Genomic DNA, 72,089 nt, shown 5'->3' on the forward strand with positions numbered 1-72,089 from the left:
ACCCCATCGTTTGCCCTTTAATGGCAACAATACAAATACGTGTCTTGTCCCTTTCTGTCACTGGGATATAGGTCACCGCAAGATTGAACCCATTACAAAGCACCTCACCCATTGCAAGATAAATCAACGTTCGCCAAAACAGACAAATAGATCGAAGATAAATACAAATCTGTAACAATCATGCATATAAGAATTTAGAAAGGACTCAAATAATATTCATGAATAATCTAATCATAAACTCATAATTCATCGGATCCCAACAAACACACCGCAAAATAAGATTACATTGAATAGATCTCCAAGAACATCAAGGAGAACATTGTATTGAAGATCAATGAGAAGAAGCCATCTAGCTACTAGCTATGGACCCGTAGGTTTGTGGTAAATTACTCACACATCATCGGAAGGGCGGCAAGGTTGATGTAGCTCCATGATCGATTTCCTCTCCGGCAGAGTACCCAAAAAGGCCTCCAGATGGGATCTCGGAAGAACAGAAACTTGCGGCGATGGAAAATTATTTTGGGTGGCTCTCCGTTGGTTGCCCGATGCCTTGTCGTCTCTTCATTTCTCGTCTGGTGTCCTCCCGAAGCTTCGAGGGTCTCTCTTGTCTAGAAAAAAATAGTCAAAAAGTTTCATGGCATTTGGACTTCGTTTGGTACCGATTTCCTGGAAAACCAAAAATAGGCAAAAAATAGCAACTAACACTTGACACTAAGTTAATAGGTTAGTCCCAAAATATGATATATAATTGCATATAAAACATCCAAGATTGATTCTATAATAGCATGAAATAATAAAAAATAGATACATTGGAGACATATCAACTGGTCAATTGGGTTTAGTCAGCATTTTAATTAGTTTAATTAACTATAATTAGGATGCGAGGCCTAGTGATCAGTGATAGGGCTTAATTAATAGGGTATTATTTAAATTAATTAAATGTTAATATGGGGGTCGTGTGTCAGTGACACATTACATTTTTTGTTATTTCTAATGACGTTCCTAGCTGGTCGGGCCGGCGAGTCAGTGACTCGGGATGGTCCAAACATGGTGGCCCGCCGGCGGTAGAGCTCCGGCGACCAAAGGAACAACAATGGGGCTCGGGATTGCATCTCCGGCGACCATTTGGGGCGCGGAGGACGTTTATGAATCAGAGAAGCGGCGCACGTGCAACGTTGGCATTGGTTCATCTGGAGATGGCCAGAGTTAGCATCGCGTTGAGGCGAGGCGGTTGCCGGAGCTTGGGGGATCACTACTAGGGAGAACCTTATACACAGCATCTTAGCAGTAGCGCTGGACAAAACAGGGCGCTACTGCTACTTAGCAGTAGCGAGTTTAAACAAACCGCGCTATTGCTACTACTTTAGCAGTAGCGCGTTCTGCTAAAGAACGCTTCTGCTATACTTGTACTGGGCGCAGTTGTCTAGGCACACTTAGTAGTAGCGCGTGTAACCCACCAGCGCTACTGCTACATCCCTTAGCAGTAGCGCTTTTCTCTGAAATGCGCTACTACTGCCTTACCTTATCCTAGAGTGGTGCAGTTCCCTCTCGCTCACTCTCTCCCTCTCACTCGCTCTAGCCCGGCCGCGCCGAACCCGTCGTCCGCTGCCGCCGCGCTGCTCCTCGCCGAGGTACTCCCTCCTCCTCCGGTCGTCCTCCTCCCACCGCCCCTCCCTCCTCCTTCTCCGGCTGCCCCCTCCCTCCTCCTCCTCCGGCCGCCCCCTCCCCCTCCACCCCGCCCCCTCCCTCCTCCTCCTCCTCCGGCCGCCCCCTCCCCCTCCTCCCCCGCTCCCTCCCTCCTCCGATCCCACCGGCCTCCTCCCCCTCCTCCTCTCTCCATCCTCCTCCCTCCATCTTTTTTTTTGTTTTTTACTATTGTATAATGTAGTTTTTTTACTGTTTTTAGTAAGTGTTTAAAATAGTTAGTAAGTAAAGTAATAAACTAGTTGAACTAGTTTGGTTTTAGTAAGAACTAGTTGAATTAATGGAACTAATGTATTTTTAGTAAGAAAATTAATATAACTAGTTGAACTAGTTTATTTTTAGAAAGAACTAGTTTATTTCTATTTATAGTAAGTCTATTTTTAGTAAGAACTAGTTGAATTAATAGAACTAGTTGAACATGTCACATTTGTTGTTATTTTTTTAGTTTAAGCAATTAGTGATGTTATATGTATGATACTATTTGGGATGTGTTAGTGATAACTTATAGGGATTTTGTTTTTGCAGAAATCAAGGAGCCCCTCCATCATCCCCGCCGTCGTCCCCGTCACCGACCCCCTCCGACCTCGAGGTGAGACCAGCCAAATCTCCATGTCAATATGAGTCCTATAAGATATGATGTAGATAAAAACATGTATATCTTGTGTTGCTCAAATAGGATATGTGGTTGCCCAAGTGGACGGTCATGTTTGCAGGTTAAACCTCCGAGTGGCCTACGTTTTACCGGAGTGTTGATTAATTTCTGTTCCGGCAAATTTCAGGCGCTTGGTATGTCCTGTTTTTGCAAAGGTCATGCCGGAATTTTCCGTGAATTTTGGCATGACTTGTGCTAGAATATGTAGGAAATATCGAGTGGTCTGGATTTTCTATAAAGATAATTATACGATTTTTAGGGTTGACTATAAGACTGTCGAGGCCGAAGAATCCCGACTGTTGTAGTGGGGGTCTTTTCTCCTTCTTCTCCGTGCGCTAGACCTTTGTTATGCACTAGGGGAAGGAGGAGTAACGACCATCATCGACGGTCACAAATGTCAGAGAGGAATTAGTGAAGGAGAGTATCCACCATATATGAGAGGACGAATAATCTTGATTGTTGTCGTGGGGGTAGCTTCTCCTTCGTTCCCTTGTGCTAGACAACTTGGTGTAATGCACTCGAGAACGAAAGGAGGAGCTACCATCACCGACGGTCAAATATATACACCAAGTGAGCTGAGAGTTTTCAAGAGAAGACTCGACAGACCCATAGTCAGCCCATGATGAATAATAATGATCTAATTCAGTTTTTGTAGTACATATATTTAATTGTACAAGTTTAATCTTTGAATTATGAACATAGGAAATGTCGTCGGACGAAGAAGGTCCCGGGGAGTGCTCCTGGTGCGGCGACAACCGGGGTTTCGGCGACAGGCCTCACCTGGATGACGATCGGTGCTTCAGCATTAAGCTCGAGGAGGCGTTCGATTGTGAAATGGTACGCTACGACGCTAAGTATTTTTTTCGTAATTAAGCTCAACTTCTACTACTTCAACGTGTAATTTTCGTCTTTTACAATTCGACTAGCTTATCCCATGCCATGCAAGATGCTATGTCTTGGAGAGGATGAGTTTTGAGGATCATGAGAGGAATGAAACAAAGAAAATTAACCTAAGGACCCATCATGATATGGATTTTGAGGTAAATCTATGCAATTCTGAGAGCGTATCCAATTTTGGTTGCCCGGGTTGGGAAGCACTTTGCAAGATGTATGATTTTCAAGAGGGTATGTTTGTCACCATGGATCTTGGTTATCCTGACATCGACCAAGATAATTTGGACATTTGGGTTCTTATTGATACGCTTCCAATTCTACCGCTATGTGAGTTTCTCAAACATAGTTATTACGTAATTTATATTGTTTATTTCAAAATAGTTGACAGCTTATTTCCATTGATAGCTTATTTTCATGCTTCAAAGAGTGTGTGGAAGATGGTAGACAGAACCAACTACACCGATGGCTCTGAGTTAACTTATCAAGAGAAAAATCATCTGGTCGCATATTGTACTGACATTGAGAATTACAATGCATTTTATCAAACTCCTTCAAATTATGGTGAATACGTGCCACTAGTGCACGTGTTGAGCAACGATAACTTCCATGGAGATTTCTTGGTAAGATTTTTTACTATTACGGCGTCCATGTATCTTTTGCATACTTCTAAAACTGAACTACATTGCTAACCACGAAGTTATTACTATGTTTTTCAACAGAAAATCCTGATGGATTATGTGCCTCATTTGATGTATCAGAATGGTCGCCTAGATGTTTTGAACATACAGTCAGGTCGCCCTGCGAATCTCACATGTGCATACCGGATTTCTAAGAACGGTGAACACATGATAATCAAAGAATGGAAGAAATGTATGGACATTTGTAAGGAGGTTCTTGGAAGCAACATTGCGCGAAAGGCAAGAATTGGAGACAGGATTATCTCCATTCTCCATAATGGAGAGTTAGGGGCTATCTTGTTTTATGCTATTTTACCCAAGAAAATATAGTAGGTCCTAAGAGAATGTAGTAGGTTATGAGGTACAATATATTTATGAGAGTTGATGATGATGAGTAGTTGTGATTATGTCTAATGACCAACTTGTATGTGATGTCTCATTGATGAAAACGATGATCATGAGGAGGTGTTATATGACAATGATGTGTTATGATGATAAGTTGTTAATGATATGATGATGATGATGATGATATTTATTATATCATTGGGTGAAAGAACCGTGGATTAGTTTCAAGTGGATGTCCATCCACTTGAAACTAGTCCATGGTTCTTTCTCCCACTGATGTATTGACTCATTATGATGTAAAATCATTCTCTAAATTGCTGCGGTATGAAAACTTGTATAAAGATGCATGAATACAACATGAAATAAAAAAGAAATATGGAATAATAGTAGCAGTGCGTGCTAGTAGAAGCGCTACTACTAATTACCAGTAGCGCCCATTTTGGAGAGCGCTGCTACTAAGTCGATGTAGCAGTAGCGCGGTCCAGCCCACGCTACTGCTAACCTTTAGTTGTAGCGCCTTACTAGTAGCGATGTAACCCGCGCTACTGATAGGCTTCAAACACGCGCTACTACTAGGGTTTTCCCTAGTAGTGGATGCTGGCGAGGCTGCAGAGCACGACAAGGCGAACGGACGGTGTGTTGGGTTCGTGGGAGCTCCAGGAGCTCGATGTGGTGCTCGAACGCAACCTTGGCAAGTAGTGGTTGCGGTGGTGATGTTGATGGCAGCGAAGAGCACCGTCTATGGCCAGGGAGCTACCTAGGGGGCGCATGCGAGCAAAAAGATAGAGGGGAAAGACGGTGGGGCTCATATTGAGACTATAGAGGTGCAAAGCGGGCTTGGCGAGGCTCCGGTCGGCGAGCAGCAAGGCAGAGCTTGAAGACAACGTCTATCCCTGCGATGTAGGGGCTCCCGACTTGAGCTCGTGGTCGCAGGCGACGTGGGCGACGACGACGAAGCTCCTAGATATGATCTCAGACGAGGAGGAGCTTGGTGGCCACGCGGAGGAGGTCATCCTTGGTGAAGGCGGCATCGGGTTCGTGTGGGAGAAAATAAAAGCAGTGCGGAAGGGGAAGATGGTGAGATAGGGTTCAACACGGGGGGCGCGGGGGCCCTACAGGCGCCGCGGGGAGGTCTGGATGGCCGACATGTGGCCATGGGCTGCCGCACTGAGTCCACCTCGCCTTTGTGAATAGCAGTAGGGGACGACCCGGGTGGGCTGGGCCCGGCCACACTGTGCACTAATGGCCCAAGTGCAGAGTGGGTCTTTGCTATTTTTCTTTTCTTTTATTTGTGTTTATCATTTCTTTACTATTTTGCATTTTCTTTTAATACCAAATGATTTTAGTTGTAGATGAAACTTGTCACATAAATTGTAGGCAATGTTTTGAGCTCGCCCACCAAGTTTCAATTTATTTTCAAAATTTTAAATATTTTTTAAAATTGAATGGACTATTTAATGTTGATGGTTATATTTAAATGATATTAAGGGCATTTAAATAGTTCAAATGATGTTGGTTTCTTCATGACAATTACTTAGTGAATATTTGCAACAACACCAACATTTTTGTTTTATTGTTTGAATACATAATAATTTGAAATGCAATTTGAGTTTGATTTTTTTATCAAGGGGCAGTAAGCTTAGCAAAATAAGATGGCATAGAATCATTAGGGTGAAATCACTATAGCTTAATTATAGGGGCGTTATAGTACATGTAGTTTGATAGTGACATGATGTTGACACTTGAGCAAACCTTGAACATATCACTTGGATCCCCTCTTAATAGTGGGGGATCCTTATAACTCAAAATTTATGTAAAAGAGTCTATGTTTCTTCTCTTATTGTCATCTTCTTGATTCATATCCCGTTTGATGTGTCCATGATCCCTACATAATGATGCCAAGGAGACTAATACCATGTGTATTCACTTAGCGACCATAATTAGTCTCCTATATGTATTTTGTCACCAACATCAAAATATGATTAAGGGCATGATTACACTTTCATATTTTCTCATTATATCTATAATAAAAACTTCTTGTTGGTTCCATGTTGATTAGAGATGCATAAAATCACATAATGATAATCAAGAACATTGGCTAAATTAATACCAACATTATCAATAAAGTAACATCATCAGACACAAGGAAACCTTTTGGCACAAATGTTGACATTGATAATAACATTAAACATAAGTATTAAATTTGTCATTTAGTTCTTAATGAAAATGCTATTGGAATTAAGATCAATAATATAGATGACATTCAAAGTGGTAATGTCATTAATATTAATCATCATAGAACTCTCCAAATTATAAGATCACGTGACCTTTGGAAAACAAATTCCCTGAACAAAGTTCCTTTGCTAAGAGAACCATCATAATTACATAAACCATTATTTCGAGTTTTATGCATATTTGTTTAAGACATAAAAGGCACCGACCAATTTTTTTGTGTGCCCAATAGGGATATTGCCCCAACATTATTATAACATATAGTGTGGCACGGAAAATTTGAGCCATGCGACCATCAACATTCTCCTTGAGGTGGCCTTAGCCCATTAGTAATGATCACAACATTAAGAAAAATGCCATAAGAATGAACTCAACATAAACTTCACTCAAATAAAGATATTAACATTACCACCACATAAAATCTACCATAAAAGTTTAAACATTTTAGCGTATCTTCAGGCATCAAAAACATATTGTCGGTGCAGAACACATTAATAACATAAATCAAATGCATCATTTTTTTTTGCCTAAAGAACATAATTTTAGCCCATAATAACCCGCGGCATACCTATAAATATTTCTCATCTTTAAATGTACCTTGACATAGTTTATGGAACATTTTTGTCTCACTTAAACAGTTCATTACTCCTTAGAAACAGAAAAGGGTCATATCTTTACCTACTATTAAACCACGGATCGCTTCTGGTTGTACGTCATCGATGATTTTGCAGAAAAGTCCCTACAGTTTTAGGTATTCAACCCGCAGTCCCTATGGGATAACGTTTCGTTTTTGCACAAAAAACCCTGTAGTTTGGTCTATTGCCCGCGGTCCATACACCTGTTTTATTAATCGGGACCGAGTCAACGCGGCGGCTCGAGCGGCGACTCGAGCGGCAGCTCGATGCAGAACGGCGGCAGCCGGACCTTGCAGGGTCCGGATCCGCGCGCGGTAGCGGCTGGGGAGGTGGGCGGCGATGCGGGGTTCGTCGTTGACGACGAGGAAGGCCGGAGCGCGGCTTCTCGGGCGGATCCATGGCGGCTCCTGGGCAGATAGGAGATATGGAGGTGAGGTGGAGAAGAAGGAGCTCGCCGGAGCCGGGCGACGGCAGATGGGGGCGGGAGACGGATGGATCCGGCCCAGCGGCGCGAAGTTCTTGCAGGTGGAGACGGGGTTGGTTCTGCGCGCAAACGCCCACCTTGGCCGCCTCCGACGACTCATCGCCGCCGTGGGAGTCATGAACTCCGACCACGGGGACTCGCACGCCCTGCAGCGGCCGGAACTGGCTGAAGGTCATTCGACATCCTCGACTTCATGCCTTCCCCACGCCCTCCTCCATCCACGACCTCTGGTACACTACTGCTCCTCCCTCTCCTCTCCTTCCCAATCCACCCCGTAATTTCTCTGTTCGCTGTCTTGGCGATCCTAAATTTGGCTTGCTTCCCCGTCCTAGCAGCTAAGGACTTATGCTACTCCCAGCTCAAGCTCCTCAAGCATGCTGCATGCTACTTCTTCCCTACATCCTGAAGGTATGAAACTTACACTACCTCTCTGCACCCGTGGATGGCCCTGGACCAGCTGTCCCATTGGCCTTGTCACCTCCCTCCCTCTCGTTTCCTTGCAAGATATAGCCATTTTTGTTGAGAGATAAATGTGCGGCAATGTAAATAGGCTATGCTAGGAGTTCAGTTTCCCAGAGAACGAGAATTTGTCCATGTTACTCTGAATGAACCTATTTTCAGCATCATCACTAATGTTTTCAGATGTCACCTTTATTGCTGATGAGTTAATGTTTGATGCAACCCTGCAATCTACAATTTGCCCGTCAGAAGGTTACCTGAAGCTTAAAATAGAGAAAATGGCTATTAACCTCATGATTTTGTGTACTAAGTCACAAGGTATTTTATTCTCAACCAAATAAGAGTTTCATTATTATTTTTGAGCAATTTAGAATTGCTTTTTCATATTTGTTGGAGAATCAGATCGATGAATACTGAACTAAGTTGCACGATTTGTCTCATGATTTTTCAAAAATGGCTTTAGAATTAGATCTTTTACAAACTAATACTGTCTAATCTGACACCCTGTTAACCTCATGATTTCGTGTACTACTTATTTCCTCATGATTTTTAAGTTGCACGATTTGGCTTTTGGAGACAATTTCAGATCCGGCTTAGTGACAGGATCATCTTTTTCTTGAGTTATTTTGCTAAAAACATCACAAGATATGGTCCTAATTGTTTGCAGATTTATCTCTATTCAATCTGCCTTCACTGAACTTCTGAGCACTAACACTGAACTTCCTGGTGTTAATTCTACCCTGCAGAACTAACACTAATTGATTTCCATGAGGAATGCCCTCAATGTGCAACAATATCATTCTTCCTGGTGTTGCATTAAATATACCTCTTATTTAGAAAAATATATCCTTTGGATTTGGGAGCAGTATATTAGGTAGACATCGTTTGGTGAACATCTGCAGGGTAGAATTCTTGGTTGACTCTAGAATTTTGTTGTAGATTAGTCGGCAGATTAGAACGTCTTTGGCGAGTTCTTTGTTGGTTAGGTCCAGCTCGCTTGGCACTGGACCTAGCAAATGCGTGTGCATGTGCAGATCTCTCATCTATCCACTGCACCACCTGTTGTTGGATGGCAGTGGGGTGTCCAAGCGTGTGGAAGACCTATCCGCCGTGGCGGCGCAGCTCAGCTCCGAGGAGAACAGTTCCAAGGCCCAACTAATAGTCTACCACAACTCTTAGCCCATTCCTAGACTGTAATTAAATTGCATTATCAATCAATCATAGGCTACAATTAACCAGTGTAATTTGGATGTGCAACACCAGAGACCATTTGATTGAATTGGTGGTATAGTAATGCTATCCTGATACAATTAGTAGATCCTTTTGTCCTGACAAGAAGATGGTCTTTGTCCTGTCATGCAGATGGTCTTTCGTCCTGTCAAGCAGATGGTTAATTACTGGACAGGTAGAGCATGGCATTTTCCGTGTGCAATCCACACTGACAAGCCTGCAGAGGCTACTTCAAGTCAAGTGTCTTTAGAATTTCTTACTATGTCTACTCATGTAGTATTTAGATTAGAATAATATCAGATTTGATTGATGCCCTCAGTTCATCACACACACTGACATGTTACTTCTTTCTGGCTTTAACTATTTTTCTAGATGTTTTTTTTTGCTTATACTCATGGTTATGGTTGTGGTGTATTAACATTGACATGATGTATGGATTTTTCAGAAGTTGAGCACACATACTCATGAACGTTGTGCTGCTTATTCGTTATCCACCCATACTGCTCAGAAGCCTGCCGCTTTTTTCAATGGTCTTCACAGATGGTTGTTGAGCCCATCTCAGATGAATAGCTAGATACCAGGATGTAGGGCTATCATTTATCCCTAACAAAATTGAATTTTTTTTCTTTGATACGACACGATAGTTCTCTAGATTATAATCATTACAATTACTTGCAAGTTCTCAAGAAATATTTGTTGTGCAACTTACAAAATACGATCAGACTGAATTAAGGGTATAGCTTGTAATATGGCGCCAGTTCTTGAATTAGTTGTTTCATGCCATTTGAAATGTTTTACATAACACATTGGAAAGTATACTTAAATGATTGGTCTCATTCGTTACATGTCGTAATATTTACACCATTTTTCATATGTAGCTTGCTCGGTTCACCTAAGCAAGAAGTTTGTTATTTTTCTCATAGATGAAACATCTTGATTTATTATCAACATGTTGTTTGATGTGTATGAGGATTTTATGTTTGACATGATTAATGTTGAACAACTAGAATATTTATACTTTGTTTCGACGCACGAACAATTATACTACTATACATGGTGACAATAGCATTACTTTCACAATGTCACTAGAGATGAGGGTAACCTTATGGGAATTACACAGGAGCACATATGCGCTCATGGGTGCTCCACACCCATTATGTTCAAAAAAGTACCGAGATTTTTTTTTAAATCTGGGTTTTTGGGATATAAAACCTGGGTATACAATCTACGTTCGCGTGAAATTTTGTGAAAAAATACCAGAAAACATGTCAGTGGCAAAAAAGACAAAAAAAAACCTATGTATAGAAAAAACTATTTGGATGAATTTTAGTTCTTTCTTTGCCACGGATACATTTCTTGGTATTTTTCTATGAAATTTCATATGGTAGTAGGTTAGACACCCAAATTTGGGATCCCAAGATTTAGATTCTTTCAAAATTTCTGGTATTTTCTGAATTTAATTTTCATATAGGGGGTGGAGCTGTAGGTTTTGCGATTTTTCCCGTTGCAACGCACGGGCATATGTATGATTTAGGTGGGCCACGTCAGCAGTTGGGCCGGCAGGCAGCTAGCTGAGCTGGATGGGAAACTGGGGAGAGAGAGAAGGAGAGTTGGGCCGGACTCGCGCTGCTAATTTTTTTTCTCATTTTAGAAAAAGAGAAACAGATGGAGAGGAGAGAAAAGAAAATATTTAAGCCATGGGTGCGACGATACGAGAGGAGTGTGACAGGTAGGGGAGGAGGAAAATAACAAAGATTTATTCTTTCGGGGCCTTATGTTTATCCGTCTAACTCTGTATATAAAGATTTATCACCCGTAGCAAGCACGGGCATTTTTGCTAGTCATAGAAAATACACTGGTAAACATAACGCCCCGAAAGCATAATTTCGGTCGAGAAGACCTACGGCAGCCCGTTACAGTTTAAGGCCAGCAGCAAAAAACGTGTAGAAGGAAAAAACAAATCCAGCGGATTGTGATATCCTGGCCAGCAGCCCATGGCCAGAATTTGGCCCGTGAAGCCGCCGCAGCCCGTCTGGTGCTCTGAGACGCTCTCGGCTGAAAGCCCGAAACAAAAGTGTTGTTGGCCGAAAACCTAGCTCGTTCCCTCTTTCCTCCCTGATTCATCCGGTGCGGCGATTTCAGCGACGTGAGCACCGGTGGCTGATCTTGTGGCGCTGACGGCGACGTGGGAGGTGCGGAGGCCCTTATCGAAAAAGGCTTTCGCCCCGCTTTATAAATAAAGCATAAATCCAAGCCAATATACCACAAAGGTTCACCCACCCACACAGTTCAAAGTCACACATGATTCAGAAAGGGGGGGGGGGGTTAATGCTGAGGGCACAACTCAACAAGCCCTGAAAATAAACCACAACACACACACACAAGGGGGACAAAGCACCATCTAGTCGGGCTCCGGTGGGGGCGGAGGAAGCGGTGGCGCTAGGCGGAAGGCAAGCGATCGAAGGTCGGCGAGGAGGGTGTTTGATGACATCCCGATCCTAAGGGCGGCTAAGCGGGCGCCAAAGCTGCAAGTACCAACACATTTTAAAAATGGCGTCAGTAGCGCGTGTGAGAGGCACCTTTTGGATGACAAGCTTATTGTGAACCGTCCAAAGTGTCCAAGTGAGGATCCCAACACAGAGCCATCTGATATGACGGTAGCGAGGGGGGGAGGCATTGAGCTCCGTGAGAAGGTCAGGAAAGTTGGAGTTGCACCACCGTCCGCGAACCGCCTCGCGAAAGCTGGACCAAAGAAACTGGGCCGTGGAACACGAGAAGATGTGGTTAGCATCCTCCACCGTGTCGCACAAAGGGCAAAGCCCATCTCCGGGTCCATTACGCTTGAGGACCTCAACTCCGGAAGGGAGACGGTCACGGATCCATTGCCACAGGAAGATCCTGATTTTCAAGGGCAAACGGATGTCCCAGATCAGACTAAACGGCTCGGGGGCTGGCGATGAGGCGATGACCGCGTACAGGGATTTGGTGGAGAAGCAGCCGGAGGATTCTAGACGCCAAGAGATGGCATCCGGAGTGTCGTTGACGCTCATCGAGAGAAGGGCGATGTCCTGGAGGAGGACGTCCCAGGCGGCCACTTCGGGTGGGCCAAAGGGACGGCGAAAAGCGAGGCGCCCCGACTCGACAGAGACCCGAGGGTCGACAGCAATGGCGAATAACTCGGGAAAACGAGCGGCCAGAGGCATGTCGCCAAGCCACCGGTCAAACCAGAACAAGGTCGCAGACCCAGTACCGACCGAGATGGAAGTGCCAATGCGCAGCACAGGGCGGAGGCCCGTCACACGTGCACATCCGTAAGTGTTCTGCCGGCTACCTTCTTCCCGCGCGTCATCCAGAAACGGCGGCATTGCGGCGACTATGCCCACGCACTGCGGCGGCTGTGCGGGATCTCGATGCCCACTCGATAGTTGCGATGATGGCAACCTGGAGGGTGGCCATGATGGTGGAAAACACAAGGAAAATTGTACCGATAGCAGTGAGATGAGCAAAATAGCAATGGCTTTCATGGCAGGATTGGCCGTTGGCAAGAATTGGGTTCAGCCTTTGATCAGCAAAAGAAGCATGGAACCTTTCGTCGTCATCACGAAAAGAGGGGTGGAATCTTTGATCATCAGCAGAAGAAGCGTCAAACCTTTGACGGTGCCATTGCTACCTCATTCTCTAGGATCTGCACGTGCAACTGGTTTGGGCCAGGTACTGTCGTTAGTACCCGATTCTTCGATGTCTTCACATGGACATGGTTTGGATCCGATGCCGATGCCGGTGACATGTGGAGAAACTTCATCTGGCCCTGTTGTCAGCTCTTCTGGGATTTTGTTACGTGGTGGATCAAAAGTGCCGCTAGAGCCGGTCCGCACTAAAACTGCTAACGTTCCTGCTGTTAAGTCTCCCTTTTTCTTTACACGGACCAGATTTGGGCGAGGTGCAAGAACTGATCAATGCGAGTGAAACTGCTTCGATTGGGAATTCGCCCGAGGAAGACATGGTTAACTTCATCAACAAATTTATCCCCTCAGAACCATATTTCCGTACATGCGAGACTCTTCAATTTTTTCTCTATCGACACAAATCTGTGCTTGATAAAGACTATCGCAATTTATGATTATCAAGGTGGTACTTTAATCTACAAGTACAAGGAAGGAGAAAATGACCAATTTATTAAAAGACGCTCCATTTGGTTAGAATTTACTGCTGATGTTTTATGCAGGACTCTCTTGTTCTCAAAGGCCCGAGCCGTCCCATGACTGCTGCTGATGGGTGGTTGATCATTGAAACTGATGTTCCGGTTGAATCATCTTTCGAGCCTGAAGTCGATCATGATATACCCGGGGGAGTATTCGAGACCACGTTATTGTTGGATGATGATTACCTTGACAAACCCATGTGCAGTTTGATTTCTATCAGAGGTGGCTTTGTGAACATCACATCAATGACTTTCAGCAATGCGGTTCGCTCTACAATCTGATTTCGACTTTGTTCTCACCAAGATGGTAGCTTTTATGTGCGCCCTAAAGTGGAGGGCGAGCTTGTATTATTTGTTGAAAACAATCCATCTTGCTTCACTATTTTCAAAAATCAAGTTGAGGATGATGTTCATTTCATGAGAATACAGAGTGGCACAGCAGTATTCGAACTTCCCTTGACTCGGCATGTTCTTGCACTGCCTCTAGGATCTCGTGTACGTGTCCTGGGGACTTTGAAACTAGCGACTTTGAAAGTGTTTGTAGATCAGTATATGGTGCTCGACAAGAATGATGTATGGGCTAGATGGACTGTGGAAACTGGCCTCGATGCTGCTATATGCATCGAGGCAAGTTCTTTTTTCTAGACCTCTAGTTATAGGAGTGTCTAATGTGAAACCTAGAATTACTGTACCGATTATTTTTTTCTCACCTGCACTTGTAGTAGTTTAATTAGCCCCAATGTAATGGATTTGGTGACCATGTACGGATGAAATAATGCTCTAGTTATCTCTAGTCCTAATGTCTCATTTTGGTAGGCTAGCCTCCACGGTTTTTTTCATCCCCATTTTTGTCTGTTTTTTCCGTCCAGTTTTTTTTCATCTCCCCTCCACCTGTGCCTTTTCGCTTCACCACCCACGTAATGGAAAAAACCAGGCAACGCCGCTCCATGGCCCTATCATATTGATTACCATATAAAAAATAAATCACAATCAATCAAGCATTGATGGGATATTTCCTTAGATTGATGTGATTTTTCCTTTCTTATCACCAATCATACACGTCAAAATATCTACTCCTAATATCTCATTTGGTAGGCTAGCCTCCACGGTTTTTCTAGAGCTCTTATAGGAGTGCCTGATGGGAAATCTGGAATTACTGTACCGATTATTATTTTCTGGCCTGAACTTATAGTAGTTTAATTAGCCCACCAAGTTTGAATCCTGCACTATTCTACTGTTTCAGTGGAGTTCACCAGCTGAGCGCAGGCAGCTGCCCAGGCTTGCTGAACCATGGCTCCGCCAATGACCATAGCCTCAATACCAGCCCTTTGGCCCTGGTTGTTGGTCAGTGCCAGGCAGACCCAGGTTGCTGCGGCGGCGGCATCGGGAACATGGGGCCTGTTTGGATCGTTTCCTGGGGATGATTTGCCTGAAGCACGCCTGGAACCTGCCTGGATGTTGTTTGGATGGTGACCTGAACAATCACAGTGTGCCTGGCCTGGTTGTGTCGGGAGATTGATTAGCCTGGTCTGGTTTAAAAAAAATAAAAAAGTAAAGAAGATGTTTAGCCCAGGCAGGATCATTAGCCTGTGCCAGGCGTCCCAGTTCTCACGCCTGGCCGGCAGCCTGGATCTTTAATACCAAGTTACAGAAATCGAGGTGGGACCAGAGCTGAACAATACTTTTTATTAGTGCTACCAGGCCAGGTCACAATCCAAACAGGTACACCAAAAACTAGCCTGGCCAGGCAAGAAAAAACCAACAACTCAGGCCCAAGCCAGGCACTTGTTTTTCTCAGGCACGATGTTGAGGATACGAACCAAACTTGCCCATGGTCAAGGAGCTGGAGCACCTGAGCGTCGGAAGAATGCTCTTGGATGTGGTCGAGCTTGTGGAGAAGCACTACGGGGTTGGCCCCAGTCGCTGGCGTAGACACACACCCCGAGCACAAGCAGCATGGGGGCTCAACATAGGTGGCCTCGGAGAGTGCGCGCAGCGGTGTGTGTGTGCGTGCTTCATGCTTGGCATGGCCGGTGTCGCCATGGCGTCAGCAGGACTGGACTGTTCAGCGACGACACATGGCAAGACAACCAAGCCCAGGAACCAGGCCGGTTTGTGCCTGCTACCCCATGGCCACACCGAGGACGGGGAGGGAGCTACGGCATGGCAGCCAGCTAGATGGCGGCGGCGTGGTTCCTTGGACGAACCTGTGGAGGAGGCGGCGGCAGCTCCCCTTTCCCACTGTCCCTCTTTCGTTCTCTCCCTGTCTCTCGAAGAGAGAAGAAAGGAAGCGACGGCCCTCTTTTCCAGGCCGCGAGAAGAAACGAGTCGTCGCTTTGAGCATGCGAAGTCCACCATCCAGAGTAGTGGCAGAAGATAGATCAAGCATTGACGCGCTAGACCAACGAGGTGTTTTGCCTACAACTGTCCCTGCCTGCGCCAGAAATTCAGCATAAGTTGTGCCTGAACTTTCTAAAGCACCTTTTCCTTTGGCATCGACGACAAGCTCGATTCGATCAATCAGACCAGTGTAGGCTTCCAGAAATCTGTGAGCAGACAATTGCAAACTGCAAAAGGTTTCAGCATAGTTTGCACACTGCAGACAAGCCGCTCATAAACTATGCCAACTGTATTTCCAACTATAATCAGCATAGAGGAGAGAGATGGCTTCGGTGAGAGCAGACAAGTGCAAACTGCAGTAATCCAGTAGCCCAACACCACCAATCTCCTACAGGTCCATTTGACAGAGCGGACACTTCGCCGAACCCAGAGCCGCTCACAAACCAAAACAAAACAGACGCAGTCAGGTGCACCGCAGAGTTGGCATTGCCACACAGAAAAAAGAACTACACATACCCGACACGCCACTTGATGTACAAGGTGAAAGCAGAACAAAGTTAGAAATGAAGATAAGTATTTCGAGAATATACATGAAAAAACATAATGCTGAACTTCCATCAAGCACCAAGGAACTAGCACGGCTGTGTCTGGAGATATCAATGTGTACGCATTATCTGACGAGAAAAATAAGACTGATGAACGCAAGAGCACGAGCAATAGCACTTCCGGAGACAGAATAAAAGTGGCCTAGAACTGAACAAGGAAAATCCCATCTTGGGCTCCAGTGTGCGCTGCTTTGTACTCCCTCTGTCCGGAAATACTTGTCATCAAAATGAATAGAAAGGGATGTATCTAGATGTATTTTAGTTCTAGATGCATCCCTTTTTGTCCATTTTGATGACAAATATTTTCGGACGGAGGGAGTACAATCAAAGAGGGATGTGCACAGAAAAGACAACTAAATCATTCCCTCTTTGCTGCTGGCTATAATTGGTCTCAGTAATGTGTTGCCAGTGATAACCTTTGTTGTTGCAACCAGGAAGTCATAGCTCATTCCTTCTTGCGGTAGACAAGAGACAGGACACAGCAAGTAAGAAACTCGAGTCTATGGCAGCATTTTCCTAAAATAAACCGTAGTGTCATACAGTAATGTCGAGCTGCAAGCAAAACCTCATCTACAGAGTCAAGTCAAACTCAGACTCCCAACAATCACTTTGAAAAAGCATGAAAGAGAACTAGACATGAAAAATAGTGAAAAGACAAGATAAAAAGGAACTGGAACAAACTCTTTCCATTTTTATTTTCCAAATTTGGAACTCCAAAATGTACCGAAATTGTAGCATCTTGGCGTCCATTTCCTATTCACATCTGAAAGATGTAAAACTGTATCGAAGCGTCTCAATGCCCATACACAGGCACCCGCATGTTATATATTGATATTGTGGTTTGTGATACAAGAAAGGTTGTTGGGAAACAACCGTATGAGAGATTACAGGGGGTTTAAGATAGAGATAACTAGAGATTACAATCTATCTCTAGACACAACCGAAACAGGTACAGAACTACATGTACCTATACGCCACCTGTACCCATACATTTAACACCCTCCCATAATCATAACTTGGTCAAGTTAAGATTACGCTTGAATTCTTCAAATGGTCTGGTTGGTAGTGCTTTTGTAAAACCATCTGCGACTTGATCTTTTGAATGCACAAACCTTATCTCCAATTCCTTGCTTGCAACTCTTTTCCTCACAAAGTGATAGTCAATCTCAATGTGTTTAGTCCGTGCGTGAAAAACAGGATTAACTGAAAGATACGTTGCACCTAGGTTGTCACACCAAAGACATGGAGTTGGAGAACGATATATCCCAAGCTCCTTGAGCATGGACTTAACCCATATAACTTCTGCCGTTGCATTTGCCAATGCTTTATACTCTGCTTCAGTACTTGACCTGGACACCGTAGCTTGCTTCCTTGCACACCATGAAATTAAATTTGGTCCAAGGAATATGGCAAACCCTCCTGTAGACCTTCCGTCATCCACACACCCTGCCCAATCGAGTCAGAGAAAGCACTAACTAATGTGGATGATGATTTATTGAAAGTCAAGCCAAGCCCCAAGGTGCCCTTTACATATCTCAGTATGCGCTTAGCTGCTGTCCAGTGTGATGTTGTAGGTGCATGAAGAAATTGGCAAACTTTGTTTACAGCAAAACAAATATCAGGCCGAGTCAAGGTTAAATACTGAAGTGCACCAACTAAACTTCTATACCTGGTGCCATCCTCTTGATCCAAGAGTTCTCCTTCTGCAAGAGACAATTTTTCTGTGCTAGGTAGTGGAGTAGGTGATGATTTACATCCCTGCAAGCCAGCTCTTGTTAGAAGATCCATTGCATATTTTTCCTGAGACAGATGAAGGCCACCTTCCTTATTTTTCTGAACTTCTATGCCAAGAAAGAAATGCAAGTCTCCCAAGTCTTTAAGAGCAAACTCTGAGTTCAAATCCTTCAACAAGGCTGTCACTGCTTCATTTGATGAACTTGTAACAATTATATCATCAACATAAATAAGCACAAAAACAGATGTATGTGACTTATTATAAATAAACAGAGATGTGTCAGATCTTGAAGGAGCAAAGCCAAGTGCTTGGAGCTTTGAACTCAAACGGGAGTACCATGCTCTAGGGGCCTGTTTGAGCCCATAAAGAGACTTATCCAGTCTGCATATATGAAAAGGTTTGTTCTTATCCTCAAAACAGGAGGCTGGTTCATGTAAACTTCCTCTTCCAGAACACCATGCAGAAACGCGTTCTGCACATCTAGCTGTCTGAGGCACCATCCTCTGGATACGGCAATGGACAAAACAAGGCGTATAGTGGCAGCTTTAACAACAGGACTGAATGTATCTTCATAGTCAATGCCATATCTCTGCTTGAATCCCTTTGCAACCAGTCTGGCCTTATATCTGTCTATAGTACCATCTGACTTTTTCTTTATTCTGAACACCCATTTACAATCAATCAAATTTTTACCTTGCTGTGAAGGAACTAGATGCCAGGTTTTATTTTTCTGAAGTGCTTGAAATTCTTCTTCCATAGCTTTTCTCCATCTTGCATCCTTGCATGCTTCCTGGAACGAACTAGGTTCTCCTGTGGAACAGGTTAAGCCAAACTTTACTTTGTAATTAACAGGTTGGATCACCCCAGCTTTTAACCTTGTACGTGACGGAGTTATAACTTGCTGCACCACTGCATCAGGAATTGGCGCAGAAGATCCTGAAGACTGATTCGCTACAGGAGTTCCTGGCGATCCCGAAGCAGATTCGCTGGTGGTGGCAGCTGCGGGATCTTCTGCGGCTGAGTCAGGACATGCTGTGGAGGTGCGTGGCACAGAAGATCCGGGCGGTCCGGTTGCTGGGCCCGACCCGTGCGCCTCCATGCCCGCGCGGGATGGGTGGCTGGCGCGCCTGGCGTAGACGTGCGGGGTCGCACCGAACCGGTCGGGGACAGGCGGGTCCCCGCCCTGACGCGTGTCGGACGCAGATGGGTCACCGCCATCCGTCCAGGCCTGCTGTCGCGGCAGCGATCCCGGAGCGGATGCTGTCGGGTCTGCAGCTCCTGATCCCGAGGAAGATCCAGGTGCAGAATTGGCACGTAGCGGCCACATGAAATTGAGGCTGTTTGGACTATTTTCTTCACCATTTGTCCTCAAATTTTTTTCTGCTGCATCCTGAGTCGACCCTGCATCATCACAATCCTCATTTTCATGGTTAGAAGCATTAGTCATTCGATCAGTACAATTGTCATCCCCATGCTGAAAACCGGTCAAATGAGAGGGTAGGAGAAGAATCTCTTTTTGTAGCAAGGCACCAGCATTAGGGTGTAAATGAGCAAAAGGGAAGATTGTTTCATCAAAGACCACATCGCGTGAGATGTATACCCGACCAGTGGAAATGTCTAAGCATTTAACACCCTTATGCTTTGCACTATAGCCGAGAAAAGCACATTGTTTGGAGCGGAACATAAGTTTGCGGTTGTTGTACGGACGCAGGTTAGGCCAGCAGGCACAACCGAACACATGAAGGGAGTGATAATCTGGTCGAGTATTAAGGAGCCTATGCATGGGTGTATCATTGTTGATGACACGGCTTGGAAGCATGTTAATGAGATGGACTGCCGTAAGAAACGCCTCATCCCAAAACTTGAGGGGCATGGAAGCGCCAGCAAGTAGGGCTAGGCCTACTTCAACAATATGGCGATGTTTACGCTCGGCCGAGCCATTCTGTTGATGTGCATGGGGACAAGATACGTGATGAGAAATACCCAAGGTTTGAAAAAATGAATCAAGTTTCTCATACTCACCGCCCCAATCAGATTGGACGGCGAGAAGTTTTGTCTCGAATTGACGTTCAACAAGTGCTTGAAAATTTTGAAAAACTTGGAAAACGTCAGAACGTTTTTTGAGAAGATAAATCCAAGTATACTTACTAAAATCATCTATGAAACTAACATAGTAAGTATGATGTCCAACAGACATAGGGGCAGGACCCCAAACATCAGAAAAGATAAGTTGTAATGGTCTAGTAGAAACACTAGTAGATATTGGATATGGTAACTGATGAGATTTTGCTTTCTGACAAGAATCACATATAGTTTCAAGACTACGCTCACCAACACATGGGAGCTGATTATTTCTAAGCACTTGCTGAACGATAACAAAAGATGGATGTCCTAATCTTGCATGCCACCGCTCCGAAGAGAGTTTGATGACACCAAAAACTTATTTATTGAAACTTGTAAATTTGGGAATCAATGGATAGAGCCCATGCACGCATCTAACTCTGTAGAGAATGTTCCTCGTGACCTGATCTCGAATCAAAAAGAAATATGGGTGAAATTCTAGAAACACTTTGTTGTCAAGGGCAATACGATGAACAGAGAGAAGTTTTTTTTGTTCTGTTTTGGGAACATGCAAGATATTTCTAAGATGGATATTGCGACTAGGGGTTTTGACAATTGCATGACCAATATGATTAATCTCCATACCTTCACCATTCGCATTGTGAACTTGATCTTGGCCATGGTACTTCTCGCTCATCGTCACCTTCTCGAGCTCGTTGGTGAAGTGGTTGGTAGCCCCGGAGTCAACGTACCAGTTTGTGTCAACTCCGTATGACATGTCCGCTGCTGCTGCAACTTTCTTTTTGGAGTTGCTCTCGGCATATCGCCAATCACAATCCTTGGCGATGTGGTTATTTTTCTTGCAAATTTGACACTTTTCATATTCCTCATACCCTTGGAAGGGACGCCCCCTGTTGTTGTTGTAGTAGGGGCGTCTGTTGTTGCCGCCGCCGTTCTGGTAGTGACCACCGCCAGCACCGCCGCCGGCGTTCTGGTAGTGGCCGCCGCCACCACCTCCGCCGCTGTTGTAGTTGTTGTAGCCGCCGGCGTTGGAGTTGTTGTAGTGACCGCTGTCGCCGTTGCCGCCGTTCTGGTAGGGGCCGCCACCACCACCACGAGATCCACCGCCACCACTCCTGTTGGAGTTGCGGTAGCGGCTGGAGTTGTTGTTGTTGCCACGACCTCGGGATGCAACATTAGCCGAGGACTTGAAAGCCCCTGCCCCTGTCCCGTGGAACATCTCAACGCGCTGGTCGAAGTTGGAGACCATGCCAAAGAGATCATCCACCGAGAGGGGAGCAGTGCGTACGTCCAGCGCCGAGATCAGAGGTTGGTAGTCCATGTCGAGCCCTGCAATGATGTGAGAAAGAAGATTTGCTTCTGTTATGGGGTTCCCGGCGGCAGCTAGCTCATCCGAGAGTGCTCTCATCTGCCCAAAGTATGCGGATGCGCTCAGGGAGCCTTTCTATGCATTGGTGAGGGATTGGCGGCAGTTGTTCACACGAGAACGGAATTGGGTAGCGAACATATTTGCTAGGGCTGACCATATGGCATGCGAGGTTTCTAGGGAGGCAACTTGAATCAGGACCTCCTTCGAGAGATTACGAAGGAGGAAGGCTACGATCTGCTGATCTTGAATCAGCCATGGTTTGTATTCAGGGTTAGGAGCGATTTGATCCTTTCCTTCTGAGGTCTTGGTGATGATGGTTTTGTTTGGCTCGGGTGTGGTTTGATCTATATACCCATATAGCCCAGCACCCATGATCTGGGAGCGAGCTTGGGCTCTCCATAGGATGTAGTTGGTTCTTGTGAGGGGCTCGGATGTGGTGTTGGTAAGGGCAATGGATGGAGTTTGGCTGGAGGTAGACATGGTTGGAGCTAGGGTTTTCAGCGGGGAGGAAGAAGGATGATCGAGGCTAGATGTGGCGGAAGAGGGAGGCTCTGATTACCATGTAAAACTGTATCGAAGCGTCTCAATGCCCATACACAAGCACCCGCATGTTATATATTGATATTGTGGTTTGTGATACAAGAAAGGTTGTTGGGAAACAACCATATGAGAGATTACAGGGGGTTTAAGATAGAGATAACTAGAGATTACAATCTATCTCTAGACACAACCGAAACAGGTACAGAACTACCTGTACCTATACGCCACCTGTACCCATACATTTAACAAAAGAAAATGGAAATCAATTTGCACATACGTACCTGTGCACTAAGAAATCGAAGCGCAGCAATCTCAGTAGATGTTACACCACCAATAAATACAACCAGAACCAGGGAGCGATGACCAACCCTAGAACAAACAGACATTTTTATAACAAATCCAGGTGAAGAAAAACTTGGCGATGACACTGCTATCAAGCACAATAGGGGAAAACCATCTAGTTAAACCACTCATACGGTTCTGGCAACAGACAACTTCGATTAACAAAACAGTGCAATTCTTGGCTTCTCCAGGGGACAAAAGTCACAGGGGATGCAGTGTCAAATGATAGTATTAATAGTACTTCCTCTATAAAGAAATATAAGAGCGTTTAGATTACTAATCTTCTTTTGTCTTTTTCACATGTCTCCCTAGTTTTACTTTCACGTCCTCCCCTGGACTCTACATATAATCTCGTCTCCAAGATCTGTTACTTTATGATCGCACACCCTCAGTCCTCACATGTCACAAGGTCTAATGGCCCAAAATATGTCGAACTAAGCTCATACAGCAGAAACATCATATAACTTAGGATCACACCATGTGGAGAACACCACAATTTTGACAGTCTAACTCTCGACACTAGAAAAAATACTTGCTCGGTAAGATCATGAAATAACATGGGAACTGGTATATCAGATCAACAAACAATGCCAGCACCTATTATTCGAGCAAGTTTATGAAGCAGACGTGATGGGGGTAACCAGACCCTTTCCGTTTCTAGCATTCATAAAATGTGGCAACAGTTCACATCAAGGTAATTTACCTGTCAGTACTCTGTTGTGACCCGGAACCTGGTAGTAATTCTGATGAACTAATGGTCGAGACACCCTATATGAGTAAAATGGATCAATATCTTAAGAAAAAACATCCCCAAAAGTGAAATTCAATGTAGAGAATATTTGCTCACTCTTTTCAAATCCATATGAGGACCTGGCAATAATTGATTAATTTCAACAGTTCTTCAATAGACCGCCTGCACAATGGTACACAAATTGATATTGGAAAAAAAAACATCTTAACCTGTGGCACCTTCTAACCCTTCAATACTGGTTTTTCAAGCAAACCACTTGCTCAACATCATAGATAAGAAAGTTGATACGACTTGTTATAAGGCAGAAGTCATAGACAGATGAATCAAACAAATTGGCACTGCCAACTCTTTTCCTACGTGTATTACGAAACAAGTAAACTCCGCCTATGTTGTCTCAACATAGCCGGTCCCAAGCCCGGGTAAAAGAGGAGGGTTGTGATAGGCTTGGCGAGCCAGCGTAAAAACTCAGCCACTCTTATGGAGATGAAACCCAAAAGATTTTCGTTGGGGCGTAACCCTCTCAGCGACACGCCACATCGAAACCCGGGTGTGGTGGCAAATGGGCAAGGGCCGGGCCGTCACCCTCGTGGTGGTGCGCCGTATCTTGATTCGGATACGGTGGCAAGTCAGCGAGGATTGGGTCGTCGCATCCTTAGTGGCGCGCTACATCGGCGCCTGGATGTAGTGGAAAATGAGCAAGGGTCTTCGCATTTGACTCGATGAGTGCGAAGGGTAAGGAAGCTAACCGAGCCTAGGAGGATTCGCTTAGGTAGCTGGAATGTAGGGTCTCTAACAGGGAAGCTTCGGGAGCTAGTTGATGCAGCGGTGAGGAGAGGTGTTGATATCCTTTGCGTCCAAGAAACCAAATGGAGGGGACAGAAGGCGAAGGAGGTGGCGGATACCGGCTTCAAGCTGTGGTACACGGGGATGGCTGCTAACAGAAATGGCATAGGCATCTTGATCAACAAGAGCCTCAAGTATGGAGTGGTAGACGCCAAGAGACGTGGGGACCAGATTATCCTGGTCAAGCTGGTAGTTGGGGACTTAGTTCTCAATGTTATCAGCGCGTATGCCCCGCAAGTAGGCCACAATGAGAACACCAAGAGAGAGTTCTGGGAAGGCCTGGAAGACATGGTTAGGAGTATACCGATTGGTGAGAAGCTCTTCATAGGAGGAGACCTCAATGGCCACGTGGGTACATCTAACACAAGTTTTGAAGGGGCGCATGGGGGCTATGGCATCAGGAATCAAGAAGGAGAAGATGTCTTAAGCTTTGCTCTAGCCTACGACATGATTGTAGCTAACACCCTCTTTAGAAAGAGAGAATCACATCTGGTGACTTTTAGTAGTGGCCAACACTCTAGCCAGATCGATTTCATCCTCTCGAGAAGAGAAGATAAGCGTGCATGCCTAGACTGTAAGGTGATACCTGGAGAGAGTGTTGTACCCCAGCATAAGCTGGTGGTTGCTGACTTCCGCTTTCGGATTCGTGTCCAGCGGGATAAGCGTGCCAAAGTCGCTAGAACAAAGTGGTGGAAGCTCAAGGGGGAGGTAGCTCAAGCGTTTAAGGAGAGGGTCATTAAGGGGGGCCCTTGGGAAGAAGGAGGGGATGCGGACAATGTGTGGATGAAGATGGCAACTTGCATTCGTAAGGTGGCCTCAGAGGAGTTTAGAATTTCCGAGGGAAGGAGAAGTGAAGATAAGGATACCTGGTGATGGAATGATGATGTCCATAAGGCGATTAAAGAGAAGAAAGATTGCTTCAGACGCCTATACCTGGATAGGAGTGGAGACAACATAGAGAAGTACAAGATGGTAAAGAAGGCCGCAAGGCGAGCTGTCAGTGAAGCAAGGGGCCGGGCATATGAGGACCTCTACCAACGGTTAGGCACGAAGGAAGGCGAAAGGGACATCTATAAGATGGCCAAGATCCGAGAAAGGAAGACAAGGGATATCGGCCAAGTCGAATGCATCAAGGACGGAGCAGACCAACTCTTGGTGAAGGACGAGGAGATTAAGCATAGACGACGGGAGTACTTCGAAAAGCTGTTCAATGGGGAGAATGAGAGTTCTACCATTGAACTGGACGACTCCTTTGATGAGACCAGCATGCGCTTTGTGTGGCGAATCCAGGAGTCCGAGGTCAAGGAGGCGCTAAAAAGGATGAAAGGAGGCAAGGCAATGGGCCTTGATTGTATCCCCATTGAGGTGTGGAAAGGCCTCGGGGACACAGCGATAGTATGGCTAACCAAGCTTTTCAACCTAATTTTTCGGGCAAACAAGATGCCAGAAGAATGGAGACGGAGTATATTAGTACTAATCTTCAAGAACAAGGGAGATGTTCAGAGTTGTACTAATTACCGTGGAATTAAGCTGATGAGCCATACACTGAAGCTATGGGAGAGAGTCATTGAGCACCGCTTAAGAAGAATGACAAGCGTGACAAAAAATCAGTTTGGTTTCATGCCTGGGAGGTCGACCATGGAAGCCATTTTCTTGGTACGACAACTTATGGAGAGATAAGGGAGCAAAAGAAGGACTTGCATATGGTGTTCATTGACTTGGAGAAGGCCTATGATAAGATATCGCGGAATGTCATGTGGTGGGCCTTGGAGAAACACAAAGTCCTAGCAAAGTACATTACCCTCATCAAGGACATGTACGATAATGTTGTGACAAATGTTCGAACAAGTGATGTCGAGATTGATGACTTCCCGATTAAGATAGGACTGCACCAGAGGTCAGCTTTGAGCCCTTATCTTTTTGCCTTGGTGATGGATGAGGTCACAAGAGATATACAAGGAGATATCCCATGGTGTATGCTCTTTGCGGATGATGTGGTGCTAGTTGACGATAGTCGGACGGGGGTAAATAGAAAGTAAGAGTTATGGAGACAAACCTTGGAATCGAAAGGGTTTAGGCTCAGTAGAACTAAAACCGAGTACATGATGTGCGGTTTCAGTACTAGTAGGTGTGAGAAGGAGGAGATTAGCCTTGATGGGCAGGTGGTACCTCAGAAGGACACCTTTCGATATTTGAGGTCAATGCTTTAGGAGGATGGGGGTATTGATGAAGATGTGAACCATCGAATCAAAGCCGGATGGATGAAGTGGCGCCAAGCTTCTGGCATTCTGTGTGAAGAGAGTGCCACAAAAACTAAAAGGCAAGTTCTACAGGACGACGGTTTGACCTGCAATGTTGTATGGCGCTGAGTGTTGGCCGACTAAAAGGCGACATGTTCAACAGTTAGGTGTGGCGAAGATGCGTATGTTGAGATGAATGTGTGGCCACACGAGGAAGGATCGAGTCTGGAATAATGATACACGAGATAGAGTTGGGATAGCACCAATTAAAAAGAAGCTTGTCCAACATCGTCTGAGATGGTTTGGGCATATTCAACGCAGACCTCCAGAAGCTCCAGTGCATAGCGGACGGCTAAAGCGTGCGGAGAATGTCAAGAGAGGGCGGGGTAGACCGAATTTGACATGGGAGGAGTCCATTAAGAGAGACCTGAAGGATTGAAGTATCACCATAGAACTAGCTATGGGCAGGGGTGCGTGGAAGCTTGCTATCCATGTGCCAGAGCCATGAGTTGGTCGCGAGATCTTATGGGTTTCACCTCTAGCCTATCCCAACTTGTTTGGGACTAAAGGCTTTGTTGTTGTTGTTGTTGTATTACGAAACAAGTAATTAATGAGCTCCCCAAAAACTATATTCCATATGGAATGAATAAGCATACTTATAAGAAAAATGGAAGTTCATTCGTATTGTGGAAAATGTCATTTGAGGATGACACGGGCGCAAAGAAGGGACACCATTATTTCTCACCGTGTATAAAGTTCTGTTACAGCTAAAAGTGCAGAAAAAGGGAAGTTCATAAATAATGCCTACTTTCTGTAACTTAGAGCACACTAGAGATGTTTACCAGGGTTGTCTGTTTGTTTTTTTAGCTTATTTTCTCCAAAAAGGATCTATCTCTAGGTAAATTAAACAAATTTTCTCATGCAAACTACATTCTAACTAGCATGTATTTTTTTAAACATAAACTGATTGGATATACTTACCATCCAGACCTCTATGCATGCTGAACAAGGCGAATACTAAGAGGTGCATATCCAGCAAAGATGTATGCTATATCATCAGGGCTGAGATTGAAAACAGGAACATTTTAGTTATAGTTGTTATCATGACCAAGATAACTTGCGATCACTGTTAAGTATGGAAACTTGGTAACAAATGCACAACAGGCAGAAGAATGAATGTTCCCATAAGTGCTATGAATATTTTCCATAACATGGTGAGGGAAAATGAAAAACATTTCAACATATTAAAACACACAAAAAATGCACCAAACAAGTTTCAACAAAGCATTTGGCATGAACCTTCATTGGAAATATGGAATTTAGCATTTTTCTTCATTCATACAAAATTTATTTATTGAAGCAACTAAAATTGAGAAAATTCTTTTGCATCTCACAACAGCTCAAGACTCCAAAAACATTTCGGTTAAGAGTCAAAGTCATTTGCAGATCAGTACGGGTACGTTTTAAGAACATAAATTAGCCAGTTTTGAAAATAAACAAAAATAAATACATTAATAAACTACACCTTCTGAAAGATGAAAAATTTGTGGAGATTAATTCAGCGTAAAGTTTTATAAGTGAAATTTGAAAGAGAAGCCAAGTAAATCTGAAGTTTATGCAGTTAATACTTTTCAGGATCCTTTATATCAACTATAAGCTGGAGAGCTCTGCTAATAACAGGCCAGTTAGTCCTCGATTCCTGCACAACACAGACAGTATACTATAGAACTGATGCGAGAGGAACAGGAACAAATTTAGGACAGTATAACCGCACCTAATCCCTGCCCTCACAGCGATTTGGGTTTTCGGCCATCCGTTTTTGTGATCTGGGAGTTCCTAGCCGTCAGATTTAATGTGAAAAGCAATATGTTTCGCAGTGTGGCTAATCTGGCCTGGCAGTCCTGTGGGCTGGTGCTCCACGGGCCAAAACGGACACCTCTGGTGCATTGGGCCTTCGCGAGCCAGCAGCCCATTCGAAGGAGGGAGGCTTACGAGCCATCGCGTCAGGTCCATCCACTCGCGATCCAGTCCCCCCGCATCCACTCGCCTAATCCCGATCGGAGCGGAGGGGAACGAGACTTCCGGTCGATCCATCTGCCCGCCCAGTCCCGATCGAGGCTTAGGGAAACGAGATTGCCGGTCGATCCCAGCGACCGGAGGAGAGGAGCAGCCGGTGCGGCTGGTTCCATCAACTGAAGACGGGTTGAGGGATGGGATCGAATTCCATTCGGTCGATTCCTGTGACCGGAGGAGCAGGATCCGGGTCGAGGCAATCCAACCCAGCGCGTGAAAAAAGGTGGGGGCGAGGGAGATAATGGCAGACTCCTCGCCTGCTTGACACTGCTCCGCCCTCCTTCAAGCTTGCAATCATGGCCCTCCTGAGGAGAAAGGTTGAGAGCTTTAATGGCAGTTGATGTGCACCACTCGCCCGGGGCTGATTATTGCAAGGTCAGTTACCATGGCGCCCCTTGTTCTTCTACTCTATGTCCATATATTCCCCCACTCCTACCTCACGTCACGACCTCGCCGCTGCGGAGGACCACTACCATGACCATTCGCTGGATTCATCAGCTCCCCACCTCCCTCTCTTGGTCGTCCAGAAAAAAACCAAGAGCGCTCGGCACGGGCGACTATGGGCAATGTCCACTTTTGAGTTTTTTGTCAGTTAGTAGAAGATGGCATCCCCCTGTAGTGGCGTAAAACAGCGGTAGCAGCTGCAAATCTTCTTTGTCCAATTTGGACTCCTACTGATGATGCTCTCGTGTTTTGTGCAGCTGCCCTCAACCGTAGGATTTGAGATTGGTTGTCAATTTCTCATGGGTTGATTTCATCTAAGTTGCCGCTTTTCCTTACTACAGATTATTTGCTGCCTTCTACATCCGCTCTCCCACCGAATTACTAATGGTGTTAGACATTTTTCTTACTGCTATTTTTTTGTGCTACCAAATTGATGCAGGTGCCATGAAAAAGGATTGTCGCTGATGTTAGTGGTAGGTTGTGTTGGGGAATTCCTAATTCCTAGCTTATCATTTGCAATGGCTATCAGCCATATTGTACGTGAATTCTCGTATGTCATCTTATTATCTTAATATCCATGTATATGTGCCTATGTTGTAAATTTCATGTCCATCCATTTTAGCGACATAAGTGGGTCTTTGTTTATTCAGGTTCGTACATTGCAGAACCAACAACAAGTGTTGTACAACATAAGAAAGTATTCTCAATAAAATAGCACTGCCTATACAGGTTGAGTGAGCTTTTGGTGCCTGCGTCTACAAGTGCTTAATTTATAGTCGTGGGTGTGGAGATATGTTATTGAGAATTCCTCTGCAAAATTAGCTACTTTTCGTCCCTGATTTAGCATCTACCTAATTGTTTCATATCAGTTCAGTGGTGCCCTATCTGAATTATGAACGCACTGGGCACTTGGAAAATATTTATAGTTACTAGCTAGACATGTCTATTATTGGGACGAGGCTCCTCTGACGTACTGCAGGGCGCAGTTGGGCCACTGACAGGTGGGCCCGAAAGCAAGTTGGCCCACCTGTCAGTGACCCAACTGCGCCCTGCAGTACGTCAGGGGAGCCGAGTCCCTATTATTGATATTTGCTTTTTGGTCATGGACAGCTAGAAAATACACCATTTAGTAGCTACACTTTGTTTTCATATGTCTTTCCTACTGAGTACAAGTGGACAGAAGAAAGAACTCCTCCAGATTCATGCATATGATGATCTTTCGAAGTCATAAATATTTATTACTACATTTAGGACAGTATAACCGCACCTATAGAACATGCACTGCTGCGGCAGGAAGATAAATCTTAGTATGCCCTCACATTATTTAGTTTTTTGTGTTGCTATACTACTATGTTATTGTTATGGTCATTGGTTTTATGATTTACCACACTGGTAATGCTCACTAGGCCGATGTGCATGTTCTTTAGAAGAACTGAATTTCTGTTTTGCATGAAACACTTGATTTTCTGATCAGTTCAACTACAACAAAATAATGTTTCATGTGACTGGTCTATTCTATATTTGCTAGGTAATTCTGTTGCTCCAAGCCTCTAACCATGCGCAACCAACACTTCCTCCTGGTTCCATTCTAGGAGACACAAGTATGACATTGAGTGTCAATGCCGTACCGTCTCATGTCCCACCACTAGATAAATGTATACTATCCTAATTCATGATATGAATCATCTGTGTTCTTCCTTGAATATGCATGGACTGCCTATGTTGAGGCATCGTAATTCATTTTTTTCCTCGTATTAGACCATCTAGATTTTCACCACCATCTACATACTTTTTAATGGACGGGCGCGGCAACGCACGCCATCATGATCTAGTAACAAGATAAAACACCATTGAGGAGCCGCTTAAGAATCTGAAACAAAAAGAAAACTAAGTTGAGAGAAGCTACTTTGACTAACCTGCCTTTTAACAAGGCCAGCTTTTTCCAGATTGTATAACAAGGGCATGTGCTCAAAGCCATAACTGTGCAGTATTTCCCGCCTAGAAAAAGCAGAAACATGAATCAAGACTATAACATACATTTTGTATGTTGCAAATTTGTAAAGTGAAAATATACATGGAGTTTTAACACAACGCATCATGAAATCCCAGAAATACAGTGATTTATAAAGAAATATAAGAATACCTCAAGTAGTCAAAATTCTTCTTCGGCAACCCAGCATTTGTAAGGGAAAATAACACTAGAAGGCGAAGTACAGTTTCAATAGGCTCTTGCTTCTCTATAATGTCCTCAATGTACTCGTAACACCTGGGCATGGTTAGCTTAGTTTAATATTTCGACACAGATCGGAGGGAACTAATTGACAGCAGCTTGATATCCTAAAAGCCAAAAACAAGGGAGTGGATTGCACAAATATTTTGGGGGAACCTTTCTATATGCCACTGGCAAATATTGAATCTTCTATCGGGACTATATTATTTTGGCATTAGACATAAAAAAACGTACTGTTTCATACCAGTATGGCAATTGAGGCCAAAACAGTACCCATGAGCACTTTTCCGTTTTGTACCCTTCACATGTTAGTAAATCAGGAAATGACGGCATACAGTCATCTAAGTTACTAGACCGACCGACACATGGAACCACAGCAAAGCAACAAGCTAAGGTTGAGCCCAAGAAAGCACGAGAAATCCATGTAGAAAATCAACAAAGAACTTACACCCTTTAGAAGGCAAGAAAGGATAGTTCACGCCCCCGGAAAGGCTCCCACCTCCATTCCTCTCCCCACCACCACCACATGGCTGAACAGGTTTAACCCTATGACGTGTCCATCCCAGCATACAATAGCTCATTCAAAGCATAGGCATTCCAGTACCCAGCAGAATCGGCAGGAATGCATGAATTATTTATATTTTCAAACTAAAAAGAACATGGGAACAGTCCGATAGGACATAGGGATAAAATGTGTGCTACTCCTAGAAACTAGATATACAAAGCTCCAGTAGCACCCTCTGCCACCAAGGAGCAGCTGCTGGTGGCAAGGAGGGCCAATTTATGTGACGGTCAGAAACTTGAGCACAGACACCACAGTTCCCAGCATGCAGGACTCAAAGAAGCCTGGACAATTTGCACATGGAGCACCAAGGTAAGGCGGACGTGGGAGTAAATCCTCCCTCCCACAGGAAGTGGACGTGGCTATGGCAGTAGTCCAAAGATGAAGGATGTTGCAGCTTGCAGATTGGTTCATTTCAGATTACTTAGACCTGAGCATCACGCCAAGGACAGGGGATCACCAAGTTTGAATCCTTGCTCTCATCTACTGTTTCAGTGGAGTTCACCAGCTGAGTCCAGGCAGCCGCCGAGGCTTGCCGAGCCATGGCTCCGCTAAAGACCCTAGCCTCTTTCTCATCTCGTCCGCTTGCTGCTGCCACCTGGGGCAACGGAGCATCTCGCGCCCCTCCAACATGTCGTCGCCCAAGGGCTACCCTGGATGCCTAGTGGTGGTCAGTGACGGGCGTATCTTGGCAAGGGTGCAGCAGCGGCAGGTGGCTCCACCTGAGGTGGTGTGCGCTGTACCCCCCCCCCCCCCCCCACCCACCCACCCAAGGTGGCAGCATGGGGGTCACGGCTCAGCTGGTGATGCGGTCAGCGGTGTCCCTCATATATATCGTATGTACAAGCAAAAAGCAAGCGCCCGCTCATCAGAATCAAACCCTAATTACCAACCACCTTCCATAGAGGGTAGACTAGACAAGCGGACGAGGGGGATGGCGGCGGCGGCTTACACAGGGGAGAGGAAGAGGCCGAAGGAGATGACATTGCCGACGACGTTGCGGGCTGCGTCCAGGGAAATCATCCTGCTTTGCTCGGCGTGGGCGTGTGGGGACTTGGGATTGGTTTGGATTGGACGGTGCACGCAACGAAAGGGAGGGAGAGAGAGAGAGCCAAAGCAATTGAGATTTGGGAGTCGGTTGAGGTTGAAGGATTAGCTTATAAAGATAGACGCGACGGGGGCGTGGTGTTTATCCGGTCTCGTGTTAAATCCTATGATTTGGTTAGTTAGCCTATGAGAACAAGTCACAAGTTTTCTAGACACAGTGATCTGTTTAAAAAAGCTCTCTCTGTCATTGCTCGCTCGTGCTTTTTCTTTTCCTCGCTTGTCTCGCCACAGTATTCTCGGTTTCTTGGCTTGCAAGTATGTTTTTTTTCCTTGCGAGCTCGTGTAAAAAAAATCATGCTTGTTCAGAAAAACAGGCTACGTTTTTTTATTGATTTAAAGAAGTTCGCATATTTGGAAAATGTTTGGGAAATTAAAAAAATGAATTTAAAATAGTTCGTGAGTTGAAAAATGTTCACAAAATTTAAAAGAAAAGTATTAATGAATTCAGAAAATATTTGCATCGCCGAAAAAATGTTCACGCATTTAAAAAAATTCACATATTTGGAAAAAGTCCGCGCGTTTCAAAAAGTTCACATATTTTGAACAATGTTCAAGGATTTGAATAAAGACAATAAAATGAAACAACCCGAATAAAACCACAGAAAAAAACAGGAAAAAAATCCGGCCTGGAAAATCAGAGGGAACCTTCTAGAAGGTTACAAAATCAGTGGAGAGGGATATATATGGGTCGGCCCAGTTAGAACTAGCTAATGGATGTGGGTGTGCGCCTTCTACCGAGAGCACTGTATTGGTGCTAGCGCCAAATGGCATATTCGGGAAACCAATGATGATATTCCCTTTCCTCACTCTCTGTCGTCCTTTGCTCGCGGCTAACCATTGGGGCTGCCCGTGAAACCTAGCTCAGCCACGAAGGGGGCCCATCGTTGTCCTGTCACCATGGCAGGGCGACTCCTACCACACCTGCACCTCCTCAGGGAGGGAGGCGCCAAAAGAGCTCACGCCGCCGCGCAAGTCACCAAGCAAGGTACGACGGGCGGGGATGAACGGCGACAAACACGTAGAGAACATTCTTTTTAAAAAGGGACACTTTATTACTTAAAAGATTTAAGTATTACACCCGGTCTCTGCATAACTAGGATGCACACAGCCAACAAAGTCCTCACGACAAGCAAAAATAAAATAGAAAGGCGAAATACAAAGAAAAATGTATATTTGTATAGCGCCTAAACCGTCGGTGGCCCAATCCTAAGATCATGCTGCCACCCATGTTGGGTAAAAGTATCCCTCGCCGTAGCCTCCAATCGTGTACACACCTCCGTAAACAGGTCTCGATTCTCCACTCGTTGTAGAGAGGACCATAAACGAAGCGTCCCAGTACATCTGTAGATAACCTCCATAAGCGAAGTACTTTTATCGTTAAAAATCTTATCATTTCTACATAGCCAAAGCGACCAAATCACGGCAAGCGCTCCCATCCTAAGTAGAATTTTGAACCTGTGATCAATTTCATGTAACCAGTTGCCAAATATATTAGCAACACTACAAGGAGGGTACAAGCCAGAAACTATTTGGATGACTGACCATATAGAACGAGCCAATTTACATTGGAAGAACAAATGTTTTATTGTCTCATCATGCGGACAAAATACACATTGCGCACTTCCATGCCAATTCCTTTTAATAAGGTTATCTTTAGTAAGAATGACTCCGCGACGAAGATACCATGTAAAGATTTTATTCTTAAGAGGTATCTTCATCTTCCAGATCTTCTTATTATTAACTGGCACGTCAGACTGGATCAAAACTCTATACATAGACTCCACTGAGAATTGCCCATTCTCATGTAGGTTTCAGTGAAATAAATCGGACCCCTGTGACAACTGTACCGTGGTTAATCGTTGAAGTAGTATGTTTCATGATTGGAGTCTAGGTCCAATTAAATCCCTTCTGAACGTCACATTGGACGGAAATGATTCCAAGAACCTTGGCAATAGTATCATCCTTGTGACGTACAATATTGTATAGAGCTGGATATTGTTCCCGCAGAGTAGCATTACCTAACCATTTATCCTCCCAGAATCTAATTTCTGAGCCATTCTTAATTGAGAAGGACCCATAGCGGAAGGAATATTTCTTTGTTGCCACTAATCCCGCCCAAAAATGAGAGTCCCCAGGCTTCCAGTATACCTGGGATATCGCCTTTGAACCCACATATTTTCTCCTAAGGAGGGTTTGCCATACACCATCTTCGGTCAACAACTTAAATAACCATTTGCCAAGGAGGGCCCTATTCTTAACCTCAAGGTCATGAATTCCCAACCCGCCTTGGTCCTTGGGATGGCAAACCACACTCCATTTAGCCAGCCGATATTTCTTTCTCTCGCTATCTCCTTGCCAAAAGAATCTTGATCGAAAATAATCCAATCTATGTAAAACTCCTTTTGGCAATTGGAAGAAGGAAATCATATACAGTACCATGTTATTTAGTACTGAATTTATGAGGACCAACCTCCCACCCAGAGATAGCAGTTTACCTTTCCAACTGCTAAGCTTTTTTTGTAGTCTCTCCTCGATGTGTTTCCATTCAGCATTTGTGAGTCTCCGATAATGTATCGGTATACCCAAATAAGTGATCGGAAACTGGCCCAACCCGCATCCGAACAGGTTGGCATACAGATGGGCCTCGTCTTGAGCCTTGCCAAAACAAAACAATTCACTTTTATGGAAATTTATCTTAAGCCCTGAGAGTTGCTCGAATGCTGATAAAATTAATTTCAGATTTCTTGCTTTCTCGAGGTCATGATCCATAAAGAGAATCGTATCATCGGCATATTCAAGGATAGAGAGACCACCATCCACTAGATGATTCACTACCCCATCAATTTGGCCATCAACCTTGGCACGCTCAATCATGACCGCTAACATATCCGCCACTATATTGAATAGCATGGGCGATATTGAGTCACCTTGTCGCAATCCTTTCTTCGGTTGGAAATAGTTGCCAACGTCATCATTGACTTTAATGGCAACACTACCTCCAGCCACAAAACTATGGATCATTGCGTGCCACTCAGCAGAAACTCTTTTCATTCTGAGAGTCTGTTGAAGAAAAGACAACTTGACTTTGTCATAAGCCTTTTCAAAGTCAATTTTAAGAACCACCCCATTCAGGTTTTTCCGATGCAATTCGTGAACAGTTTCGTGAAGGACAACAACCCCATCTAGGATGTTCCTACCATGCATAAAAGCAGTTTGAGAAGGACGAACCACATGTTCAGCAACCGAATTGAGCCTAATAGTCGCTACCTTAGTGAAGATTTTAAAGCTAACATTAAGGAGGCATATTGGACGATATTGTTGTATCCTTTCAGCCTCATTAACCTTAGGTATTAAAATAATTTCACCGAAGTTTAAGAGAAACAACTCTAGTTGACCAGCATGAAGGCAGCCAAACAAGAGTAGGAGATCATGTTTGATAACCTCCCAAAAGTTTTGGTAGAACTCAGCGGGAAAACCATCTGGACCCGGTGCTTTGTTATGCTCCATTAGGAAAACTTCCTTTCTAACTTCCTCCTCAGAAAATGGAGCTGTTAGAAGGCTATTTTCCGCATCAGAAACCTAGGGGATGTCATCTGTTCGAGACTCATCCATCGAGAAGTTACCTTCCTGAGGAGCCCCGAATAGATTTTTATAATAACTAGTGATATAAGACTTAAGTTGCTCATGCCCTTCAATCATGCCCTCCTCCTATTGTAGGGAATGAATAAGTTTCTTCCGGTGTCTACCATTGGCGACACCATGGAAATATCTCGTATTCGAATCACCTTTGAGGATAAACTGAGAGTTTGAATGTTGGTACCACTTGAGTTCCTCCTCGCACAACATGCAAGCTAACTGGGCATTCGATTGACTCTTGATCTCTAATTCGATGTCAGAGAGAGCTCTAATCTCTGCCAAAGCTTCTAAATCATCAATAATGGATGAAAGATGAAGCTTCTCCTTTTTGAGGATAGCCGCAGTGTGCCTAGCCCAACCACGAAGGAACTTACGTAATGCACGCATTTTCTTGTTCCATTTGTGTATTGGGGTAGGCCCGGCAACCGGTTTATCCCACACCTCCTTGACCATTTCATAGAATCCATCTCGATGCAACCAACCTAGTTCGAACTTGAACTTGCGTCGCTGTTGTGGACGTGGCGATCCAGTGGTTAAGAGGATGGGTGCATGGTCTGAGATAGCCTCTATACGAGGAAGAGCGCGAACAGAGGGAATTTGGATTCCCAGTCGGTATCCATTAAAACACGATCTAATTTCTCATATGTCGGCTCCGGAAGACTGTTCGCCCAAGTGAACTGTCTTCCAATCATTGAAACCTCTCGCAAATCTAGACTGTCTATGACATCGTTGAAAAGGAAAGGCCAGTGATTATCAAACCTACCTCGGCTTTTCTCACTTGGAAATCGTAGCAAATTAAAATCCCCACCAATAAGAATGAGGTAGGGATTATCTTTCCCTAGATTAACCAGTTCACGAAGAAAAACGGCCTTGAGTTCATCCTGGGCTGCCCCATACACGGCGACGAGGGTCCATGTGAAGCTGTCAGCTTTGTTACGGACATGGAGTTTAATATGAAACTCTCCTTCCGAACTAGCCAAAACATCCATAGTCTCTGTGTTAATGCCGAGTAAAATGCCCCCAGAACGACCTCGAGGTGGTCGTGAAATCCAGTTATAATCTATCCCACCAGAAAGGCGGTTAAGCAGACTTACTGAGAAATCACGTCTCCCCGTTTCAGATGAAGCCAAAAAATCTAAATTGTATTCCCTATTACATTCCGCAATGAATAGATGTTTAGCCAAGTCACCAAGACCTCTGCTATTAAAGAACATGCCATTCATGAGGAAACAATAGGAGATTTAGAAAATTTCGCCCTTTTAGAATTACGACCTTTTTTCGACCGAACAGACTTGGATTTACGATCGAAAGCTGTAAGCTCAATCAATGAACTAAGCCCGGGTTCCTCCAAACCCACGTCCGAAACCTCCCCTACTACATGAGCGAGTAGCTGACCATCTGATGTGGTATGCAGCTCCTTCTCATCTAGATGTAAAAAAAAAGAGGTTTCGAAGAGGCTTTGGATTGTTGATTGAAAGGAAAAGTTGCGATGGTCGGTCTCGAAAAGAGGCGATGTGTTTCCGTTCTATTGACGGTCCGCAGCAGAGCTGGTCTGAGTGTGAAGGTCAATGATGGCCGTGACACGGATGCCAAAGCAGCAGGTTTAGAAGCAATCGGAAGCAACCAAGACAGCGGCAGATCGGTTCGGCGGCGGCGGCAGGCAAGCAACATGCAGTGTTCTAAATCAAGTTGGTCTCGGTCTCGGCGAGATCGAACGCGGTGGACGGAACGCAGCGCAACGCATGCCAGTGGAAACCGTGTGATGGCCCAATCAGGCTGAAGCGTGGGTGCTTGTGTCGTGCAGTGCAGACTCGTGAGGAGATTTGTTTGAAGAAACGAAGAGGACCGAGTCTTTATCTGACACAGGGAGGCAAGAGGCAGATCAAATCGAGAAAGCAAAAATCCATTGGTACATCCATCGAAAACCAGCAAGGGACTTGGACAAAGCAAATAGCTTAGCGTCAGGAGTTGAGCCAAGGGAGCAGATCACGTTTGGTGGATTGCTACTAGTGCATGGAGGCGAGACCATGCTTGGTTTTGCTCGTGTACTTTGGCGTTGCAGGGATAGCTCATGTATTTTTTCATACAGTCAGTCATATGAAGAACCATGGTGCCAACGGGTATTAGGTTTGAGGTGGAGAAGTTCACGGAACTGAAAACCTTGGGTTATGACAGACATGGATGAAAAATTTGTTGGCACAATAGAGATGCTTGAAGGCGTTGCGGGAAGTCATGTCAGCTAAGATGGAAGTATCATGTGATGGATGGAAATTCGCGGAAGACGTTTTGGTAGCCTCGAGCGTGTCATACAGTCGAACGAGTTCGACTGAGTCGGACTAGGCAGTATGACGGATCGACATGAGTCGGTTGAAACAGAAGACGGTGGTAGGATCAGTGACGATGACATATGAGCGTGATGCTGATGATGACCGACTTCTGGACGTGGAAACACGTGGCTCACACTGCGACGCTCAAATTGAGCATGTCACAACATACTAGGGCATGTCAAGTTTCAGATTAAGCAGAGAAGATATGTCAAATCGAGCAAGACATACAAGTTTTAGATTTAGGAGAAAATGTTCAACTGATATTGAAAATCGATTTGAATGTTTGTCAAGCTGTCAATATATTATTTTTTGCAAGAAAATTTTGATCTATTCATCTTCAATCATGGCAGTACAATGAACACCAGAAAAATAAAAATTACACTCAGATCCGTAGACCATCTAGCGACGACTAAAGCGAGCCGAAGGCACGCCGTCGTCATCGCCCATCCCTTGCCGGAGCCGGACAAAATTTGTTATAGTAGACAATCGGGAAGTCGTCATGCAAGCCTCCATAGAATTAGCGCATGAGAACAAGTTGTCAATATATTTGCTTGAAATGTTATGAACGGATGATTGTTAGTGGACTTGTGAATGTGTAGAATCGAACATGCACATGAATGGCAACCGTACACATGTACATGCATACAAGTTCAGATTGTGCATCTTTACTTGAATTTTCCACTAAACGGTAACATGTCTATGTGCAGAATTCTGAATTGGATATCAACCGATTGTTCTTTCATGACAAAAGGGAAATATTGACCGGGTTCAAAACAATGCGATGATAAAAGAGGAAGAAGGGAAGAGAAAGAAAAGATTGTTGAGACATACACAGGATCGATGAGTAAGGCAGCTCGTCCCCTCCGGCGATCGCTTCTTTCAAGAATTATACTTCTTTTCCTTCGTTGTCTGCAGAGTGCACGGCTTTTAGACAGCCCGTTCCATTTGCTTGGTTCCACTTGCTTCTGTTGGATGCATAAGGGATGGTGCTATATGTTATTACAACCAATAATGCGAGTACATCAGTTGTAATACCATTTTATATTTGGGAGCGGAGAGAGTCGGTGTTTCTATATGATCCTGTTCCGGCGAAGGAAGGTTGATGGCGTGTGTGCGTGCGCCGTTCTGGACGGTCAGAACACAGGAGAGGAACCCGTGTAGGAGTTCTGTCGGGGCAATTTCGTACTTTCCTAGTCTCTAATGGAGTTTGTGTGTGGTTCTATTTCAATTTCCATGAAAATTCGGATTAGGGTCCATATCTGCAAGGGGAATGAATTTGGATCAAAACTTCGGCGTTTTTAAAACCCATGTACTTGACCAGCTTAATTAAGACCGTTTAAAACTTGCATAAGACAAGACTTGGAATGTCAGTAATATAACCTTTTTTCCCGCTAGCAAGATACTATTATAATGCATTAGTTGATTAAAACTGTACCACATCTGCAAAAAGGGAAAATTAATTATACACAAGTACACGAAACAAAGTTTAACTCGGGGATACACGCGAGCATACTAGCTAATTACTCAAAGTGCAGGTTGACTGTAGAAAAATATCTTAAGTAGGTAGGACTAGTACTTCTTTCTGACAGTAACTAAGTGCATATCTCATTCGTCTCCCTGTCATACTCCAACCACCGGCACTTACATATTTTAAGTCTCTCAGCCACTTCACTCATGGTGGGCCTGTCGTTCACATCATCCTTAAGACACTGCACCGCGATCTTGCCCACCTCCTCGAGGCACTCCTCGTTCTCCTTCGCACCCGAGGCAACCTCCGGATCAAACATCTCCCTCGCCGCCCCGCCCATGGAAGCCTTGACATAATCCAGTGGCAGGCTCTGGTTCCCGTCATACCTTGCTTTTTTCCTGGTCATGAGCTCCAATAGTACGATGCCGAAGCTGTACACGTCGCTTTTCTCGGTGAGCAGCCCGGTCTTCATGTACACGGGGTCGATGTAGCTGCTGTCCCCGACCACCCAGTTGGTATGGTCCTTGTCGATGGACATGAGCCTCGACGTCCCGAAGTCTGACACCTTGGGCGCGAACCCGTCATCCAGGAGGATGTTGCCCGACTTCACGTCTCCATGGAGGATGGTCCTCTGGCTCGCCTCCGAGTGCATGTATCCGAGGGCAACCACTGAGTAGATGGCGATATCCAGGCGTTTTTCCAACGGGAGAGGGTTCTTATTATCGCCGTGGAGTACGTCGTGGAGGCTCCCCCTGGGCACAAACTCGTAGACCAGCATGGGCACCTCCGTCTCCAGGCAACATCCTAGCAACTGGACCAGGTTCCGGTGGCTGATATTGGACTGGATCTTGATCTCATTCGCGAAGGACTCCTTCTTCCAGTCCTGGTTGATGGGAATCGAGCATTTCACGGCGACCTGTGCACTGTCTCCAGCGTCGATGGTTCCCTTGTAGACCTTGCCGAAGCCGCCTTGGCCGATGATGTCACAGTAGTTATGTGTGATGTGGTCTAGCTTCTCCTTTGTGAAGATCTCGATCTTGAGACTTTTGAGTAACTCTCCACCGTTCTTATTGAACCGGTCCCTCAGCTTTCTTTTCTCGCGTTCCATGTGTAAGAATATTAGTAGCACAACGAGTAATGCAATGGCACCGATTGTTCCTGCAGGAGGACATGTGTCACGTGAACTTCCATGTTTTTTACTGTAATGCAATGATGATGTGTACTGTAACATTTTGCCATTTCTGGAATGATCCAGAAACAATTATGTCTTAGTCATCTTCTATATCTAAATAGCTAGCCCCCACTAACATATTTCTCTCAACATGCAAGCATGCCACCTCATCAATCAACATGCATAGGAAAAGGCTCACCTCAACATGCAACTATGCATATTAAAAATCCACTTTAACATGCATACACGTAAAATTCCATTATGTTATGCTATTTGCATTTAATTCTTATATACTTTGAAAAACTATTATTTTCAAATATACATGTTCCATATACCCAAAACCTCATTGAAATATTGTAAAATATTCCCGCAACAACGTGCGGGGCATCATCTAGTATTTAACAACAAGCGGGGTCTAAACATGAGATTCATGGAAGTACAAAGAGATAAGAAGATGTTGATTGGATGGCTACACGACCGTCGATTGAGCTATAGACATCAATGTACTAATTATTAAATATTAAAATTCAGTGGAATAGGAATATGTTTGGATGGTGAAAAAATATGTACCGTATGTTAATAGATTTCAAAACATAATTATTAGTTTCCAAACTCCAATGAGCTCTTTAACATTTTTTCTTCTGACAGTACATTTATTAGTTTCTAAACAAATCCAAAAATAACATGGAAATATGTTTGCTAAATTTCAGGAAAATGTTTTCGAAGGTGCCCTGCACAACAACGACAAATATGTATGGATGGTGATCTAAAATTAGCAAAAAATGACATCACTACTTACATTATGTACCATCACGTACATTTTATTTTTCAACGCAGCTCACAAATAAACCATTTTAATTTCTCACGTCTATACCATAGGATTTGTTTATTTTTTTAAGAATAATGAGAGCATTACCTATTACTGCCACCGCAGCCGTGGACACGATGGGTTCACAACCCTTGTGACTTTTACCATCACCTCTTCGTCCGAAATTGCATTTACACTCATAACCACCTTCTCTATCATGGCATGTCCCGCCGTGACAAGGATACATGTTCTTGTACATTGTTGAGTTTGGGGATCTCCGCAGCTCGCACTCATTAATATCTGAAGATGTATGAAGAATAATGCATATGATCAGTTTGGTGAATACAAAAACAATGACAAAGCTCACTGATATTTATCCTTAAGCTTTCTATTCTTAAAACTATGATTGAGCATTAAAAAAATCCTGAGATGTCAAATCATACACATTATATTTTCATACTGGTAACGTGCAATACAATCTAAATATTGCAAATTACTCATTTTTGCAAGGAATGCACAATATTAATGGTAGCATCTGGAAAAATGAAGTTCCTTTAATAAATAAGTTAATATAGAAAAAAATGCAATGAAGTAACAAACTTGTGCATCCATGTTTTATGTATGGATTGCCGGTGTATCCCTTGGAGCATCTGCAGAAATAGCCATGTTCTCCATTACTGGCATTTACACAGTAGCTCTGGGTGCTAGCACAAGCGCCATCGGAAAGATTCTCATTGTTATCCCCTTTTGGCGCCGATGGGCATGTTCCATTCCTAATTGCCCAGTCAAGAACAACTGGAATGACTCTGTCGCCTCCAAGTCTATTGAGGAATGTCATATTCCCAGTCAGGTCACTTTTTTTGAAATTGTACCTATTCAACAAATTCAGCCGTTAGTATAGGTAAAGATTTTTGCAACTTGCAATGTATATATGTAAATATATATGTCTAGACTAACAACACGACAATCTGCACAAAATGTGTAACATCTATAAAATGATGGGTGAGACTAGAAAGCGATGATACATTTAACCATACTATGCGATGTCACCCATCCACTCTCACACATGCACACAAGCATGACATCACTAAGACTCTTTTACCTCTTTAACTGACAAACCTATTCAGGATCTGCTTTCACCATTGGTTCGTTGCCACAAGATCTTCCAAAGTAGATTCCTTGGTTACATGTTTCTATGTCTTTTCTTCTGTTTAGTAATTACCAAGTTAAAGCAACCTCATTACTAAGTTATAGGAAGGTCATAGTAACTTGGTTAGTAGTTTACGGAATGTTACTCTCCACCCATGTAAAACATGTGTGATAATACTTTTATGGTGAAATATCATCTCTTAATCCTTGATAACACTTCAATACTCACTTTTTAGGGCTTGCATACATATTTTACATACTCTTTCGCAGGAGAGTTTGAAACAGCAAAAGAAGGTCCTGCTCTTTTAAACATATTCTCACGATTATCTACTCTTCTGAAGATCCCTGGAATATAAGTAGCTCAAAGCCACGTTTTGGAGTCCGGCGAATTTATTGTGATGGTTGCGCTGGATCTGGTACATGAAAAGACACTCTTTCTTTGTACCAAGAAAAAGCCACTCTTCATGTAAGGAAAGTCAAAGGAATTTGAACCTGGTGGTTCACTCTTCTGCCATGTTTCAACATGTATCCAAGAAAGAGCCACTCTTCATGTAATATAAGGTAAGTCAAAGGAATTTGAACCTGGCGGCTCACCCTTCTGCCATGTTCCAACAAAGAAACATATATGTATCGCATGATTAGTATCATTATAGTATGTTTATGTCCTTTGGCATATACTAGCAAAAGCGCCCGTGCTTTGCAACGGGATAATAAAATTGTGGTCTTCAAATCAAGTTCCAAATATTCACACTCCATGTCTATACACGTATTTGAATATTTGTGCACCAACCGGCGCACATGTGGACGTAAGACACGTGCATTCTAACATGCTCACAATGGATCGATATGTTCGACTTGATCCTTGATTTGTGTTTTTAATACATCCTCAATGCGTGTATGAGAAGGAAAATAAAAAGTCAGTCTCATGATGGATGAAAAACTGAAGGGCCCTATGATGTATGAATAATTCAGAGGAACACTCGGGTTTTTTTTCACTTTTTTACGGGTGGTGGGGTGGACAATTTACTTCTACTTTAAGGGCAATTTCGATGATAGACTAAAAATTCAGAGAAATAATTAACGAAGAGTTTTTTTTTAGTTTCAGATGGCGGGGTGGATAATTTACTACAACTTTAGGGGCAGTTTCGATGACAGACGAAAAAAATTAGAGAAAAATTAACAGAGAGTTTTTTTTTGGGAGTACTTAAAATTCATCTAGATGAGATATAATTTGGTCTCATTCACATTGAAAACAAGAACAGATACAACTCATGTCAGCACACACGCATCTTATAGCATCACATACAATGGCTATAAAAGGTGAATGAGACCAAATTATATCTCATCTAGATGAGTTCTAGCAAAACTGTTTTTTTTACTTACGGGTGGCATGATGGGCAACAACTTTATGGGCAACTTAGGGTAGGTGGACAGGCTGAAAAACGGAGAAACACACCTCCCTTTATTATCCTTTGGTATTTGACATTGGCATATATATTTATTTCATGTTAAAATAAGAAAATCCTTTCACTTTCACTTTCTTTTTTGGCATGGCTAATATTAGGTTCACTAAAACATCAGCAACTAGGTAAGGAAGGATCAGATATTTTTGAATTCCACACATCCACCAATTGGCCAGCCAGACCGTACACACCATACGATGACTTGAAAAGCAAAGGAAATCCCATCGAGAAAAAGAAAAGGAAAAGTTCTTCACGTACCAGCCTTTGGTAGCGATGAAGGCATACTGGCACAGATTGCCAGACACAGGACGTGCGCCTTGCTCGTTCACGTCCCACACCAAGCTAACTTTCTTGAGGCCGGGCGTGAGCAAGGCGTGGCAGCAGCCGTGTCCCCTGCAGGGCGTGCCGTCGTCCCCGGTGTTGTTGACCCTGGCGCACGTCGTGATGCAGCCGGTGAGGTAGGCGGCGGTGGCCTTGCTGCTGCCTTTGAGCCTGGCCGTCAAGCTGCACTCGATGGCCGTGAACACATTCTCCGACGGTGAGATCAGGAACGGGTCGCCGACTCTAAGGTTCATGCTCTGCGTCGTGTCCTCGATAGTATTGTTGCCGCCCGGCACGCGGCACTTGTAGGTCAGGTAGGTGTATATCACCATCTGCGCCGTCTCCAGCGATATGTTGGCGATCTTGGCGCTTCCCTTGAGAAGGGTGGGGGGACTCGTCGTCTCGTTGCACCTGAGGACGAAGCGGTCGGACATCGAGCACCTGGGGCCGATGCCGAATGGGTAGGGGATGTCTATGTCCCCACACTTGTCAGGGCAGTTGTTCGGCTCCGGCGGCCCCGGCACTGGAGGAGGAGATGGCGCGCCGGACACGGCAGCATAGAAGACAAGTAGAAGGAGCAAGGTTCGTAGCAACGGCATGGCTAAGTTGATTAGGACGCACGGCCTCCTATGACACCCATAACCCATATATATATAGGCAAAGGAACTAACATGAAAGTTGAGTGACTTATGGCAGGGGCAGACTTGAGAATTGAGACTTGGATTATTATTCCACTGTTCTCGCTGTTGCTTCTATATTGCCCAGAATTAATCCCTATGGCGACCTCGTGCTCGTTTTATCTTGCTCGGTACCAATCATCTTCAGAGGTCATGGTGGAACCAGAAGATGCGCCGTCGTCGTAACGACGTCGCAGGCCACAATGTTGCCGGAGCCACCACAATAGTGATGAATACGTCCTACGTACTCTTCATTAGAAGAGTCACTAGTAAAAGAGCAGGTATACAGTAAAAAAATAGATTGCACACGGTTTGTGTTTGTCACTGGAGGATTATTTTAGATGATGACCTGATGTGAGTGATTAATCGCACGGTACAATATTGCCAGAGGAAGATATAGAGAAGGTGGTGGTTGGTTGCTCCAATACCTATAGATCGATTCCTAGTTGTTTAGCTCCCAAGCGCAAGGGTTTACAGCAAGCAATACATTTTCTTTTCAGTTAAGAAACCTATGTATCAATCTGTAAAGATAATATCCAAGCGTCCTTCAAGCAGCTGCAATACAATAATAAAGAGCCCTATTATTGTGTCCCCAACAGTTCTAATGAAATTTCCAATCTCACTAGCTTTACTAGTTGCAAAAAGTAGTGAGAAGATAATATTGTATATGAAGTATTTACTGTCAAATTAAATAGATAATGAAAACAAAAGTATTTTTTTGGATGTTTTCTTATGGAGGAAATTGGACTGTGGTTTATAGGTCACTATTTGTTTTTCTAGATTTTCTCGGTCTTGTGAAGTTTCTGAAACAGCAAACATAAAACATGTAATTCTGACTGATAATTAATAGGTTAGTGAAATTAATATAAAATTATAATAACTTGACATGGAAACTTCAAAATTTATACAGCTTTAGAGAACTTCAAAAGTATATATACACACTTAGGATGTATCAGTGGCAGATGGAGAAAATGTGCACGATATATAGTGGTTTGGCGGAGATGGAAGAGGATACTATAATGGGATTTAGATGGGCCAGACGTGTTCCGCACACACTCGAATTCATAGGTAGTTAGGTACATCACTCATGTATGCTTCATTGCACATAGTTCCTCAATTCTAGCCGTAGCCAGATCAATGCACACAATTATTATTCTTCTTAACCATGTGCAAGGAATTCATCGCACACATCAATTCATGGTATCCATTTTCGCACATGGTTAGTAAGGTTAAACCTTGTATGTTGTCCTTTTATTGATGATTTTCGAAACCATGTGAAATTAGGGGTTTAAATACAAAGAATTGTATGGAGAAAATGTTCAACTTTACGTCCGAATGTGGATGCCCTCCTTTGGTGTCTGATCCGATGTTGCTCTTGCGAGCATGAAATTTGATATAGTGACCAGTGTGGCAATGGGTATCTATGACTGTAATTTCACTCTACCTATCAATGCAATGATATGCAAGGCTTTTGCGTATTCGCGAAAAAATACAGTAATCCACTACTTTGGATATCACTAAAGGTTCCGTGAACAAATTCCACACTCTCCATTAGAGAAGTAAGAATCTTGTTTCGGTTCAAACTAACTTCATGGCTAGCTAGGAGAATATTGTTAGGACTAGTTAGTACCGGTTGCCTTAGGAACGGGGCTGAGTGACCCCCGGTGTCCTCTACGGTGACACAGGTGGCCAACCGTTAAGCCTCCAAACCCTCCTCTTCTTAGTGCCCCTCCTAGAATCATAGACAACAAATGCCAGTGGGCAAAACCCGCACAATCAACAATGGGGGAATAAAATTACACTTTGTTTAAATTGTTTGTCCAAGTTCATGCAACAATATGGCTTCGTTCGACTGACTGGTTCGACGTGTTGAGTTGGTCTGTGGCAGTAATTGGGGTTGTTAGTGGAATCTGGGGCAGTGAACTTGAGTAGCCTCATTGCCAGCTAGTCTCTTGCGAGATGTAGATATCTATTGGTCGACATAGCATGCCACATTTAACAACGGCATATCTCACTAGTCCGAGCGAGCTTTCGTAGGGGTTCCTTGAGGCGGTATCTTTATCTACTCTATCAGTCATTTAGGGCCTCTTTGGATGGTAGCACAATGCCACTTCCAAGGTCCTCATGGAAGTCTTACCGATGTATGGTTGATCTCTCTGCACTGGCGATGTTGCAATGTCATGCGTTCGAGGGGGTTGCGCCGGTGTTATTATCTTTGAATCCCTCCTAGGAGTGTTCGTTCTTACTGTGTGGTCGGTGTGGAACTTGGGTGAAAACCCTGATTCGAGGATCAAGCGATGGTGGCGGCCATGGTATCACTGGCCTTCTTGGAGGCATCATATTGAGGTTATGGCATGGCTTCTACTTTGGGTTACTTCACTCGGGTGCAAACCTATGAGCCATCTTTGGCAGTTTAGGAGATGGTTGCGGAGGCATTATTTTGAAGTTACAAGTGACCTCACCTATTTGTCACCTGTGGGCGACTGTTTCTAGGGCATGCACTTGCCTTCATTTGCACCCTCACCGAAAGATGACAAGTTGTATTGGGTAGTTGGACATTGCCATCGGCGGCTCACTTTGTCAACCAACATTCATTCTTTCCGCTAGTTGAATAATGTGCAATTTTATCATGACGATGACTATGAGCATTTCTCTTCTTGGCTTATGTTTTCTTTTTAAAATGGTGTGTTGGCTATATGCACCTCTATGCATCATCTTCGTGTTATCGGAGCGGCAACGGTTATTTAGATATATCAAATTGATGCAGTAATAAAATCTAGACTACGAAAAAAGGCATATTGTTCATCACGAGAAAGATGTATGAAACGGGAGCAAACACATGCAATGAGAAACATATATGAAACTGGAGCAAACACATGCAATGAGAAACATATATGAAACTGGAGCAAACACATGCAATGGGAACGCATGTGATGCTTTTAAAAAAGGACGATGGATAGGTGTCTCTAGATGACGTGTTAAGCACTAACGTCACTAACATTTTGTATGCTTTTATGATAGTCATCTTCTGATCTTGGACATCTTCATTCTATAAATATAGGCTAAGGTCCAAACTATTTTTTACACAAACATATATGATATGAAGAGAACAAATATTCATTTCTGAGCCCGGGCTTATCACCTCTGGATGAACACAGAAATAATGAAATACTACAAAAGTTCAAAAAAATCTCATTTTTTTGTCGACACTCAAATGCGTGATGTCCGGATTTTTTTTATCGTGATCGGACATCTGAGGAGATCACAACAAAAGAGACAAAATGGCAAACAGTGCATGAAGAGTAAACTTTGTCACATACCCCAATTTTGTTTGTTTTTTGCTGTGAGCTACACTAATGTCCAAACATCACCAAATTTAGCACGGACACCCGCATTTGAACATCTTCCATGCCAAAAAAAATTCTGTTTTTTTAGTTTTTCTAGAATTTATTTTATTTTATTGTTCACACAAGGGAGGAGACACTAGTAGAAAAGGGGGCATTTGTCCCGGTTCGTAAGGGCCTTTAGTCCCGGTTCATGAACCGGGAATAATGGGTCGTTACTAATACCTCCCCCCTTTACTCCCGGTTCTAACACGAATCGAGAGAGATGATCCTCCACGTGGTCGGTGCGCCAAGCCCAGGCAAGGGGGCCTTTGGTCCCGGTTGGTGGCACCAACCGGGACCAAAAGACATCCACGCGTCAGCATTCCAGTGGCTGGGGTTTTTGTTTTGTTTTTTGAAGGGGGGGGGGGTTGGGGGTTTTGGGGGGTTAATTTAGGTGTTTCATATATTGTGTTAGCTAGCTTTAATAGAGAGAAGTGTCCTCTCTTATGTCCATGCTTGGTCGACACTACGTACTATACATAGAGAGGCCCTCGACATGCTAGCTAGTAAGAAAATGAAGGGAACCATTAAGTACAGAAGTTCGTCATGCATACCGAGAGAAGTGATCGATCGACCTCTCCTTCTCCGAGAGATTGGTCGAACAACAAGTTTTCGTATTATGTATCTGACGCTACTGGCTACATACATGTATAATATGTAAGATCTCTTAATTACAATCCCCTAGCAATTGAAATCAACTTCCACATGGTATTCTCCGGCTTTATTGATGACGTGGTCAAGAAAGAATCCCGCCAATTCCTCTTGAATTGCTTTCATGCGATCTTGTTCTAGGAGTTCATTCCGCATCTGCCACGTCTAATTTGAAGAAGGGGGTTAATTAATACATATATATATGAATGAAACTCAACAGAAATGATGGTGTAATAAAATGAAATTGTGAATATTATTGCTTACGCACTTCATATTGTCTTTTAGAGTAGCCCCGGTTATTTTTCAAAGTCGCGCTGTGGATGAACTCGCACACGTAGTATCCACAAAAAACATTCCCTTGTTCCTGCCACAAGCACTTTACGAGAAATAGAGGTCAATCAAACTGATAATGAAGCATTATAAATGGCATTGATGAAAGTATAGCTATAGAATCAACGGGAGATGCGCACAACTAGCTAGCCAGTAGTACTTACTTTCGGGTATGTATATCGCAGCTCCTTCGGCAGTCCCGGAGCTTCTGCGGTGAACTGTTTCTAAACCCTGCAAGACAAAGAAAATAATAATTATTACTTGAGATATCAGGAAATGAACAAAAAGTTGCCGATATGGTGCGATAATGATCGATTGAACTTACTTGTTGAGTAATTCAGTCATGTCCGCATAGGTTTCGGGATCTTTCCGTCTCGAGTCTAAAACGGTTACTAGTCCCCGCTCAAGCTTAATCTCCAGAAGAACATAGTGGAAGCTGCGCACGCATGCATAACTCGTCAATTACATTACTATAACCTCGCTCGAGTAATAAGAGAAACCGAAAATGCACACGACAGTAACACTCACTCGTCGTTGTAAGGAAAGAGTATGGTATCTTTGTTTTGATTTTTGATCAACGATTGTAGCAAGTTGGCCTCGGCCTCTTCGGCGTGCTTGGTAACCTGATTATCATCTATGATATTTGTGTTAATGAACCCAATATCATAGATTTCTTGTTTTCTGCACTCGACGATCTTCAATCTGCATAATATAGTGAGGATAATAGATTATAAATACATGCAATGAAAGAGCCAAGCTATATAAGAGACTTAATGACAGAAATAGTACTTACAGACAGTAGCAAAAGACCGTTAATTTATCGAGGGCCTATTGATTGAAGAACGCGAAGAACTCCTCAAATGGAACACACAACAGATCAGTTCCAACAAGGTCGTGCTCCTCTTTAATGTGCAGATACAAACTATTCGTCCCCCCAGACTCTCTGCAGGTTTTCATGTACCAATTATGGAATCTTCACATCATCGTTGTTAGAGATTTTTCATCTTTGACGAGAGGCTTCCCGTACTCGTATCTGTGTTCGTCCACCTTCATGAAATCAGGAAGTTGATCGTCAGGCAGGTAATCTGATAGATTGCCATAACCGGGCACCATCCCCGGAGCATTAGCGACGATGTCGCCGCTAGACACATTGAGCGGGGGGCACGATTGATTTGCTTGTTCGCCGAGCTGGGCAACTTTTTTCGCAGCTGCTCGTTCTCTTGACCTTTGATGTCTGACAGTACTTCCCGACCGCTCCGCTTGGAGATATGTCTGTTCAGTAATGCGGTCATAGTTGGTTCTCGGCGGAGACTTTGCCGGTTTCCTCAGGGCATCGAGAGTGCACTTTGCTTTCACCGGATCTACCTTCTCCTCCGGAGGTGGATGTCTCTTTGCTTTCACCCCTTCAAAGAACTCCTTCACGTGGGTCCGCACGATCGTCGCGTTTTCCTCCTCGGTCCTCTCGTACGGTAACTTCTCTAGAGTCTTGAGAGGTGGACCGTATCTATATTGCCTCCCGCCTCTGGTTGTGCTGCTAGACGCCAGAACAGACGGAGCGGCTGCGGCGTCTGTCTTCTTTCATGCTTGCTTACGAGGCGGAGGAGAAGGACTACGACGCGCCGGAGCAGCTGGGGCGGCGGCGGGTCTCTTCCGCCCTTGCTAGCGAGGTGGAGAAGGAGGAGGCTGCTGGCTGCTCGGGCGCGCCGGCGCAGGCGGAGAAGGAGGTGGAGTGCCGCCACGCGCCGGAGAAGGAGGCGGAGTGCCGCCACACGCCGGAGAAGGAGGCCCAGTGCCTTGATCGTCACTCACCGGAGGAGGAGATGGTGGAGCTGGCGGAGTGCCCTGACTTGCCGGAGGAGGAGGAGGAGGCGCAGGCGTCCAGTTCGGAAGGTTGATGAGGTCCTTCCGCCATAGGCATGGAGTCTTCAGAGCAGAACCCAGCCTAGTCTCCCCTTCACCGGTAGGGTGGTCAAGCTGGAGGTCCTTAAATCCCTCCGTTATTTCATCCACCATCACTGAGGGAGTCCTGGATTAGGGGGTGTCCGGATGGCCGTACTATAGCCTTTGGCCGGACTCCTGGACTATGAAGATACAAGATTGAAGACTTCGTCCCGTGTCCGGATGGGACTTTCCTTGGAGTGGAAGGTAAGCTTGGCGATACGGATATGTAGATCTCCTACCATTGTAACCGACTCTGTGTAACCCTAACCCTCTTCGGTGCCTATATAAACCGGAGGGTTTTAGTCCGTAGGACAAACAACAATCATACCATAGGCTAGCTTCTAGGGTTTAGCCTCTCTGATCTCGTGGTAGATCTACTCTTGTACTACCCATATCATTAATATTAATCAAGCAGGAGTAGGGTTTTACCTCCATCGAGAGGGCCCGAACCTGGGTAAAAACATCGTGTCCCTTGTCTCCTGTTACCATCCGCCTAGACGCACAGTTCGGGACCCCCTACCCGAGATCCGCCGGTTTTGACACCGACATTGGTGCTTTCATTGAGAGTTCCTCTGTGCCATCGCCATCAGGAAGGATGCCTCATCCCGTCTTTAAAGATGGCACTATTGCTAAAGGAGCTTTGGCTATCGGCCAAACTCTCCGGCTAGGCGGTTTCCTTATGACCGCCTGTTCGGCCGCCGCGCCGACGATGACTTCTCGGGTCATCAAGAGCGATCTTCACGTTAACTCGAAACTCGCCGAGCTGTTAGATCCGATGGAGCTCTCTTCCTTAAATGAGCTCTTGGATCGCATCGCCGCCCTGGGAGTCGCTACAGACTATGCTCAGATTGGGCCTAAACCCGATCTAAGAGAGATTAACTCTCCCCAGGTTACCCACCACGTTGCTGTGGTAGAGGAACAATACGGCGACCCTTCTTCTATCTTAAGGACTAGCTATGTCCGGATTCCCAATCCCTCCATGCCGGATTCTGGCGGAGGGGAGGACGTTACTCATGCCCTGAACCTAAAGTCAGGAAGCGGGCTAGATTCATTGGACAACATCCAAGGACCCAAGCTTCTAAGTTCGGAAACTACTTGGCCCCCGAGTCTTAAATTGGACGGGGTTCCGAATTTAATTCCACCCGCCCACCCAAGCATAAGCGATCTATCCCAAATCCGGCAAGAGCCAGCAGAAACAGTACACCATTACTGGGCCAGATTCCTCCTGGTTATGAACAGGATAAAGGACTGCCATGAGGAGGACGCGATTTCATTCTTCCGCAATAATTGCACGGACAAGGGGATCCTCAACGCCGTAAGCCATCGTGAAATTACACGCTTTGCTGACTTGGCGTCCATAGTACGAAAGTACTGTGCGATGGAAAGCGCCTGGAAAACCGAAATCAAATTTTGGGACAATCTGGCCCTGAATACAACCCCAGTCCAAAATAAAAGGGTCATTATCGCCAGGCACCTAGGTTAAACACCAAAAAGCAAAAACCCTCTATAGGGCATGGAACCGTACTGGAAGGATGGCTCAATGGACCCTGCAAAATTCATAGTACAGAGGGCGCCACTCCAACTCATAGTCTTAGAGCATGTTGGATACTACGGCAGGTGGCCAAAAGTGGCGAAGAGATTCTAACTCCAGAGCACCAGCCCAAGGATACCAGTACGGTATTAACAGTCTTCGAGACTTTCACATCAAATAATATGCGGAAACGAACACTCCGCAGCCTTGCCGAAGTCTACCAAGTAGCAACAATAAACCCATGGAGTGACACGGCTATTACCTTTAATGCCAGTGATGAACCTAAATTCCGAACAGGCCGAGCACTAGCCGCATTGGTCCTCAGTCCAATAGTGGACGGCTTTCGCCTTACCAAGGTACTCATGGATGGTGGCAGCGGATTGAACCTCATTTACGAGGAAACCCTCCGAAAAATGGAAATAGACTGGAGCCGCATTGAGCGAAGCAGCACAACCTTTAGAGGAATAATCCCCAGTCGGGAAGCATGCTGTACAGGAAAAATCACACTGGATGTGGTGTTCGGCACGCTAGATAATTACAGGTCTGAGGAGGTCACGTTCCAAGTGGCCCCGTTCAGCAGCGGATATCACGCTCTATTAGGGCGAGAGGCATTCACAATTTTTCAAGTTATACCCCATTACGGGTACATGAAGCTCAAAATGCCCGGGCCCAACGGAACCATCACTCTTGCTAGTGACCCGGACATAGCACTCCGCGCCAAAAAAAGACAGCCGCACTGGCCCTTGAGGCACTGTCTGAAGCCCTAGCGGCCGAGGAACTCACTGCGCTGCGCTCCATGGTGAATAGGGATGATGTGATACTCGATAAGAGATCCAAGTCCACCTCCTTTAAACCAGCGGACGAAATAGTCAAATTCCAAGTCCATCCAATGCACCCTACAAAAACGTCCTCCATCGGGGCACAATTAAACCCTGATGTAGACGCCGCACTATGAGAATTCCTACGCGAAAATTGGGACATTTTTGCCTGGCACCCTTCAAACATGCCAGGAATCCCACGCCGGCTGGCCGAGCACAGCCTAAACATCCTAAAAGGATTCAAGCCAGTCAAACAGGCTCTTCGGCGTTTCTCCGAACCCAAGAGACAGGCTATGGGAGAGGAGCTAGCCAAATTATTGGAGGCCGGATTCATCAGAGATATAAAACATCCGGACTGGCTAGCAAACCTGGTGATGGTACCAAAGAAGGACAAATCCTGGCGCCTATGCGTCAATTTTAAGGACCTCAACAAGGCTTGCCCAAAGGATCCCTTCCCACTCCCCCGCATCTATCAAATTATCGACGCTACCGCAGGACACGATTCATTGTGTTTCCTCGATGCATACTCCGGCTACCACCAAATTAAGATGGCATAGCCCGACCAGGCCGCAACGGCATTCATCACCCCATACGGCCCATTCTGCTTCAACACAATGCCCTTTGGGCTCAAAAACGCTGGCGCAACATATCAGCGCATGATTCAGACATGTCTGGGAAACCAGATCGGCAAAACAGTGGAGGCATACGTAGACGATGTGGTCGTCAAAACCAAGCACGTCGAAACTCTAGTAGACGATTTGAGGCTCACGTTCGATAATCTCCGAACATATGACATTAAGCTTAACCCGGAAAAATGCGTTTTCGGCGTACCAGCCGGAAAGCTCTTGGGCTTCATTGTATCCGGTAGAGTAATTGAAGCAAACCCAGCCAAGATTCGAGCCCTGTCACAATTGGATATCCCAAAGGAACTCAAACAAATACAAAAATTGACGGGATGCGTGGCGGCTTTAAGCCGCTTTATCTCCCGTTTAGGAGAAAAGGCATTACCCCTTTATCGCCTCCTCTGACGCAGCGAACACTTCGAGTGGACGGATGCCGCCACGTCCGGACTCGAAGAAATAAAAACCATATTGGAAACAAACCCGGTCCTGGCCGCACCCAACATGGGCGAACCAATGCTATTATATATCGCGACAACTCATCAAGTTGTGAGCGCAGCGCTCGTTGTCGAACGAGAAACGGACGGACACAAGTTCCCCCTTCAAAAACCAGTTTACTACGTGTCCACTGTCTTAACTCCATGCAAGTCACGGTACCCGCATTATCAAAAGATAGCGTACGCGGTGTTCATGGCATCCCGGAAGCTGTGACACTACTTTCAAGAGTCGATAACAGTAGCCTTCGAAGTACCTCTTAATGACATTATAAACAACCGCGACGCAACGGGCCGGATTGCCAAATGGGCCATTGAGCTCCCCCTGTTCGACATAACCTATAAGCCATGGCGAGCTATTAAGTCGCATGTTTTGGCCGACTTCGTCGCCGAATGGACTGAAGACGAACTCCCTAAAGAGTACGGCGCATATTCCAACTGGATCATGCACTTCGACGGCTCCAAAATGTTGGCTGGTCTGGGGGCTGGCGTCGTTTTGATGTCCCCAACCGGAGATACGGTCCAATACATACTCCAGATAATGTATACGGACTCCAATAACGCAGCCGAATACGAGGCCCTTCTACACGGCCTCCGGATGGCAGTCTCCATGGGCATTCAACGCCTAGAGGTGCGCGGGGATTCGAACCTCATGATATCCCAAATAAATGGAGACTTTGATGCCAAGGATCCGAAAATGGCAGCTTATTGCAACGCCGTCCTAAAAATGTCAGCTCGGTTTGAAGGGCTCGAATTTCACCATATAGCCCGGGATAACAACCAGGCAGCAGACGTATTGACGCGCATTGGCGCAAAGCGTGATGCCGTCCCTCCCAACATCTTCCTAGAGAGGCTGTTCAAGCCATCCGTACTATGGGAGGGGGAATCCGGAAATAACAACCTGGGCCCAACCGCACAGCCCGACACCGAACATTCCGACACAATTGGTGGTTCTGCCAACGAAGTAACATCTTCAGCCCACGTAATAATGGCAGTCATTGCCCCGTGGACGGAACCATTCCTAGCCTACCTAACCAGGCAGGAACTTCCCGAGGACCAAAACGAGGCCCGCTGCATAGTGCGGCGATCTAAAGCCTATAAGGTCCATGAGGGAGAGCTTTACAAGAAAAGCACAACCGGAGTGCTTCAAAGGTGTATCTCCGAAGAGGAAGGGCGGAATCTTCTAGCTGAAATTCATGCCCTTGTAGGCAAGGCCTTCCGTACAGGATTTTATTGGCCGACGGCCCGGGGAGATTCTTAGGACTTAGTCCAACGATGCGTCGGTTGCCAGCTCTTTGCTAATCAAAGCCACATGACACCCACCGCCCTCAAAACTATACCCAATTGGCCCTTCGCGGTCTGGGGGCTTGACATGGTTGGACCCCTTAAAGGAGGAACCCACAAGCAAAAATACCTACTGGTCATGGTGGATAAATTCACCAAATGGATAGAGGCCAAACCTGTTAAGACGGCCGAATCCGGACCGGTGATAGACTTCATATCAGGGGTCGTACACCGTTACGGCGTCCCCCATAGCATCATAACTGATAACGGCACGAACTTTACGGCCGACGAGGTCAAACTCTGGTGCAAAAACATGGGCATCAAGCTCGACTATGCTTCAGTCTATCACCCTCAAACTAACGGTCAAGTCGAGCGAGCAAATGGTCTAATCATGAGCGGCATCAAACCCAGATTAGTGCGGTCCCTCAAGGAATCTAACACACACTGGATAGAGGAGCTCGACTCCATACTCTGGGGGCTGTGGACCACTCCGAATCGCACCACCGGATTTACAACATTCTTTATGGTATATGGCGCAGAGGCAGTTCTGCCCTGTGACATAATTCATGACTCACCTCGCGTGCGCATGTATGAAGAAAGAGAAGCCGAGCTCGATCGGCAGGACAATTTGGACGCATTGGAGGAGGAGCGTGACGTGGCAAAAGCCCGTTCCGCATTTTATCAACAACAAGCTCGAAGATATCAAAGCAGAGAAGTACGGGCCAAAACTTACAATGTTGGCGAGTTAGTTCTACGCCTGCCGGACAAGAAAAAGGACAAACTCAAGCCCAAATGGGAAGGTCCCTTTATCATCGACCAAGTCCTGACCGGTGGAGCGTACCGTTTGCGAGATGCATCGGATAACCGACTCGATCCGAACCCATGGAACGCAGCCCGTCTCTGAAGATTCTACGCCTAGCGCCGGATTCTGAGTTCGTCTCCTTCCTCTATCTATATTTTACATATTAGCTGTCTTCTGTTTCTCTCCTTCTCCCTCCTTTTCTATTACAGCCTTTGAAAGCTTGTTCGCGCATCGTTCGCACACACTTGAAGCGCTATCCGCGCTCATTATACCTGGGGGCTTCTTTAACAGAAGCTTATTTATACGGGCTCCCTGCCCAACACATGTGTCACACTTCCGCATGTACCTTTTATTCACCATTATATGCATCGATATGACTTAAGTTTTGGCCAAGCTGGGTTGCGTGGCTCCTATGCTTACCCCTACGTTCCTGATTGTTCGGCTAGGTGGTAAAGGGAGCACCTCTGCGATTGTTACTGCCGGGTCAGCCGGATATGTACCTCAGACTGGGTGGAGCCGAAAGCTAGCGTTCTTAAGGTAATATTCGATTGGTGAACAAAAAGATGATTTAATACCTATTTATCTGCCCCCAGATGTTTTTCTGCTTTTTTCACAGTCCGGACATGCCCTTTAGGGCATGCCTCCCAGGGAAAGGAACCCCTAATATTCTCCCTGGAAGATGTTTCTTACTAACCATGTAATATAACATAACTAGTTGGGCACTTGTCTGATAAAGCACTAATGACCCCCATGCCTAGTCTCCACGCATGCCCCGGTTCTTATATAACTGCGAGGGTATTCGGACACACTCCAGAGTCCGGACTATTGGGTCCCGAGGTTGAAGCGAAAAGGTCCGCTATGACAAACGATCTACAATCTGGCTAGAAGGCATTTTACATGTCATCTTAAATTACATAGTCAATTCGATTGATTGTATTCCTCTTCAATGCCATCTAATAGGCTGTCTAGTTTACAGTCCTGCTGGGAATACTTTGCGGCCAACTCTACTTGGCCGTACACTAAGCTCACAGGGATCTCCTTCCCATCGGGCCCCACAGGTCCGACCTCGGCCATGTGGTTTGGGTCAGCCTTCGTGTACCGCGTCTTCACCATGGCCCAGGCCTCCCTGGCGCCTTGATGGCAGGCCGATATCTTCTATAATCGGAAGCACCGCTGCGCTCCCTGAACCTCTCTACAAGCTCTCCAAGGCCTTCGGGCAGGGAGACAGATGGCCACATGGCCTGGGCGATGCCTTTCATCACCTGTCGAACTCGTTCGTGCAGTTGTAAGAGCTCGGGAAGAAGGTCACCCGTTGAACCGGGCATTTCCTCTCCAGGACGACCTGTGAGCATACCTACAGACATAACTCTGTTAGTTGACTTCCTCACCGTACTCTTTTTTCAAAGTTCATTCAAGCACTTACTAAACATGCCGCGTCGAAGCCGCCGATTCTCCTTAACGCAGTCAGACAGCTGGGCACGAACATCCTTTAGTTCCTCACCCAACTGGGTGTTGGCATCTTGGAGATTATTTTTCTCCTGCCTCACCCTCGTAAGCACGTTCTCTCCGGCCTTTAACCGGCGCAAGAGCTGTTGCTTGTCCGGATCTACCCCGGCGCCATCTGCAATGCTATTGTCAGATTTATACACACGCCACACCTCATAACATACTTATCCTTTGAAACGTATATTGCCAGAGGGGGTCTCTTTGGCTTCCCCGGTCGCGGCTAGTGCGGCCTCAAGTTGGGCTTTGCACTCTTCAAGCTCCTGGGATAGTTGGGTATTCTTTTCTGTAAGATCCTGCATAACAAATGATCCTTAAATCAGTTATTCTAACTATTTCAAGTCTCGGGGGCTACTAGCATATATAACTGTCAAATTTTCTCACCCGTATGTCTTTTACATACTGCTCCGTGGCTCTGGCTAGACCATTTTGAGAGGCACGGAGGTGCGCATCTCCCGAATTGAAGGCATCCAATGCCTCTAGGGAAAAACATGCATCACGAAGAACTGTCCGGCGACACCTGTGATTCATGGCACTCTCCACCTCGGAATTGGTGGCAGATAACCTGTCGGCATCCTCTGTCGGAGGAGCGTCCGACGCACGCCTCGTGTTTGCCTCCGCTTCTGGACCTGGCTTTGGAGCCTGGTGAGCGGAGGATTGATTGGCAACCTCTCCGGATACAGTCCGGCGAGCGCTCTTCTTCCTGATAAAGCACGAGCGTTAGTATGCCTCCCGGGAATAAAACCTGGGAGTAAGATGACACGCCATACCGTTGCACCGGCGTTTCAATCTGGACTGCACTTCTTTTCAGCCTGTTGGGGCTTGCTGTCCCTTGTTGACTAGCCGTCGCAGGCTCGGCCTTCTGCCTCAAGGACTTCCCCTGCGAAACGCCATTGGTATACAGTGATAAAAAACAAGCACGGATGTGTCATTTTCAAAGTATTGGGACTTCGGTCTCAGTTACCTGTGAGGCGGGAAGTATTCCGGGGTAATCGACCGTAATGGCAACCAAGGCATTATCGATGCTCAGTTGGTGAAATACCTTGTCGATCAGCTCCACCGATATGTCCGAATCCTCTTGGGAGGTCGGATCGAGGAACCGTTCCGGATCCTCGGGTTGTGGAGGCGGGCTGTTTATATCCTTTACGGCCCGGCACAGTTCCTGCGCTGAAATCATAAAATGAGATACTTGACTATGGGAATATGGATCGGATAGGCAAAAAGAAATGTCCGCTTACACAGCTCGGAGGATTGTACATAGAAAATCCGTCCTGTGGATTGACGCGGAGAAATTCCTCCTCTTCTCCCTTGTACAATGCAGACAAGATCTTCATCAGATCGGCGACCGATCCCGGCCCCTTACAGCCGTAGCGGGTGGCATCATCCTCCCCGTTGAAATCCCACATGGGGTGGCCTCTATACTGGAGCGGCTGCACCCCCCGCATAATGCATGTGGCCATGACCCCAGTCATGGTCAGTCCGGAATGAGCTCACAACCTTATCCGGCTCATCAGGTAAAGGACATCCCTGTCTTTTTCCTTTTGAGGGCTCCGTGGATGCTAGCTTAGGCGTTTCTTCAAAGGAGCGTTATTAAACTCAGGGAGGCCGACCCGAATAGGGTCCGGCAGGGGGACATCTTCTATATAAAAACCATGCTGAAGGCCAGTCTTCGGACGCCTTCTTTGGGGTTTCGGATAGATATCCGGTCCCGGCGATGCGCCATAGTTCGGCTCCGCCCACTTGATATATTGACCCCTCTTGAGAACGGGGCACAAGGCAAAACAGCTTCTTCCACAGCGCAAAATGAACCTCGATGCCCAAAAACAGCTCACAAAGGGCCATGAAGCCCGTAATATGCAAAATGGAGGCAGGCGTAAGGTTGTGCAACTGGAGGCCGTAGAACTCCAGGAGCCTCCGGAGAAACGGATGAATTGGAAATCCGAGCCCTCTTATCAAATAAGAGATAAGGCATACCCGTTCTCCTTTGGAGGGGCTGGGGACGCTCTCCGCTTGCTTTCCGCCCTTATAGGTGGCGAGTCCGGCTCGAACCGGAACCATGAAGGCTAGGGGAAGAAATCCCTTGGTTTGGAGCGCCACTAGCTCACTGTGCGGGACGGAGCATCTCTCCCAATCTCCAGGCTGAGGGCTGGGAGGGCGAGAGGAGGAGCCGCGTCGACTGTCCATGATGGAAAGGATTTCTATCAGATGCGCTCTGATGAATGCTCGCGAAGGGAGGATGGTGTGATTCGGATCTAGATCCTCGTCTCTTTTATAGGCAGCTCATTTGCGCAGCTAGGGGGGGTAAATGTAAAAATACCCTGGCTTTTCACATTTGTTCAACACATGGAAGATGGCCATTATTGGGCGTGGAAGCCGAGGAGCGCAATATTTACAAGAAGTTGGACGCTATTCAACAGGTACATAGGATTTGGAGAAGAACCCGCCTTGCAATGCCGAAGACAATCTACGCGCCGGACTCATCGCCATTGAAGCCTGGTTCGGGGGCTACTGAGGGAGTCCTGGATTAGGGGGTGTCCGGATGGCCGGACTATAGCCTTTGGCCGGACTCCTGGACTATGAAGATACAAGATTGAAGACTTTGTCCCGTGTCCGGATGGGACTTTCCTTGGCGTGGAAGGCAAGCTTGGCGATACGGATATGTAGATCTCCTACCATTGTATCCGACTCTGTGTAACCCTAACCCTCTTCGGTGCCTATATAAACCGGAGGGTTTTAGTCCGTAGGACGAACAACAATCATACCATAGGCTAGCTTCTAGGGTTTAGCCTCTCTGATCTCGTGGTAGATCTACTCTTGTACTACCCATATCATCAATATTAATCAAGCAGGAGTAGGGTTTTACCTCCATCGAGAGGGCCTGAACCTGGATAAAAACATCGTGTCCCTTGTCTCCTGTTACCATCCGCCTAGACACACAGTTCGGGACCCCCTACCCGAGATCCGCCGGTTTTGACACCGACAATCACCCTAGGATATCCTTCTGGAATCGGCCGGCAGTGATAAGTTGCGCCGGGTCCATTAGGATAAACAGAGCCAACAGCCACCTTGACCTTCAAATTCATCCATTGCGCCATAATGTGGCAATTTTGAGACTCCATGATAGCATCCACGGGATAGCTGGCAGGAGCCGTCAAGACATGCTCCGGCTGAAGCAGCTTGGCGGAAGCCACGCTGCTTCTCAGCTGAGATGTCGGGGTAGTTTCGGGGGAAGCTTCGGCAGGTCGTTTGCTGCGATCTACAGCTTCTCGTTCCTCTTCTTGTTCCTCTAGCCCCATTACATTTTCGTGCAGCGCCTGCAGTTCGCCCTGCTCCAGTTTCTTCCTCCTGTCGTGGGTTTTGTAACCCCCTGCATCCGGAAAACCAACCTTCCACGGAATGGAGCCTGGCGTGCCTCATGTCCGTCCAGGGTGCTCAAGATTCCCAAGGGCCATTGTGAGCTCGTCCTTCTCCTAGTCTGGAACGAACGTCCCTCGCTGCGCTGCATTGATATAGTGCCGAAGTTTCTTGACTGGTATTTTCAGTTGCTTGTCCGCCCAATGGCACTTCCCTGATATAGGGTCCAAAGTTCCGCCAGCACCGAAGAACCAAGTCCGGCAACGGTCTGGCCAGTTCATTGTCTCTGGTTCGATCCCTTTTTCAAGCAGATCATTCTCAGCCTTGGACCACTTAGGCCGGGCTTTGAGGTAGCCACCTGACCCCGTGCGATGGTGAAACTGCTTCTTCGCAGCATTTTGCTTGTTTGTCACCGACATCTTCTTACTCTTTTCCGATGTCTTGTGGGCCACAAATGCGGGCTAGTGGTCTTTGATCTTCTCATATTTGCCGATGAATTCTGGTGTCTCTTTTTTGTCGACAAACTTGTTCAGCTCTTTCCTCCACCTCCTGAATAGGGTTGCCATCTTCTTAAGAGCACAAGACTTGATTAATTGCTCTTTAACTGGCTTCTCCGGATCCTCCTCTGGCGATAGGGTGAAATTTGCCTTCAGCTGAGTCCAAAGATCTTCTTTCTGCATATCATTGACATAAGACACCTCAGGGTCTTCCTCCTTAGGCTTATACCATTGCTGGATGCTGGTCGGGATCTTGTCCCTAACAAGAACCCTGCACTGAGCAGAAAATGCATTCTTTGTCCGGATGGGTTCAATCGGTTCACTGTCGGGCGCGATTTCTATGATCTCAAACCTTTCATCTGAGCTCAACTTTTACTTCGGGCCTCGTCTCCTTACCGAAGTTGTGCTCGATCCGGAGGGCTAGAAAAAGGAAGAGAGACGAAAGTTAATTAATATGTGTACATATACCAAAACAATGAATGCATCAATTAACTAGTCAGCTCGGGCTTAACTAATATATATATACCTGGCCGGACTCGGTTCGGTCACCGGAGCAGTCAGCACGGTCTCCTTCTTGTACCTCCATTGGGTCACTGGAGCCATCATGAACATATCCCTCTTCTTGTACCGACATTAATGGGCCGGAGCCATCATGAACATAGCCCTCTTCTTCACCCAGTCCTTCTTGACCATCGGTGTCGTTGAGAAATGACGCAACGACATCACTTCCTTGTGCGATTATGTCCCCCAACATCGCTTCTGTTGCTTCGTCTCGGGAGTGCTCCATAGTTTCTGCAAATATTTACAACATGTCAATTATTATTCAAACATGGTACATATGGATATATATTAGTGGCAAACGTAGAACTAGCTAGCTAATCACAATAAGGAATCATGTTAGTGGCCTCAACGCTGCTTCTCTAGGGTTTGGGGTGGCCTCGACACAACGCTTCAAGGGTTTGGGTGGCCTCGACGACAACACTCTTTTAACTTGGTAAATTTGGGTGGCCTCGAGAGAGTTAATTTCTCGGGTAGGGGCGCGGCGGGAGGGGGTAGGAGACCAACATCATTTTCTCTCTAGGGTTTGGGTGTCCTCGAGAGTTTTGGTCGAGCGACAGGGCCGACGGGGGTGCTGCCGTGGTATAAGTTATCACGGTCAAGAGGGGGTATATATATCGATCGCCCCTCATGTCGAAGTTATCTCGAGGGGGTTATATCGACAATGACGCGACATACATATACATGGGAAAATAATGTTATCGGGAAGGGGGTATCGGTACCTAAAAGTGCAACTATCCCTAGGTGGCTTTGGTAATTCATAACAACATATAGCTCATGGAGCTAATGCTATTCCAAGACATATATTTCAGGAAAGCTCAATGAATGGCATGGCATGGATGATGAAAGTGGATCCCTCAAAATACTAAGGACAAAGGATTGGCTCAAGCTCATTAGCTCAAGACTCTTCATTTTATATTTTTGTGATCCACGATCACATTGAATCTATAGGAAAAGCCAATACTATCAACGAGGGATGAGGTGTTGCTTAATGAGCCTCTCACTTCATGTGCTTAGTGATATGCTCCAAAACCCTTAGCTACTTTCTCACATCCACAAATGACCTAAACCCAAAGCCAAAATCGGTCACACCGATTCTTCCTATCCGGCGCCACCGAGTTGAAATGTCATAGCCACTGCCACAAACCCTAGGCAAATCGGTTCTACCGATAGGGATCTCGGTCTCACCGAGATGGGATTGTAATCTCCCTGTTTCCCTTCATAACGTTTCGGTCAAACCGAAGTGAGCGATCGGTCCCACCGAGATTGCAATGTAAACTCTCTGTTTCCCTTTTGTAACATTTCGGTTTCACCGAAAAGAGCAAATCGGTCCCATCGAGTTTACCTGACCAACTCTCTGGAAAGCTTATTACCAAAATCGGTCTCACCGACTTTGTGTAATCGGTCTTACCGAGATTACGTTATGCCCTAACCCTAACCAAATCGGTCTCACCGAGTTGCATGTCAGTCCCACCAAAAATCACTAACGGTCACTAGGTTTACTAAATCGGTCCGACCGAGTCTGTTGAATCGGTCCCACCGAGTTTGGTAAATTGTGTGTAACGATTAGATTTTGTGTGGAGGCTATATATACCCCTCCACCTCCTATTCATTCATGGAGAGAGCCATTAGACTAAACCTACACTTCCAACTTACCATTTCTGAGAGAGAACCACCTACTCATGTGTTGAGGCCAAGATATTCCATTCCTACCATATGAATCTTGATTTCTAGCCTTCCCCAAGTTGCTTTCCACTCAAATCTTCTTTCCACCAGATCCAAATCCTATGAGAGAGAGTTGAGTGTTGGGGAGACTATCATTTGAATCACAAGAGCAAGGAGTTCATCATCAACGCACCATTTGTTACTTCTTGGAGAGTGGTGTCTCCTAGATTGGCTAGGTGTCACTTGGGAGCCTCCGACAAGATTGTGGAGTTGAACCAAGGAGTTTGTAAGGGCAAGGACATCGCCTACTTCGTGAAGATCTACCGCTAGTGAGGCAAGTCCTTCGTGGGCGACGGCCATGGTGGGATAGACAAGGTTGCTTCTTCGTGGACCCTTCTTGGGTGGAGCCCTCCGTGGACTCGCGCAACCGTTACCCTTCATGGGTTGAAGTCTCCATCAACGTGGATGTACGATAGCACCACCTATCGAAACCACGCCAAAAACATCCGTGTCTCCAACTGCGTGTGAATCCTCCAAACCCTTCCCTTTACTTTCTTGCAAGTTGCATGCTTTAATTTCCGCTGCCTATATACTCTTTGCATGCTTGCTTGAATTGTGTGATGATTGCTTGACTTATCCTAAGATAACTAAAATCTGCCAAACTCTAAAATTGGGAAAAGGTTAAGTTTTTAATTGGTCAAGTAGTCTAATCACCCCCCCTCTAGACATACTTCAAGGTCCTACAGTACCCCCCCCCTTGTGTTGAAGTTTCTTCTTTCTCCTCTATTCCTTTCTTCTTCTTCTCCTCTTCTTTTTCTTCTTCTCCCTCGAGAAAGGAAAATAAGGAAAAGGAAGAAAAGAGGAAGAAGGAAGAAGGAAGAAGAAGAAGAAAAAAAAAGAGGAGGAGAAGAAAGGAATAGAGGAGAAGAAGAAAAAATTGAAAAAAAAATTCTACTTTTTCTTCTTCTCCTCTATTCCTTTCTTCTTCTCCTCTTCTTTTTCTTCTTTTTTCCTCTTCTTATTTATTTCTCCTCTTCTTCCTCTCCTCTTCTTCTCCTTTCTTCCTCTTCTTATTTTCCTTTTTCCTCTCATTCTTTTTCTTCTTCTTCTTCCTTCTTCCTTCTTCCTCTTTTCTTCCTTTTCCTTATTTTCCTTTCTCCTCTACACTAACCTAAAATGCACTAACCTAAAATCGATATCTACTAACAACCTAAATAAAAAATTAATACATATATGAAAAAACATATATAAACAAAAAAAATGCTATGAACATTATATTCATACATACATAGCCACATCCATTCATCATATATATAGCTACCACATACATATATACATTATATATATGAAAAAAATGCAATGAACAAAAAAAATACACTTATGAAAAAAATACTATGAACATGTACACATATATACACATACAAACACATATACACAAAAAATGCAAAAAAATGCTATGGAAATTGCTATGGAAAATGCAGGGCAGGGGTGGCGGCGCGGCGGCGCGGCGGCCGCACAGGACAGGGGCGGCGCGCGGCGGCCGCGCAGGGCAGGGGCGGCGGCGCGGCGGCCGCGCAGGGGCGCGGGACGGGAGGGGCGCGGGAGCAGGCTGTGCTCACAGGGGGCGGCGGTGATGGTGAAGGCGAGCAGCCTGACGGCGTCGGTGGCGGCGGCGACGGTAAGGTGGAGCAGGGGCGTCGGGCGGCGACGGCGACGAGGAAGAGCAGGGGCGTCGGGGGAGAAGTGGGGGATTTGGTCGAAACTGCTAAGTGCTGTATATATAGCAAGAGCATTGGTCCCGGTTCGTGGCACCAACCGGGACTAATGCACCCCTTTAGTCCCGGTTGGTGCCACCAACCGGGACCAAAGGCCTCTTTTAAGCAGCCCAAAGGGCGGGAAGCGGCGGCCTTTGGTCCCGGCTGGTGGCACCAACCGGGACTAAAGGGGGGGCATTGGTCCCGGTTGGTACCACGAACCGGGACCAAAGGGCGGCATTGGTCCCGGTTCGTGGCACCAACCGGGATCAATGGCCTTGCACAGCGGTGTGGTGGTGGGAGTTTTGTCCCACCTCGCTAGTTGAGAGCGCCCCGCACTTGTTTATAAGCTCCGTTGCCTCTTCCCACTCGAACTCCTCTGAACTGCAGGCCAATGGGCCTAATCTGACACTGCTTTGCCTGTGGGCCTGCTGGGCCTTCTGCGGGCCTGAATCCTGGCCCATGGTAGGGTTTCTAGTCGTATTCAGGCCGTGCGTGCCCAGTAGGAGGCACTTTTTTTTGTTTTCTTTACTTATTGTTGCTATTTTTATTTGTATTCATTTTTTTTGTTTTGTTTTCTGCATTATTTATTTTCTTTTGTTTTTTGCTTTATTTTTTTAATTCTTTTTGCTTTTAGTTTTAGGAAAATTATAAACTTTCTGTTAGTGACATTAGTTTTCAAATTTGAAAACACTTTCTTTGCTTTTTTTGTTTTCTTTCTTGCTTTATTTATTTTATTTTGTTTCTACTTACAATAAAATACTTATTGTTGCTATTTTTAATTATTTTCCAGTTTTTTTGTTTTGTTTTCTGCATTATTTATTTTCTTTTGTTTTTTGCTTTATTTTTTAATTCTTTTTTGCTTTTAGTTTTAGAAAAATTATAAACTTTCTGTTAGTACCATTAGTTTTCAAATTTGAAAACACTTTTTTTGTTTTTTTGTTTTCTTTATTGCTTTATTTATTTTCTTTTGTTTTTTGCTTTATTTTCAATTCTTTTTTCTTTTAGGTCAGCAAAATTATAAACTTTCTGTTAGTGCCATTAGTTTTCAAATTTGAATAGTTAAAATTTGAATTCTTTGAAATTTGTGTGAATCACAAGTTTGTGATTAACTTTACTAAAGAAATGAACATAAATGCGTCTATAGAGTGTTCTTGGTGAGAACATAGTTGACAAGGAGCGAAACGGGATTAATGGTATTGCGAGGGCCGAATCATAAGACATTAAAGCATTTCAAATGAACTCTGAAAAAGTTGAAAGTTGGCATGGTATCATAAATTCACCCACATAGCATGTGCATGTACAAAACGGACAATGGTATCATACTCGTGTGTTAAAAGTTGGCATGGTATCATCATAATAGTTGCGGGAGAAAGTTTTCAGTTTTTCTTCGCTTGTGTCATTTGCTTAGTGCACCGTAACCATGGATAATCTTCATCGTTTATCAGGATGCCGGGGTCATCCTTGACCTTTAAGGGAGGAATTTCATGAAACTTTTCATAATCTTCAGACATGTCTGTCTTGCCCTCCACTCCCACGATGTCCCTTTTTCCTGAAAGAACTATGTGGCGCTTTGGCTCATCGTATGATGTATTCGCTTCCTTATCTTTTCTTTTTCTCGGTCTGGTAGACACATCCTTCACATAGATAACCTGTGCCACATCATTGGCTAGGACGAACGGTTCGTCAGTGTACCCAAGATTTTTCAGATCCACTGTTGTCATTCCGTACTGTGGGTCTACCTGTACCCCGCCTCCTGACAGATTGACCCATTTGCACTTAAACAAAGGGACCTTAAAATCATGTCCGTAGTCAAGTTCCCATATGTCCACTATGTAACCATAATATGTGTCCTTTCCTCTCTCGGTTATTGCATCAACGCGGATACCGCTGTTTTGGTTGGTGCTCTTTTGATCTTGGTCAATCATGTAAAATGTATTCCCATTTATCTCGTATCCTTTCCAAATCGTAACAGTCGAAGATGGTCCCCTGGACAACAAGTACAACTTATCACAAACAGTGTTGTCACCTCTGAGACGTGTTTCCAACCAACTGCTGAAAGTCCTGATGTGTTCACATGTAATCCAGTCGTTGCACTGCCCCGGGTGTTTGGAGCGCAGACTGTTCTTGTGTTCATCGACATACGGGGTCACCAAGGGTAGAGTTCTGTAGAACTGTGTAGTGTGCTTGAGACCAAGAATATCCGTCCCTGCATATTATTGAGTCCCTTCCAAGCGTGCCTTTCCAGTCAGTCTCCCCTCATACCGTGATTTAGGGAGACCTATCTTCTTAAGGCCAGGAATGAAGTCAACACAAAACCCGATGACATCCTCTGTTTGATGGCCCATGGAGATGCTTCCTTCTAGCCTAGCGCGGTTACGGACATATTTCTTTAGGACTCCCATGAACCTCTCAAAGGGGTACATATTGTGTAGAAATACAGGGCCCAGAATGACAATCTCGTCAACTAGATGAACTAGGACATGCGCCATGATATTGAAGAAGGATGGTGGGAACAACAGCTCGAAACTGACAAGACATTGCATCACATCACTCCTTAGCCTTGGTATGATTTCTGGATCGATCACCTTCTGAGAGATTGCATTGAGGAATGCACATAGCTTCACAATGGCTAATCGGACGTTTTCCTGTAGAAGCCCCCTCAATGCAACCGGAAGCAGTTGCGTCATAATCACGTGGCAGTCATGAGACTTTAGGTTCTAAAACTTTTTCTCTGCCATATTTATTATTCCTTTTATATTCAACGAGAAGCCAGTCGGGACCTTCATACTAAGCAGGCATTCAAAGAAGATTTCCTTCTCTTCTTTGGTAAGAGCATAGCTAGCAGGACCTTCATACTGCTTTGGAGGCATGCCGTCTTTTTCGTGCAAACGTTGCAGGTCCTCCCATGCCTCAGCTGTATCTTTTGTCTTCCCATACACGCCCAAGAAGCCTAGCAGGTTCACGCAAAGGTTCTTCGTCATGTGCATCACGTCGATCGAAGAGCGGACCTCTAGGTATTTCCAGTAGGGTAGGTCCCATAATATAGATTTCTTCTTCCACATGGGTGCGTGTCCCCCAGCGTCACTCGGAACAGCTAGTCCGCCGGGACCCTTTCCAAAGATTACATGTAAATCATTGACCATAGCAAGTATGTGATCACCGGTACGCATGGCGGGCTTCTTCCGGTGATCTGCCTCGCCTTTGAAATGCTTGCCTTTCTTTCGACGTTGATGGTTGGTTGGAAGAAATCGATGATGGCCTAGGTACACATTCTTCCTGTAGCTTCCCAGGTATATATTATCGGTGTCAAGTAAACAGTGCGTGCATGTGTGGTATCCCTTGTTTGTCTGTCCTGAAAGGTTACTGAGAGCGGGCCAATCGTTGATGGTTACGAATAGCAATGCCTTTAGGTCAAATTCCTCCTGTTTGTGCTCATCCCACGTACGTACACCGCTTCCATTCCACAGCTGTAAAAGTTCTTCAACTAATGGCCTTAGGTACACATCAATGTCGTTGTCGGGTTGCTTAGGGCCTTGGATGAGAACTGGCATCATAATGAACTTTCGCTTCATGCACATCCAAGGAGGAAGGTTATACATACATAGAGTCACGGGCCAGGTGCTGTGATTGCTGCTATGCTCCCCGAAAGGATTAATGCCATCCGCGCTTAAAGCAAACCATACATTCCTTGGGTCACTTGCAAACTCATCCCAGTACTTTCTCTCGATTTTTCTCCACTGCGACCCGTCAGCGGGTGCTCTCAACTTCCCGTCTTTCTTACGGTCCTCGATGTGCCATCATATCAACTTGGCATGCTCTCCGTTTCTGAATAGATGTTTCAACCGTGGTATTATAGGAGCATACCACATCACCTTCGCAGGAACCCTCTTCCTGGGGGGCTCGCGTCAACATCACCAGGGTCATCTCGTCTGATCTTATACCATAATGCACCGCATACCGGGCATGCATTCAGATCCTTGTACGCACCGCGGTAGAGGATGCAATCATTAGGGCATGCATGTATCTTCTGCACCTCCAATCCTAGAGGGCATACGACCTTCTTTTCTGCATATGTACTGTCGGGCAATTCGTTATCCGTTGGAAGCTTCTTCTTCAATATTTTCAGTAGCTTCTCAAATCCTTTGTCAGGCATAGCATTCTCTGCCTTCCACTGCAGCAATTCCAGTACGGTACCGAGCTTTGTGTTGCCATCTTCGCAATTGGGGTACAACCCTTTTTTGTGGTCCTCTAACATGCGATCGAACTTCAGCTTTTCCTTTTGACTTTCGCATTGCGTCCTTGCATCGATAATGACCCGGCGGAGATCATCATCATCGGGCACATCGTCTGGTTCCTCTTGATCTTCAGCAGCTTCGCCCGTTGCAGCATCATCGTGCACATCGTCTGGTTCCTCTTGACCTTCAGTAGCATCACCGTATTCAGGGGGCACATAGTTGTCATCGTACTCTTCTTCTTCGCCGTCTTCCATCATAACCCATATGTCTCCGTGCCTTGTCCAAACATTATAGTGTGGCATGAAACCCTTGTAAAGCAGGTGGGTGTGAAGGATTTTCCGGTCAGAGTAAGACTTCGTATTCCCACATATAGGGCATGGACAACACATAAAACCATTCTGCTTGTTTGCCTCAGCCACTTCGAGAAAATCATGCACGTCCTTAATGTACTCGGAGGTGTGTCTTGAACCGTACATCCATTTTGGTTTATCTGCATGCATTATATATAATTAAGTGTGCCAAAAATCATTACAGAACATCATGAATAGATAATTAAGTGACCAAATTAATAGAAGTTCATCATCACATTAAAACCAAAGTACATACATAGTTCTCATCTAACAACATAAAGCTCTGCAGAGCATCTAAATTAATTAAACCATACATTGAAACTATGTAAAACATTTCAATGCGAAAACAAATGCGATCATAATCGCAACCAATGTAACAACTGGTCCAACGGCATAATGATACCAAGCCTCGGTAGAATGTCATATTTTCTTATCTTTCTAATCTTCAAGCGCATTGCATCCATCTTGATCTTGTGATCATCGACGACATCCGCAACATGCAACTCCAATATCATCT

General features: G+C 45.3%; 2 protein-coding genes, 1 long non-coding RNA gene and 1 pseudogene across 3 annotated transcripts; 2 read left to right on the forward strand and 2 right to left on the reverse strand.

The window, feature by feature from the left end:
• The first annotated feature begins 7,338 nt into the window (after positions 1-7,338).
• Positions 7,339-10,148, forward strand: LOC123043446 (uncharacterized). The gene is made up of 3 exons (XM_044465896.1): positions 7,339-7,853; positions 7,959-8,031; positions 8,266-10,148. Exons 1-3 carry the CDS (start codon positions 7,479-7,481, stop codon positions 8,421-8,423), a joined length of 606 nt encoding a protein of 201 aa, XP_044321831.1. The 5' UTR covers positions 7,339-7,478; the 3' UTR covers positions 8,424-10,148.
• Positions 10,149-15,635: 5,487 nt separating this feature from the next.
• On the reverse strand, positions 15,636-31,151 carry LOC123038942 (vacuolar protein-sorting-associated protein 33 homolog; annotated as a pseudogene).
• Positions 28,385-29,502, forward strand: LOC123040388 (uncharacterized). The gene is made up of 2 exons (XR_006418148.1): positions 28,385-28,808; positions 29,135-29,502. It is a non-coding gene; the product is annotated as an uncharacterized lncRNA (long non-coding RNA).
• Positions 31,152-40,331: 9,180 nt separating the features above from the next.
• LOC123038943 (wall-associated receptor kinase 2-like) lies at positions 40,332-45,718 on the reverse strand. Its single transcript, XM_044462314.1, has 4 exons — positions 45,057-45,718; positions 42,817-43,058; positions 42,394-42,486; positions 40,332-41,365 (listed from the first exon to the last, which is right to left on the reverse strand). Exons 1-4 carry the CDS (start codon positions 45,716-45,718, stop codon positions 40,332-40,334), a joined length of 2,031 nt encoding a protein of 676 aa, XP_044318249.1.
• Between the last annotated feature and the right edge of the window lie 26,371 nt (positions 45,719-72,089).

The sequence above is a fragment of the Triticum aestivum genome, chromosome 2B (genome assembly GCF_018294505.1).
Source record: "Triticum aestivum cultivar Chinese Spring chromosome 2B, IWGSC CS RefSeq v2.1, whole genome shotgun sequence".
Taxonomy (NCBI): Eukaryota; Viridiplantae; Streptophyta; class Magnoliopsida; order Poales; family Poaceae; genus Triticum; species Triticum aestivum.

Excerpts from the sequence above, each read along its gene's own strand:
- LOC123043446 (XM_044465896.1), top strand. The coding sequence starts at position 7,479 with ATGCGGGGTTCGTCGTTGACGACGAGGAAGGCCGGAGCGCGGCTTCTC. Across the intron at positions 7,854-7,958 it reads TCCTCCATCCACGACCTCTG|CTAAGGACTTATGCTACTCC; the intron begins GTACACTACTGC and ends CCGTCCTAGCAG. Across the intron at positions 8,032-8,265 it reads TTCTTCCCTACATCCTGAAG|ATGTCACCTTTATTGCTGAT; the intron begins GTATGAAACTTA and ends TAATGTTTTCAG.
- LOC123038943 (XM_044462314.1), bottom strand. The coding sequence starts at position 45,718 with ATGCCGTTGCTACGAACCTTGCTCCTTCTACTTGTCTTCTATGCTGCC. Across the intron at positions 43,059-45,056 it reads TTCATCGCTACCAAAGGCTG|GTACAATTTCAAAAAAAGTG; the intron begins GTACGTGAAGAA and ends TTTGTTGAATAG. Across the intron at positions 41,366-42,393 it reads GACATGCCATGATAGAGAAG|GAACAATCGGTGCCATTGCA; the intron begins GTGGTTATGAGT and ends GTCCTCCTGCAG.